The sequence below is a fragment of the Hemitrygon akajei genome, chromosome 9 (assembly GCF_048418815.1).
Source record: "Hemitrygon akajei chromosome 9, sHemAka1.3, whole genome shotgun sequence".
Taxonomy (NCBI): domain Eukaryota; kingdom Metazoa; phylum Chordata; class Chondrichthyes; order Myliobatiformes; family Dasyatidae; genus Hemitrygon; species Hemitrygon akajei.
The window spans coordinates 44230641-44297800 of NC_133132.1; the positions used below are offsets into that span (position 1 = coordinate 44230641).

Sequence of the window (67160 nt, forward strand, 5' to 3'; positions counted from 1 at the left end):
ATTCACAGAGAACCATAGAAACTGCAACATAGAGAAAGCCTGTCAACCCACACTTGGCTCCCATGGGCCACCAAACCATATCAGGCTTCTACATTCCATTCCCCAAAGTGGTGCTATAGGGGTGGCCACTAACTAGTACATACCCGGGCTCATCGGCCAGCAAACACAAGCAAGATTTTATTAGCAGGCCAGCACCAGATGGATCCATGTTCGGGATGCTTCAAAACCAATAGATAGTTATGTTTCTTTTGACATCAAAGAACATAGCAATTTTCTAGTCTCTTGACAGCTCATGAGAATGAGTTGGTCATTGAACACTACAGCACAGAAACAAGTCCTTCTACCCACCCAGTCAATGCTGAACTAATATTCTGCAAAGTCCCATCAGCCTGCACCGCATAGCCCTCCTCACCCCACCCTATCCCATCCAAATTTCTCTTAATAGTGCAGCGGTTAGCTTGACCCTATTATAGCTCCGGGCATTCCAGAGTTTTGAGCTCAGCTCTGGTGCTGTACGTCCTCCCCGTGGAATGCGTGAGTTTTCAGTGTCCTCCGGCAATCCAAAGGCATACTCGGTAGGTTAACTGGTCATTGTACATTGTCTTGTGATTAAGTTACCTTTAACTGGGTTTGTCGGGGTTGGCTCAAAAAGGCTGGAAGGACCTGTTCTGCACTGTATCATTAAAAATAAATAAATAAAAGCGTAAATCAAACCCCCATCTACCTCCTGAGTGAAGAAGTTCCCCTTAAATAGTTCACCCTTAGACTATGACCTTTCATAGTGGGAAAGGTCTGCTTATAATAACTGTTTTTGGTGCCTAAAAAGGATGATTAAAATTCAGTGCTCACTTAGAATCTGTTGTTACAGACCACAAACCAAGATAGAAAACCTTGGTGCCGTGATGGGCTCTGACTTCTCTTTAAGCTGCCACATTAAGACAACTACATGGTCAGCCTACTACCAACTTAAAAAAAACATTGCAACAGTTAAAGTGTTTATGGCTCAGCAAAATCTAGAAGCACTCGTCCATGCATTTATTTTTAGTAGGCTTGACTACTGTAATGGCCTTTTCACAGGTCTCTGTAAAAAATCCCTCAGACAGCTGCAGCTCATTCAGAACGCTGCTGCTAGAGTCCTCACTAAGACCAAGAAAGCAGAACACATCATTCCAGTTCTCAGATCACTACACTGGTTTCCTGTCCATCATAAACTATTACTACTGGTTATAAAGCACTGAATGGTGCATCTCCCATCTCTTGCTGCAATCTTCCCAAGTTCTGCTTACAGTCCCCAGGGTCAAAACTAAACATGGTGAAGCAGCTTTTAGTTACTATGCTCCACATATCTGAAGTCTGCCCCAACTTTAAGCTCTTTTAAATTGAGGCTTAAAACTTCTCTTTTCACTGTAGCTTTTAATTAGTATCTCCTGTACTGTAACTTTATCATATCTGTTTTTGTGTGATTTTATTCTCTTACACATCATCTGAGATTTGATTTGTATATTTTGTTCTACATAAAGCACTTAGAACTGCCTTGTGTTTGAAAAGTGCTACACAAATAAACTTGATTGCATTTGCCATACCTATACCCCTCATAATGTTGTATGCCTCTATCAAATCTCCCCTCATTCTCCTAAACTCCAGGGAATGAAGTCCTAACCCATTCAACCTTTCTTATATCCCTCAAGTACCTCATTTGTTCCTCACTGCCTACACCTGCTATGCACTTCCTTCTTCTTGACCAGAGCCTCAATCTCTCGAAAACCCAGCTTTCCTAAAATTGTTAACCTTGCCTTCTATTCTGATGGGCATGTATAAATTTTGCTTTTGAAGGCCTCCTACTTACTAAGCACACCTTTGCCTGAAAATAAACATTCAATTGGTGTTAAGTTGAAAGTTCAAACTAAATTTATTACAGCAAAGTTCAGTGTTGATATAGGATGTTGGTCATTGTCTAATTTGCTGTATTGTCTGCAGTTTTGGTCACCTACTTGCAGGAAAGATGAAAACAAGATTGAAAGAGTGCAGACAACATTTACAAGGGTATTGCCAGACTTGAGGACCTGAGTTATAGGGAAAGATTGATTCGGTTAGGACTTTATTCCCTGGAGCGTAGGAGATTGAGGGGAGATTTGATCGAGGCATACAAAATAATGAGAGGTAAAGATGGGGTAAATGCAAGCAGGCTTTTTCCACTGAGATTGGGTAAGACAGAAATGAAGGTCATAGGTTAATCAGAATCAGGTTTAATATCACCGGCATATGTCATGAAAGTCATTAACTTGCAGCAGCAGTACAATGCAATACATAATATGGGAGGGAAACTGAATTACAGTAAATATATATGTATATTAAATAAATTAAGTGGTACAAAAAACAGAAATTTTAAAAAAGTAGTGAGGTAGTGTTCACGGGTTCAATGTCCATTTAGAAATTAAATGGCAGAGGAAAGAAGCTGTTCCTGATTCGCTGAGTGTGTGCCTTCAGGCTTCCGGACCTCCTTCCTGACGGTAACAATGAGAAGAGGGCATCTCCTGGCTGGTGTGGGTCCTTAATGATGGAAGCCGCTTTTCTGAAGCCTTGAATTAAGGGTGAAATGTTTGAGGAGAATATGAGGGGGAGCTTCTTCACCCAGAGGATGGTGATAGCGTGGAATGAGCTTCCAGTGGAAGTGGTGGATGAGGACTCGATTTCAACTTTTAAAAGCTTGGATAACTACGGTACTTGGATGGGAAGGCAACAGTATGGGCGCAGATCAATCCAACTAGGCAGAAGACGACGACACTGATTCTTCAAACAGGATAGCTGGGTAGATGCTACCGTGAATGTTTTTTTTTGCCAAGCTCTCCCTTTAGAGAAAATGGTTTCCACTCATGGACATCTCAGCACAATTTTAGAGATGTGTGTCAGTGATCTTCATATTATCACTTACAGACCACCACTAAAGCTCTTCCCCAATCCAAGTGCACCATCATAAGAACAGAGGGTTTGATTCATCAACCAATTCACATAAAGGACATTACTGCTTTAAAGAGGTGGAACCAGCAAGGAAGCAGAAAATTTAGCTCATTTTAATTTGAAAACTGCAAAATTTTCAAAAGATACAATCGGAATTTTAAAAGTTTTCAAGAAAACTGAAACCCAAGCAAATTTGTTATCACACTTCCTCAAGTATCAAGGTATATTTTAATCAGGAAGTTAAAAATGAGAGGCCAAGACAATAAACATCAGTTGACCCAAAAGGGTGGTATTTTTTGACAATATTACCAAGGATCGCTGAAAGATCTCAGCTGTAAAGGTTCAGCAGACATTCAGGCACAGTTTGGAGAAAAGGACTGAAGGACTGTAATGAAAAGGCGAATTGATGGTGTCCATGTTTTACCTGAAGTATTCCAAAAATCCTAGTCTACCAATTTGAAGAAGTCGTATCAACAATATTTTCTGTAGCCAATGAACAATTAAGTATTTAATCTTTTTTATATATAAAGGAAAATCATGTTACATGTGTTGTATTTTTATACTGAGACAACCGCAGAGGATTTTGCTATATGTTCACAGTTCCTACAGGAAACATACAATTAAAATTGGCCACTTCCAGTATGTATTTTTTAGGTCAGCAATAAGTCTATTTAAAATAATATTTCCATGAGTTGATTTATAAGAGACATACACAAATATACAGAAGCAAAATGTAGTATATCCAAATGTCAAGTGATAATTAAATTATAAAATTTGTGTTGGGTATGACAGTCAAATAAATCAACTAAAAGTAAACACTCAGATTACAAGTCTTTGTAAAAGCACTAACATTAAGGACCTTCAGTATTAAAATCTATAAATTAGTCTCAAGGATGCTGGTTTATTACTGGTAGCTTTGGTATGTAATAACTTCTGTATATTTCATTATTTATTACGTTTGTTTTGAGTAAACAATTAGTACAAACCAATGAGTGCCAACTGGGAACCAAGTGCCTTGGATATCAGCAGTTTCCATCCCAAAACGTTCTTTCTTTACAGTTCAGTAGGTACCATTTTCTTAGCAATAGGAGTGAAAGAGGGAGAAAACCTTAGTGTCCTAAAAAGGACCTGGTGACCAGCACTCCTGAATTGAAGTCAATAAAGTTTCCCAAAGCCCAGACAAAGCCATGGTGTAGTGGCTGGGAATGCGACACTGGTGTTACTTCAGATAGCAAATTGCCACCACCAGAGCAATAAATGTTTACTATGGTCTTTGCAATGGAGTCATCAATAAGGTGGCGAGGGCCACGAGCCATCGCCCATGTTTGTGATGAGTCGGGGTAAAGAGAAAGGATTTTAACATGGCTTCATCGCTGTTTTCACTTCACAGCTCCCTAGAGAACTGTCAAGTACCTCTCCAGTACCAGGCTTTCAGTTGTAAGGTACAATGGGGTGGGGGAGGAGGGCAAAGCCTACTATGTTCACCACTGTCTCCGTGGAAACGAGTAGCTTTAACAGGCCTCACCTTACGCTGTTTCCATGGAAACAAGCACCGTTAGACTAGCCTCCACAAGTTGCTGATGTTTCCACAGAAACAAATCTTCCCCGATCAGCTTTTCATACTTGCTCCTCGAAATCACAGAAACAAGGATCAACAAACACAGTCTGGCATATCACACCTCTCCTTGTCCTAAAAAGGATGCAGTGCAAATCAAAAACCTGCACCGTGGTAACTGGAGCCGTAACAACTGTTGCTCCCAATGTAGACCGCTGCTATAGCAGGAGAACTGTAGCATATCCACAGCAACACACTCTGAATGCTGGAGAAATTCAGCAGGTGAGGCAGTGTCTATGGAGAGGAATAAACAGTTGACATTTTGGGCCGAGACCCTTCATCAGGACTGGAAAGGAAGGGGAAAGTCGCCAGGATAAGGTGGAGGAAAGGGAGGAGATGGAGTGCAAGCTAAGCTGACAGGGGATTGGGGAAGCTGGGTGGGGATAGGTGGAAGAGGTAAAGGGCTGATGAAGGGATCTGATAGGAGAGAATCGTAGAAGAAAAGGGAGGAGGGGAACCAGAATGGGGGAAACAAGAGAAAGGGGAGGGGGAAGATATTATGAAATAAAGTCTTCTCTATTGCCATGATAAAGCCAAATAGGTTGGAGGAGCAACACCTCATATTCTGTCAAGGTAGCCTCCAATTCGAAGGAATGGACATCAATTTCTCAAACGTCAGGTAATTTCTCCCCTCTTCCCTATTCTGGTACCCCTCTCATCCATTCAATTTTCCTCATCCACCTATCACCTCCCTCTGGTGCTCCTCCTCCTTCCTTGACCCACCCTCCTCTCCTATTAGATTCCTTCTTCTCCAGCCCTTCCACCCATGACCTCCCAGCTTCTTACTTCCCCCTGGCTTTACTCATAACCAGCCAGCGGGAACTCCTTCCCCTCCTTGAATATTCTTATTCTGACCCCTTCCCTCTCGCCTTGAAACACAAATTGCTCATTCCCCACCATAAACACTGCCTGAGCCGCCGAGGACTTTGTGTGTTGCTGGGAGCCATTTCCGTGGACCTCACTCCTTTTCCCTACAATCGCTGATCCCTTTCTCAGTGCAGTTTAACAGAAACACCACAGTTCTTGATGAGGGGATAACTCCACTCTTGGATAGGCAGAATAAAACCTCACCTTCCTTCACCGAGTGAAGTACAAAGGTAGATTATCCCTTGTTTATGATTTTGCTCTGGGTGCACCAACAAAATAAAAAACGGTGCATTCCTTGAAATAACACCAAGACTGAAAAGAAATCAAACGTAAATGAAATAATCAGAGAGGTGGGAACTCCAAGTGTGTATTCTCCATTGAACTGGCACTTACGGTTCTTTTGAAGTTTTAAAAAATATTTCTAGCTTATCTGCGCCTGTGGTAAACTTAGCAAATGAGTCACCATCTTGTGGTAAAGCTCCTTAAAAACCCAATTTGATACTTCTGAAGATTACTGAGAGAACGTTCAACTTTTCTTATTCTTGGACTTCTTCATGATCTTGCACTTGCTCCTGTCCGGCCGCCTGCATCTCTCATCGATGCTCGGTATGCACTCCAGCTGCCAAACTTGATCGCTCTTGGCCCGGGGGTAAACTGCTTCTACGTAGTGCCGAATAAGCCTCAAGCGGACTGGATCCAGCTGCCTCTTGTTGCACGCGCCTGAATGGTTGTACTGCAGTCTGAGATTTTCGGGGGTAAACAGCTCTGGAAAGATCCTGACAAGAAGTCGGGAAGCAAAGTTCCCAACTGACAGACTGTCCTGCACTATTTCCTTTAAATCTTTTGTGGGGAGCAAATATTCATTTGATACTGGGAAATCGACAGCAGGGATGTTCAGTTCACTGAGTGACACTTTGCAAAAGTTTCTGTTGTAGCGTTCTGTTCTCTCTGGTGGTGCCTGCACTGCTTCCGTTCTGACTTGCTCTGGCTGGACTACTGAAACTACTGGCTCCTCCCTTTCACCACAGATGATGGATTTCTTCCTTTGTTGCTGGTAAATGCGCCTTTGCTCGGTGTCTCGACGCCGGCACCTCTCATCCAGCTTCGGTACAAACTCCTGGTTCCATATCTTGTCACACTTGGCGCTGGGGTACAGCAACTGCACATAGTGCCGAATGATTTTAATCCGCACTGGGTCCAGCTGCTTCTTGCCGAGGGAGCCACTGCAATTGTACTGCTTCCTCAGGTTATCCAGCGTGAAGAGCTCAGGGAAGAGCCTCACCAACAAGCGGGAGGCAAAATTACCCATGGACAGGCTGCTCTCGTAAATGTTTTTCAGCTGGTGCTTGTCAAGGATGTGCTCCGGGCAACGCACTTCAAAGTCTGGAGGGGATATCGCCAGGCTGTTAAAGTCGACGGGCTTCAGCCAGACTTTCTTCAGCTTCTGTGAGGATTTATCAAAATCGAAGCTCTCGCTGCCTCCGACCACAGAGACGCTGAAGGAGCAGCGGCTCTCATTCCTGTACACGTCGGGCTCACTCCCATCAGAGTGGACGCTCGTCAGTTCTTCATCCAGCTTCTGGACGACCTGCTGCATCCAGACCTTGTCGTCCTGCACATCCGGAAAGTAGATTTCTGTGTACTTCCGGATAACCTGCATCCTCTGCGGATCGAGCGGCTGCTTTTCAGGTGACCCGTAACAGCTGAACTGCGATGACAAACTTCTAGTGTTAAATAGCTCAGGGAAAAATCGATGGACCAGCAAAATGGCAAACTCCCCAGCAGACGAAGCTTCCTCCAGGTACTCACTCACTTCCTGAGGGTCCAAAACCAACTCTGAGCTTAGGCTGCTGAAGGAATCCATGGACAATCCTTCATCTTCTGCGTTGTCATTGATGAAGCAGTTAGGCTGAGGCTGCTCCAAGGCTTGGTCAGCCTGATAAAAGTTGATTACGGTGGCACTCTGCTGACTATTCTCCATTTCCCTCTGCGCCCAAAACCTGTTGAAGAAGTCGCTTATCTGCGGCAAGCATTCTACCTGCCAGATGTTCCCGTTCCTGGCCGCCGGATAGCAGACATCAACGTAGTTTCTGATGAGCTGGAGGTGAAGGGTATCCAGTTTCTTCTCAGATGCAGTCCGGCAGACGTTGCAAACCCTGCTGATCTCGTCTTCGGTGAAGAGCTCCGGAAAGAGCTGCACGAGTAAACGACAGGCAAAGTCTCCGGGCGAGGAGCTCTGGTCCAGGACCTGCTTCAGTTCAGCATTGTTGAGCTGGTACTCTGCGGGCGGCAAGAACTCCACCACCGATTCGCCAGGGTTCACGTGCTTTTTAATTCTGCTCACCTCTAACGACAGCAAGTCAATTTTGCTGTGCAGCTGGGTCATGGTGGAGTTCAAAGTGTTGAGAGTGAAAAACATTTTGTGGATTAAGGAGTAGAGGGTCGAGTCACCTTCAGCAACATGGGCCGACAGGGTGGAAGAATAATTCTTGTGAGCATCAGTAAGGTTTCGCTGCTCTAAGAGACTGTTGAGGCAAGATCTGTCTGAAACCTCAGCTGACGTGTGTTGGTCCACAGCTTGTACGCTTCGTCGGTCTGATATTTTATGCGCAATGCTATACAGGGGCTTCCTGAATGAGGGTCTGGCTTGTAGAGGGTCTTCATTTTCCATCAAGAGAGCCGAACTGGCGTCCTTGGCCTTGCTTACGCCTTCCAGGAATCTCTGCGAAGACACCACAGAGTTTGTGCCTCTGAAACTTGCCAACATGTCCTGGGAAAACAGAGTGAAAAAGCTTCATTGAGCATTGAAAAATGAGAAACTGCAAGTAAATTTTAACAACCCCCCAAAGAACAAATGCCATACTCTGTGCAATAAAGAGAGAAAACCTTATCCTGCCGAAGGGTCTCGGCCCAAAACATCGGCTGTACGATGCTGCCCAGCCTGCTGAGTTCCTCCAGCATTTTGTGTGTGTTGCTTGGATTTCCAGCATCTACAGATTTCTCTGGTTTATCATTACTTACTTTGCTGCTGTATTTAAATGAAACCAAATACACAGTTCTGATAGGCTGTCGCAGAGATTTGCACCTATTCTGCGGCCACAGAGCTTATCAATTTCTACCCCATTGGATAATCCAATTACAATTCAAAATGAGGAAGCACTCCATCCCAAAATGTTGCATTTTCTGGAATGAAAAGCGATTCTGGTGGAAGGTGAGCCAACTATTAACTCTGCTTCTGTTTCCATTTCCAGTATTTTCCTGTATATATTTCTCTGACAGTGGACTCTATAGACTGAGGCAAACCTTCTCCCTTTACTTTCCTCCAACAAAGGCTGAGAACAGTCTCTCAGTTTGGAGGCCAGTGAGTAGTGGTGTGCCACAAGGGCTTGAGGTTCATCCTTGTTATTTTTTTTTTATTTAGAAAGGATCTGGATGCAAATGAACAAGGCTTGATCAGAAAGCCTGCGGATGACACAAAATAAGGAGGTGTCGTTTTAAGTGAGAAAGGTTAATATGGAATATAAGGGGATCTTTATCAGTTAGGGGAGTACGATGAGGTGAGCCAAATGCAACTCAATTCAATTAAGCATGAGGTTACGTACTTGGATAATCCAACCAATCCACAACATATACAGTGAGTGATAGAGCATTAGAGAACAGAGGGACCAAACAGTACAAGTGCATAGTTTATTGAAAGCCATGTCACAACTAGACAGTGCAAAAAGGCATTTAGCCTTTACTAGTCAGGACACTGAGTACAGGAAACTGGAACTTCAAGTTGCAGTTGTACAAGTCATCAGTGAGGGAGTTGTAAGGAGAGGCTAGCCAGGCTAAGTCTTTACTTGGAAAGTAGCAGAATATTTAAAATTATGAAAGGCATAGATAAGGTGAAGGATAAGGGTATCTAAAACAAGAGGGCACAGATTTAGCGTGAGAGGGGAAAGAGTAACTTGGTAGTCCTAGTACAGCGGTTTGCATACTTCCATGTGTGACCACCTGAGTTTCTGCATGGTGCTCTCGTTTCTTTCCCTGCCTTAAAGGTGAGGTGGTTGCTTAAAGGTAAGGGAATGACTGGGCATGTGCAAAGTGGGGAACTGGAAATACTTTGAGAATGAACACAAACCTGACGGATCAACTGGCCTCCTTCAGAAAGTATGAACCCTATTGCACAGCAGCATCTGTGAAAATCAAAGCTGTCTTGTCCAGTCCATGGGGTGCACTTACCCAGGCATAAAAACATAAGAAATAAGAACAGGAGTTGGTGACCTGGCATCATTCAATAAGATCATGGCAGATCTTACCTCCACCTACCTGCCTTTTCCCCATAACCCTTAATCCCTCCAAGCAACTGTATGTTCAACATTTTTAATGAGGCTTCCCTAGGCAGTGAATTCCACGTATTCACTCCTCTCTGGGAAAAGCAATTCCTCCTCATCTTCTCCTCTGAAACATGAGGCCACGCCCACGAGTTCTAGTCTTACAACAACTTTACTGCTTCTGTCTTAGTTAATCCCATTCATATTTTATGTTTGTACAAGATCCCCTCCCATTCTTCTGAATTCCACTTGGTATAGTTCCAGATGACTTAATCTCTCCTCGGAGGCTATTTCCCACATCTCAGGAACCAACCTCATGAACTCCGCTGCACCACCTCAAAAGCTGGTATATCAAGTCAAGTCACTTTTTAATTGTCATTTCGACCATAACTGCTGGAACAGTACACAGTAAAAACGAGACGGCGTTTTTCAGGACCATGGTGTGACATGAAACAGTACAAAAACTAGACTGAACTACGTAAAAAACAACACAGAAAAAAATTACACTAGACTACAGACCTACCCAGGACTTCATAAAGTGCACAGAACAGTGCAGGCATTACAATAAATAATAAACAAGACAATAGGGCAGTAAGTTGGTGTCAGTCCAGGCTCTGGGTATTGAGGAGTCTGATGGCTTGGGGGTAGAAACTGTTATATACTCTGGTCGTGAGAGCCCAAATGCTATGGTGCCTTTTCCCAGACGGCAGGAGGGAGAAGAGTTTGTATGAGGGGTGCATGGGGTCCTTCATAATGCTGTTTCCTTTGCGGATGCAGTGTGTAGTGTAAATGTCCGCAATGGTGGGAAGAGAGACCCCGATGATCTTCTCAGCTGACCTCACTATTCGCTGCAGGGTCTTGCGATCCAAGATGGTGCAATTTCCAAACCAGGCAGTGATGCAGCTGCTCAGGAGGCTCTCAATACAACCCCTGTAGAATGCGATGAGGATGGGGGGTGGGAGATGGACTTTCCTCAGCCTTCGCAGAAAGTAGAGACGCTGCTGGGCTTTCTTTGCTATGGAGCTGGTGTTGAGGGACCAGGTGAGATTCTCCGCCAGGTGAACACCAAGAAATTTGGTGCTCTTTACGCTCTCTACCGAGGAGCCGTCGATGTTCAGCGGGGAGTGGTCGCAGCATGCCCTCCTGAAGTCAACAACCATCTTTTTTGTTTTGTTCACATTCAGAGACAGGTTGTTGGTTCTGGACCAGTCCGTTAGCCGCTGCACCTCCTCTCTGTAAGCTGACTCGTCGTTCTTGCTGATGAGATCCACCACGGTCGTGTCATCAGCGAACTTGATGATGTGGTTTAAGCTGTGCTTTGCAGCACAGTCATGGGTCAGCAGAGTGAACAGCAGTGGACTGAGCACACAGCCCTGGGGGGCCCCCCGTGCTCAGTGTGATGGTGTTGGAGCTGCTGCCTCCGATCCGGACTGACTGAGGTCTCCCAGTCAGTAAGTCTAGTATCCAGTTGCAGAGGGAGGTGTTCAGGCCCAGTAAGCTCAGCTTTCCAATCAGTTTCTGAGGGATGATTATGCTGAATGCTGAACTGAAGTCTATGAACAGCATCCGAACGTATGTGTCTTTTTTGTCCAAGTGGGTCAGGGCCAGGTGGAGCATGATGGCAATGGCATTGTCTGTTGAGTGGTTGGGAAGGTACGCAAACTGCAGGGGGTCCAGTGAGGGGGGCAGCAGAGTCCTGATGTGCCTCATGATGAGCCTCTCGAAACACTTCATGATGATGGATGTGAGTGCAATGGGATGGTAGTTATTTAGGCAGGACGCTGAAGACTTCTTCAGCATGGGGACGATGGTGGCAGCCTTGAAGCACGTTGGAACGGTGGCGCTGCTCAGGGAGATGTTGAAGATGTTAGTGAGAACATCTGCTAGCTGGTCTGCACATCCTCTGAGCACTCTACCAGGGATGTTGTCTGGTCCAGCAGCCTTCCGTGGGTTGACCCTGCACAGGGTTCTTCTCACATCGGCCATGGTGAGACACAGCACCTGGTCATTTGTAGGAGGGGTGGACTTCCATGCCGCCACGTCATTTTCCGCCTCAAAACGAGCGTAGAAGTTATTCAGCGCATCTAGGAGGGAGGCACAGTCAGGTGATGTTGTCCTGTAATTGGTGATGTCCTGGATGCCCTTCCACATGCGCCACGTGTCACCGCTGTCCCAAGTAAGGAGACTAGAGCTTCAGATAGTACTATTGGTATAGCCTCATCAGTACCCTGTATAATTGCAGCATAACTTTGCTGCTTTTAAATTCAAAGCCCCTACCAATGAACATTTCATTTGCCTTCTTGATAACCTGTTGCACCTGTAAACCAACCTTTTGTGATTCATGTGCTTTCAGGTTTCTCTGCACAAGAAACAGCATGCTCCAATCTTTTACCATTTAAATAATAATCTGATCTACTTTCCTCTAAAGTCAATCACCTCGCATTTACCAGCACTGTAGTCATTCAGCCCAACCCTTGCCCACTTACCTTATCTCTATCTCTCTGCACTCTTTGTGCAAGTTGCTTTTCCACACTGCTTTCTGTAAGCAGCAAACTTAGATGAGCTACACTTGGTCCTTTCTTTCAAATTGTTAATGTATATCATGAACAGGTTACCCAGCACTGACACCAGCGGCACTCTGCTCACTACAACCAACCAGAGAACTATCCTAACTCTCTGCCTACTACTTGTTAACCAGTACTCTATCCATGCTAGTACATTACCAAGAACTCCTTGCATCCTTTTCTTTTTGGGCAAGTCTTTTATGTGGCACTTTACTGAACACCTTCTGGAAATCTAAGTATACAATATCCACTTGATCCCCTCTATCCATTGTGCTCATTATATCCACACAGAGCTCCAGGACTTGCCCTTCCTGAATCTACGCAGTGTCCACCTAATGACACCACTTCTATCCAGACGATCTGCTATTTCTTCCTTAATGACAGCTTCAAGCTTTTTCCGAATACAGCTGTTAAGCTAACTAGCCTTTTGCCTACATCCTTTTTTCAAACCATGGCACAATATTTGCTGGCTTCCATCTGCTGGGACGTGTCGAGAGTCCAGAGATTGTTGGTAAATTATCAACAAACACATCTACTAGAACTTATGCCATTTCTGGCTGTACCCCTAGTGCGTTCCGTGACAACCAGGAGCTTGTCTGCCCACTAGTTTGCTCAGGATTACCTCTTTAGTGATAGTGATTGTATTGAGGTTCCCATAGCCCATCGCATCCATACTCATTTTGGCATGTTAGACGTGTCCTTCACTGTGAAGACTGAGACACAACAGTCTTTCAAAGCTTCAGCCATTTCCACAATACCTAACATCAATTCCCCCCTTTCATCATCCTGTTCTGCTTCATAGAATTCTGCCTTATGCTATCTGCTTTGCGCTAGTTTACTTTCATAATCTATCTTCCTTTATTTTTTGTTGCTTTTTACAGTTTTCCCAATCTTCCAGTTTCTCACTATTCTTGGTAACTTTGTATGCAAGAACACTTAGTTTGATGCCTTCCTTTACTTTCTTAGTTATCCAGGCCGGCTCCCCCAAACCACACCCCCCATCCCCACCTTTACTGTAATACTGCAATACCGTATGCTTTTGGTGAGCAATGTGAAAAATCTCTTTGAATGCCTTCCACTGTTCCTCAGCTGTCCTCCATATAGCCTGTGTTCCCAGTCTGTGCTAGCAACTCCTCCCTCAACCCTTTGGGGTCTCCCTTCTTTAGGCATAATACACTCTTTATTTTAGATCAAAGTGTTACACCTTCCACGTGTATGAGAAATTCAATCATTCTCTCTTGCCAAGAGAATCCCTAATTAAAAGATTATTAATTTTGTCTGTCTCAATTTACTAGGGAATGGTAGCAACACAAAATGATGAAGAACTGAGCACAGTCTGCATTAAAACCCGAGTTAAAACTCAGCACATTGTGATATATCACTACAACAAACTTTAACTCTACAAACCTCCAGTGAACTCCTATGTGTGCTAAAATATTTACCTGGATCAGGTAAATATAAATATTGACACGTACAAAAAAGCTGGATGAACTCAGCAGGTCGGGTAGCATCCGTTGAAAGGAGCAGTCAACGTTTCAGGCCGAGACCCTTCATCAGGACTGAAGAAGGAGGGGGCAGAGGCCCTATAAAGAAGGTGGGGGGAGGGGGAAGGTGCAGGTGAAAAACCAATCAGAGGAAAGATCAAGGGGTGGAGGAGGGGAAGCAGGGAGGGGATAGGCAGGAAAGGCAAAGAAGGAATGTAAGGGGACCTTCCTCCTCCCCCCACCTTCTTTATAGGGCCCCTGCCCCCTCCTTGTTCAGTCCTGACAAAGGGTCTCAGCCCAAAATGTTGATTGCTCCTTTCAACCGATGCTGCCCAATCTGAGTTCCTCCAGCATTTTTGTAGGTGTATATTTGACCACAGCATCTGCAGTGTACTTTGTGTTAAATATAAATATTGCATTTCTCTGTATTAAAGAACATCAAGGCATTGTTCTTAAACAAGCCTGAAAGATGTTTGTATGGTTAAGTAATTATAATGTGGGTATTTACCTCGCAGTTGATTCTCCTCCTTTTGAAGAAGATTGGGTTATCGTGCTCTGTCATCACCTCACCAAAACCATTCTGCATCTGTTTCTGTTTTGCTACATCTTGTACATTTCTGGTCTCGCCTGCTCCTTCTGGACTAAAACCACCCACATCATCATCATCATCCTTCACAATTACTTCTGTCTTGACCACATCAACATTCACTTCTGACACTGCAAGAGGAGAGAAGGACAAAAAGTATCACTCCATTTTCTGACAATGCAATAACAGCATCCATTATTGTACTCATTACTGAATTCAGGCTTCATTTTGCGAAAGTCTGCAGATGCTGGAAATCCAAAGGGACACACACACACACACACAAAATGCTGGAGGAACTCAACAGGTCAGGCAGCGTCCATGATCAGTTCATGTCCAGGATGTTGAAAAGATGGAGAACCACCAGGGTCGAGTCAAAGATATCAAATCCTTTAAATGTTGTAAAATGAGCTAATGACTAAACAGTCACAAAAAATATATATTGTTGATGTACCAGTGTGAACCAATGCAATTGCATGATCCCGCTGCTTAACTCTGATTTTATCTTCTCAGATACTGTACCTGACTTGCTCAGCATCTCCAGTAGTTCTCCGTGTTTTTTGCCTTTTAACAGTCTTTGGACTGTACACCATGAAAAGCAGCATGTTCCACTTCCAGCTTAGGCTCACACTGGGCTGGGAATCCTGAGGCAGAGCAGAGCTTAACGATACTCTTCTTGTTCATGTACACTCAAACAAGAGGACATGAGTTGAGAGTTAGGGGGCAAAAGTTTAACGGTAACACGAGGGGGAATTTCTTTACTCAGAGAGTGATAGCTGTGTGGAACGAGCTTCCAGTAGAAGTGGTAGAGGCAGGTTCAGTATTGTCATTTAAAGTAAAATTGGATAGGTATATGGACAGGAAAGGAATGGAGGGTTATGGGCTGAGTGCGGGCCAGTGAAACTAGATGAGAGTAAGTGTTCGGCATGGATTAGAAGGGCTGAGATGGCCTGTTTCCGTGCTGTAAGTTGTTATATGGTTATTTCAGGTTAGCTGACTTTATACCAGGGTTGCCAACCTTTTTAATGCCATTGGACAAGAGGTCCATGGACACCAGGTTGGGAACCCCTGCTCCAGATTGTGAGAGCCATTTACTGAGGAGACAATTCCACAGGGAATCTGTTTCAACAGTACATCAGAGAATTGTCGGCATGATTAAAATTCAATACCCCAGTTTTCAAACACGACAATCTATAAGACACATTGACTTTGTGACCAGATTGGTAAATTGGTTTATTACTGTCATGTGTACCATGTGTACCAACGTACCTTTGTTTTTGGTCACTGTTCATACAAATCAATTCATTGCATTGAGACAGTACAAGGTAGAACAATAATAGAGTAAAACATTACAGAGTAAGTGCAGTGCAAGTAGACGAGGTCATAACAAGGTAGATTGTGAGGTCAAGAGTTTGTCATGTTTTACCACCAATCTGATCAATGCCCTTATAAGAGCCAGACAGAAGCTATCCTTCAGCCTGCTGGTATGTGCTTGCAGCTTTTTTTAATCTTCTGCCTGACGGGATGGAGGAGAAGAGAGACTAGCTGGGTGGGTGGTGTCATTGTTTATGTTGGCTGCATAGCCAAGGCAGTGAGCAGCATAGACAGCATCCATGGAGGAGAGCTTGGTTTTCACGTTGTGCTGAGCTGCGTCCACAACTCTCCACAGTTTCTTGCGGTCATGTGCAGAGCAGCTATCACATCAAACCGTGATGCACCTGGATAGGTTGCTCTCTAATTATCTTTAATTTTATTTAGAGATACAGTGTGTATGGTGCATAATTAAAAATGGATGGAAGTCAAAAAAGACGTGTCAAATTTTTTTAGCCCCCTGAGGAGAAGGAGGGGTGTTGTTGATCTTTCTTGGCCAGGGTTGGACCAGGTCAGGCTGTGGTGATGTTCACTCTTAGGAACTTAGGAAGCTCTCAACCCTCTGAACCCCAGCCCTGTTAACCCAAACAGGAGGATGTGCACCTACCCCCTTTTGAAGTCAATGACCAGCTCATTTGTTCTGCTAACATTGAGGGAAAGGTTGTTGTCATGGCACCATGTCACCAGGCTCCCCATCTCCCTCCTGTACCCCGATTCATCATTATGTGAAATACAGCCCTCCACCGTGGCATCATGAGCAAACGTGTGAATGGAGTTGCAGCAGACTCTGGCCCCGAGTGTCCAGGAAGTAGAGCAGGGAGCTGAGAGTGCACCGCTGTTGAGGATAACCATGCTGGGGGTTGCTGCCTGTCCTTACTGATCTCGGCCTATTGGTCAGAAGGTCAAGAATCCGGTTCTAAAGGGAGGTGCTGAGTCCCAGGAGCCTGGAGATTAATTTGCATGCAGTTATAATGTTGGTGATTGGCGGTGTCTTTACCGTCCAAATGCTCCAGAGATGAGTGCAGAGTCAGAGAGATAATGTCTGCCATTGACCTGTTTCAGTGGTAGGTGAACTGCAGTTCGTCTGAGAGGCTGGAGTTAATTTATGCCCCATCCAGCATCTGAAGAATTTCATGATGGTGGATGAAAAACCATGTAACCTTGCTTTTTTCTGGGGGGGTACCAGGATGACAGTGGCCTTCTTAAAGCATAGAGAAACTTCAGACTGAAGCAGGGAGAGGTTAAAAGTGTTTGCAAATATCCCTGCATAGGATCTAAGGACACAGCCAGAGACACTATCTGGGCCAGATACTTTACATGAGTTCACTCTCCAGAAGACTGATCTTACATCTACAGTGGTAACTGTGGGTTCAAGTGCACTGGAGGCTGTTGGGGTGGGTGGTAACATTCCAATCTCCTTCTACTCAAAACGTGCATAGACGCCATTAAGGTCTTCAGGAAGGTGTGTGCTGTTGCCAGCAATGCTACTTATCATTGCCTTGTAGCCTGTTACAATAGGTCAGCCCTACAGCAAACAATGGGTGGTCCGGGACCCAATTTTGGATTGGTATTGTCTCTTGGCATCCCTGTTACATTATGGAGTTTGTATCTTGATTTCATGTAAAGATCAGGGCCACCTGGATTAAACGCTACAGTCCTAGACTTCAGTAGGGAGTGGATCTCCTGGATTATCCATGGTTTCCGGGTTGGGAACACCCAGATTTTCCTTTTAGGTGCCCTGTCCTGAACACACTTGCTAACAAAGTCCACATGGGAAAGGACTGTGGGAGGTATTCTTAGGAAATTCTGCATTAGCTGATGCTGAGGCCAATTTAACCAGACTCCAGAAACAACTTCTAATTCTGCAGCACTTCGATAGATAGATAGATAGATAGATACTTTATTCATCCCCATGGGGAAATTCAACTTTTTTTTCCAATGTCCCATACACTTGTTGTAGCAAAACTAATTACATACAATACTTAATTAATTAAAAAAAAATTATGATATGCATCTAAATCACTATCTCAAAAAGCATTAATAATAGCTTTTAAAAAGTTCTTAAGTCCTGGCGGTTGAATTGTAAAGCCTAATGGCATTGGGGAGTATTGACCTCTTCATCCTGTCTGAGGAGCATTGCATCGATAGTAACCTGTCGCTGAAACTGCTTCTCTGTCTCTGGATGGTGCTATGTAGAGGATGTTCAGAGTTTTCCATAATTGACCGTAGCCTACTCAGCGCCCTTCGCTCAGCTACCGATGTTAAACTCTCCAGTACTTTGCCCACGACAGAGCCCGCCTTCCTTACCAGCTTATTAAGACGTGAGGCGTCCCTCTTCTTAATGCTTCCTCCCCAACACACCACCACAAAGAAGAGGGCGCTCTCCACAACTGACCTATAGAACATCTTCAGCATCTCACTACAGACATTGAATGACGCCAACCTTCTAAGGAAGTACAGTCGACTCTGTGCCTTCCTGCACAAGGCCTGGGGTCAAATCCAGAGAATTACTAAGCAGACCTATTATGGACACTACCTTATAAATTGGACCCCAAAGTTCACAAACACTAAAAATACAGATATCTGAGGCAACAATTCTAACCCTTTCCGGAAAGTTGCTAATATTTGCATCCCACTTACATGAATTCAGTCATATATCACAAACGTTATAGGGAAGAAATCTGGTATTGTCACCAATGAATGTCTGCAAATATTGAAAATATTGCTGATGTTGGCATTCTGAATTAAAAACAGAAAACAAATAAAAGATGTTCAGCAAGTCAGGCCGCATCTGTGGAGAGAAACACAATTAACATCTCAGGTCTGAATAATGCCAATGTTCTGACAGAGTTTTCAACCTGAAACCTGAACTCTTCTCAGTCCACAGATGCTGTCTGACCTCACCTGTATGAAGACATTGCCCATTAATCATCCACACATTCTGGACACAAGGGACTGCAGATGCCAGAATCTTGAGAACAAACTTCTGGCAGAAAGGTTTAACCCACTGAGCTCTGCTGGTAGATTGCAACTCCACTTTCTGGTCACGTGTTGAAAAATTGTGGGCTGCATTTTGCCACATAACTGGTCAATCTGACAGGCAGTGGGTAGTCATTTAGTATAAAGAAACACTCATCAAACTGTCAAAGTTACCAAGAGCTCCTAAAAGTGTCAGGAGTCTGAAAGTAAGCTATTCAGGTTTGTGCCTCATACTGATCTGCATTTCCTTTGTGACATTTGGTAGGAGTGCCACTTCATCAAGGTTATTATTCCCCACCCCCCACCAGATAAATAGGTAAAAGGAATTTACCAGGCACTCCTTTTCTCAACTCTTCATCCTTGCTGACTGACGGGTTTAGTCCTCTGAATGGTGCTCTGAATCCAGGCTCTTCATTCTTTTCTGCAAAGTTCATTGTCTATTTGTAATAAAGAATTCTACGGTTAAAAGGACCCATAAATACCATATTAAATATGTGCAAAACCAGCAGATAAAGCTTTGAATTTTAACAACTAACAAAGCTATAAATTTTCCACACATAAACTCCTTTAGACATTGGTTTCCTGAGGATAACTTATTCATTGGGAAATTTAGCCCAGGGATTAAGCTGACGCTTTCTTGGTTAATCTTTAATCCATTAAAATGAATTTAAGACGTCTGAGAAAAATAAAGATGTCAATAGATATAAAGCTAAGGCTTATTAATCACCGCTCTCTGTGCACCTCAAGATCCCAGAATACTCAGCTCAAAAGCAAATAACATCTTAAATGTTGATCAAGCTGTCTAAAGATGAGAATATAGTTTGCACTAACTTATTTCCAAAGAAAGTTGTAAACAGATGCGTTTTCCTGGACAGTACAATATAAAACACAACGTTTGTGGTTTCATTGGCGTCAAGTGGATGAGGGCAAAAGAATGGATTACTTGCGCCTGTTCTACCTCAGACTTTGTTAAACTGACTATTTGCCAGTTCAGGAAGTATGCCTAAGGGGACAACCTGAGCTGCACTTGTCTCTAAGCTGGAAAAAATAAGACAGACAACACTGCAAAACTGGCTGACTACTTGAAGCATGCTGACTCCAACTCTAACCCAATGCTGCAACACTATTACACACACATCTTCACCATAAAAGCAAGGATGTGATGTTTGAGGCTTTATAAAGCACTGGTGAGGTCTCACTTGGAGTACTGTGAGTTTCGGGCCCCTTATCTTAGGAAGGATGCACAGACACTGGAGGGGGTTCAAAGGAGGTTCACAAAAATGATTCCAGGATTGAATGGCTTGTCATATGAAGAGCATTTGATGGCTCTGGGCTTGTATTTACTAGAATTCAGAAGAGTGAGGGGTCACGTAATTGAAACCTATTGAATGGTGAAAGGCCTTGATAGAGTGGATGTGGAGAGAATGTTTCCTATGGTGGGAGAGTCTAGGACCACAGCTTAAGAATAGAGTAGCATCCTCTTAGAACAGAGATGAGGATTTTTTTTTAGCCAGAGAGTGGTGAATCTGTGAAATTCATTGCAAAAGGCAGCTGTGGAGGAAAGTCTTTACATATATTTAAGGCAGAGGTTGATAGATTCTTGATTGGTCATGGCACGAAGGGATATGGGAAGCAGACAGGAGACTGGGGCTAAGAGAAAAAATGGATCAGCCATAATTAAATGGCAGAGCAGAATTGATGGGCCAAATGGCCTAATTCTTCCCCTATATCTTATGGTCTTCAGTCACAGCTCAATCTATACCCTTGCTACCTTACTGTTACCCTTCACTGTATTCTGATGCAAAACATGGCAGCAAATTTCAAATCCACCTTAGAAGCTTCTCACTGGCAGATCTTTTTTCTTTTTTATTAACAAAAATGAACTTTATTCATAATAAAAATATTTACAAGAGTAAACTGTGCCACACCTTTTCATTCCTACATTTGTAGACAATGCATTTAGGTTAGGTTGCATTTTTTTAAACCAATAGCACCGATGTCCCTCATGTGGCCCCCCAGGGGTGGTACACTTCTACAATAACTGAGGGGCTTCTTCACCCATTCCAGCCACTTCCCTGACCAGCAGCGCAAAAGAACACTAAACTGCGCTCCTCCCCCGTGCGGAGGCTGCACCAAGCTTCAGTGCGTCCCTCAGTACATAGTAATCCTGCAGCCTGGAATGTGTCAGCAGAATTTCCCTATGAACATTTTGATGTGCTGGCAGATCAATGGGTTTTGGTCAGAACAAAGGACATCTTTCACCGTGTAGATGATCTTCCAGCAGCCGTAGATCAGAGAGTTCTCTGTCACATAGCTGATCGGGATGGACTATCTACCTCAATGCTTGCATTTTGTATTTTAAAGTAGATACTTCTGACTGAGTAACCGTGCAACAATAATTTCCTTTGGGATAACCAAAGTTTTATCTTTGGCCCATGCATCTTTCTTCACACTTTCTTTTTAAATCCACAGGATAGCCAGGAATAAGTTGAAGAAAGGACTCAGGAGAGCTAGAAGCGAGCATGAGAAGGCCTTGGTGAGTAGGATTAAGGAAAACCCCAAGGTGTTTTGTGTGTACATGAAAAACGGGAGGCTGACTCGAGTGAAGGTAGGACCAATCACCGAGATAGAAGAGGAAATATGCCTGGAGATGGAGAGGTAGGGAGTTCTTCAATAAATACTTTGCTTCAGTATTCACAAGTGAGAGCGACCTTGACATTTATGAAGACAGTATAAAATAGGTTGATGCGCTAGAACTCACTGGCATTAAGGAAATGGATGTGCTGGAACTTTTGAAAAGCATTAGAATTGGTAACTCCCAGCAGCTGGTGGGGTGTATGCCAGATTACTATGGGAAGCAAGGGAAGTGATTGCTGTGCCTTTGCCAATGATATTTGTATCCTCATTAGCTGAAGGACTAGTACCAAATGGACACAGCAACAAATGCGGTGTATATGGATTTTAGTAAGGTGTTTAATAAGGTTCCCCCGTAGCACACTCATTCAGAAAGTCAGGAGGCATGGAATCGAGTGTTCGAGGGAAACTTGGCCATGTGGATTCAGAATTGCCTTGCCCACAGAAGGCAGAAGGTTGTTGCAGGTAGCGTGCATCCTTCCTGGGAGTCGGTGACCATTCAGCCCTGCCTGTGCCCTGCTCACTCGAGAGGGTATATAAAGAAGTGTCTCTAGGGGAACTTGTCAATTGACTAACACGCCTGAGGAAGACGGTCGGGTTTACTGTTGAAACCTTGCAATCAATATCTGTAGGTATGTGACTGGTCAGGACAAAGGATGGTATGGATAGATTTGATAACCAGCTTCCGTAGCCAGTTACCAGTGGTGTTCCACATGGATCTGTTTTGGGACCCCTATTCTTTGTGACTTTTAGAAATGACTTGGATAAGGAAGTGATGAGAGGATCATTGGGATCTCTCTTCCACAGATTAAAGATATTTGTCAGGAGCATTTAGCATTGTCAATGATCCCTCCGCTCTGTCCAACAATCTCTTTGACCCCCTCCCATCAGGCAGGAGGTACTCTAGGACAAGAACTGTTAGGATGGAAAACAGCTTCTTCCCCCAAGCCCTATGACTACTGAACTCACTGCCACTGCCAGGTGTCATCACGTACTAAGTGCCAGTGGCATTATACTCACAAAATGCTGGTGGAACGCAGCAGGCAAGGCAGTCCTGACGAAGGGTCTGGGCCGAAACATCGACAGTGCTTCTCCCTATAGATGCTGCGTTCCACCAGCATTTTGTGTGTTGCTTGAATTTCCAGCATCTGCAGATTTCCTCCTGTGTGGCATTATACTGTTTACTTTTTTTAACTTGTATCATATATGCACCCTATTATTTGTTATTTGTATTAATATTACTTTATGTGTTATGTGTGCAGACATCCCACCCTGCAAAAACTCATTTCAGGGAAGTAGCACCATCAATTTGCGGAAGACTCCTGGAACTTCTGGGAGAGGTGGGATGTCTGTGTGTGAGAGTTATACCTACTGCATTGTTGCCAGTGTGGAGGGTTATTATAGGCTGCAACAGGATGTTGACAGGATGCTGAGATCCAGAAAGGTGTGGTGATTTACTTTGAAAGGTTGAATTTGAAGACAGAATAATGCCGGGTGTGTGGAATGCCCTGCCAGGGCTGGTGGTAGAGGCAGATACATTAGGGATATTGAAGCAACTCTTAGATAGTCAGATGGATGATAGAAAAATGAAGGGCTATGTAAGATGCACGGGTTAGAATGACCTTTAAAGATGGGCTGAAGGGCTTGTACTGTTTTGTTCTGTATGCGTTTTATGTATGCATTTCCCTCTACTGCCTGACTGACTGAGTTCTTCCAGCAGGAGACACAAGACTGCAGATGCTGGAATATAGTGGGGGGGAAGCTGCCGAGGGCTTTATTTCGCGCCAGATTCCAGCAACTCTCGTCTCCTGTGTCGCTTTTTACGTTAGCTTCCATCTCTGAGGAGAAATCCGTTTCACCTTCGCTTTCAATTTTCATGACGAGCGGCATTTCTGCTCACAATCGCGCAGAAACCACTCACGACCTTCAGCGTGATGCGCCGCACAGCCCCCGCCGCGGACGATATGCAGAGACGGGGGCGGGCGCTCGCTCGCTCGCTCGCTCCGAAGACGTCTCGTCAGGTTGTATTCAGTCCGCTGTGGATCTCAGTGGGTTTGCCATGTGCCTGCGGGCAGGGCTGAGGCCGGGCATCCTGCGAAGCGAGACGCCCAGACAGAAGCCCCCCTCCCGGTCTGCCTCCCTGCGCTGACCTTCCACGGGCTCAGTGCGGCCGCGGCAGCAAGAGAGGCTGCAGATTTGTGACGGGCTAAGCCAAATTCCTGCAAACTTAGCAGGGGCGCGCAACCAACACGCCGCACCGAGTCTGGACACGTAATGCGTGGCGCCATGACCCTTTCGGGGTTTGCCCTTGGTTGTCGAGAACGCAAAGCTTTTCTGTAATTGCTTAAAGACACCCTCGGTGCTGGCTCGCTCTGCTTACCTGCTTGGCTCCGCAGCATCGACCCGTGTCAGTGACTTGAGCCTGCTACCTGAGACCGCTCCACTCGGCTCCCACACGGCACAATGTTGCGCTCTCTCTCTCACTCTCGCTCTCTGCGGCCAGCGGCCCGTGTTTTTTTCTCCGAGTGTCCGCTCCGTGACGTGACTTTGTGTCATTTCCGCAGTCGTGTGGAGGGGGGGGGGGGGGGGAGCGAGCGGGAGGATCCACGAGAGAAAGAACAGGAGAGCGGCGGGAGGGAAAAACACGAGGGGAGGGGAGAGGGTCAGAAACACGAGGGGGAAAGACAGCGAGAAAAGAGACTCGTGTGCTGAAGAATGACAATAAACAGTATTCATTCTTGAAAGGAGATGAAGAAGAGGAGCGGGGGAAAGGAGGAGGGGGCGAAAGGAAAGGTGGGAGTGACAGGACAGAACAGAAACAGGAGGAAGAAAGGGAGAGAAACAAGTGAAAGGGGAGTGAAAAAGAGAGGAGAAATGCGAGAGGAAAGAGGAAGGAAAATATGCGATTGGGAGAGGAAAAAATAGGAAATGGGGGAGTGTGAAAAGGAAAAAAGGTGTATGAGGAAGAAGGAATGAAAAACACGGGAGGAAAGGAACAGGAAACTCATGATAGAAAGGAGGAAGAAATGAAACAAGGAAATATGTAACAGAAGATGGAAGTAGAAACAATTCCCTCAGGGAATGTAGAAGGAAATGGAGAAATGTGATGGCAGAAAGGAAGAAAGATGAGACTGCAGAAGAAGAGACATGAGAGAACAAAGAACCTGAAATAGGACAATAAATGGGTGAAGCACGAGAGAATGGGAAGGATGAGAAAAGAAGCAAAGAAAAGGGAGTTCAGAAAATTGAAAAAAGAAATGTTGGATTAAGATGGAGTTGGATGCAGCTGGCAGAGTTCAAAGCACATTGTACAGACACGACTGTAAAATGAATTATTTTAATTCAGGATGTTTCAAGTTTTCTAATCAAATATAGCAAATTGAACAAATTAAGATGATATCTCTTACATATAAACTAAGGAGCAGCAAGTTAATTGGAAAATTTCATATTGGCCCCACTGAACAGGGAGGTCTGATTAATCTCTGGAGAAGTATCATGGATAGCAGGCAATCCACAGTGAAACCCTCTCTCACTACTCCTGTCCTCTTATTTTGTTTCTTCCTTCCATCACATCTGCCCTGCAGGGAGGTCTGATCACTCCCTGAAGAGATATCATAGATAGGAGAGATACCGTGAGCCAGGAAGTATGAAAGGGATGTCATAATTCCTTACAGCTGGAAGAGGCGATTCAGACAGGATCTGCTTATTTTATTTCTATGGATAAGGAAGGGGGTAGGGAAGAGTGTGAGTTTTGAAATTACAAAGGAAAAGGACATGGCATGAAGTTACAAATCAATCAGAATACAACTGCTTTAATTCTATAAGCGTGAAGGGGGAAGATTAGACAAAGTATGAATTACATAGTTGAAGAATGAGATGTGGTAAGGGCATGGAACGTGACAGAGGATTGATGTTTCTATTCAATGCAATGGTCTTGGCTGGAACTTTTGAACATATGAGGACAGGATTCATTTTAACTGTGATATTCTCAATAGTGTAAATAACCTCTTGTGCCTAGAAATTTAGGGCCACCGATGTTCAGTGCTCACTTGGGTACAAAGCCAAGAAGCAAGCACCAGTTGAATTGTATTTTTGGTTCAGCCGCTGCTTGCACAAGAGTGAGGACAAAGGAGTGGGTAGGTGCATGGATATTTGCAGTCTCAAGAAATTATTCATGACATTAATTTGCATTCTTTTCTTTACCAACAGCTGTGAATGGCCAGAACTCTGTAAGATCTGTATACTCAGCGGCCACTTTATGAGGTAGAGGAGTGAACCTAATCAAGTGGTCACAAGAATGGAACCTGGTGTGGTCTTCTGCTACTGTAGCCCATCCACTTCATGCTTCGACGTGTTGTACCTTCAGAGATGCTCTTCAGCACACTGCTGTTGTAACGCGTGTTACTTGAGTTACTGTCACTTTCCTGTCAGTTTGAACCAGTCTGGAATTAGATAGATAGATAGATAGATAGATAGATAGATACTTTATTCATCCCCATGGGGAAATTCAACTTTTTTCCAATGTACCATATACTTGATGTAGCAAAACTAATTACATACAATACTTAACTCAGTAAAAAAAAATGATATGCATCTAAATCACTATCTCAAAAAGCATTAATAATAGCTTTTAAAAAGTTCTTAAGTCCTGGCGGTAGAATTGTAAAGCCTAATGGCATTGGGGAGTATTGACCTCTTCATCCTGTCTGAGGAGCATTGCATCGATAGTAACCTGTCGCTGAAACTGCTTCTCTGTCTCTGGATGGTGCTATGTAGAGGATGTTCAGAGTTATCCATAATTGACCATAGCCTACTCAGCGCCCTTCGCTCAGCTACCGATGTTAAACTCTCCAGTACTTTGCCCGCGACAGAGCCCGCCTTCCTTACCAGCTTATTAAGACGTGAGGCGTCCCTCTTCTTAATGCTTCCTCGCCAACACGCCACCACAAAGAAGAGGGCGCTCTCCACAACTGACCTATAGAACATCTTCAGCATCTCACTACAGACATTGAATGACGCCAACCTTCTTAGGAAGTACAGTCGACTCTGTGCCTTCCTGCACAAGGCATCCTCATATCTTTCTCATTAACGAGGTGTTTCCACCCACAGAGCTGATGCTCACTGGATGCTTTTCTTTTTTTTTACGCACCAGTCTCTGTAAACTCTAGAGACTGCTGTGCATGAAAATCCTTCAGAGATCAGCAGTTACTCAAACCACCCTGTCTGGCACCAACAATCATTCCACAGTCAATGACATTTCTTACCCGTTCTGATAAGTGGTTTATATGGGTGGGTGTCCAGGGAAAGGTAGCACCTCTGGGGAAGGGGGTTGTCATGTCCATTCCAAGGCAACTCACTGGACACTCAGCTCTCACCTGCGGCTGCACGTAGCTCTTTGCATTTGACAGCAGGCATACCTCGGTACACCACTTTGACAAGTGGACTAAACCAGATGAATGTAGCCATTGTCTTCACACTCCGGTGAGATAAGGACACGCTTGGCCGAGCATGTGAAGTTAGCTCCAACGGACTGGGAGGGTGAGATCTGATGGCCAAGAAATAATGTCTGCTTCTCACTAATGCAATCTCCATAGTTGAATCCTATTAGTTCTTATCAAGATGAGGACTTGTGTGATCAGAACTCGGTTGGAGGCAGGTTAGATTGATTTTAGGAATTGGCCTTGCAGCCGAGGGTCAACGATGAAGAGTGTTCAGTCAGAATTTGCTTTGATTTTACCACATAATTGATTAATGAAAGGACTATGTTCTTACATTATTCATCTATTTAGTAATTTAACATAATTTGTCTTTGCTTCCTCCTAAAATTCTGCAGTATTTTCACAGAAATGCTGAAATTACGAAGAAACTAAGTTTGAATCAGAGTCAGGATTAATCATCACTGCCATTTGACATGAAGCTTGTTATTTTGTGGCAACAGTACAATTCCACAAGAAAAACGAAGAGCATTCCTTCCTGCCCTGTTTTTTTTTGGTGCAGGTTTATCTTTTCAATTTTACTAGGAAATTCCTGGAGTTTATCTGTCAATGTAAATCTCAAAGTGAGTCATACCTGGGTTAGCCAGGCAAATTCACTTTGCAGCAGGAAATTTCGATTAGATTAACTTAGTCAACTCACAATTAGGATGTTTATAACCTATTGAGTGAATTAACCTGTTGTTGCTGAATACCCAAAAGACTTCATCTGTTCATACAATGAATCTAATTAAGCAGAGCTTCCCAAAATGTTTGCTCGCACCACACTTCAGCGAGATTTCTTTCACTCTTGATAGCACTGAATACTTTATAACTGTGGCCCATTCGTGCCTTTATCATGTACTGAGAGAGTGGCATAGTTTGTCCATCCTCTCCACCTTAAAACTTCTGCCTTACAAAATAACAATTTGGGAACAAAGAGAGAGAGATCAAATAATTTGGAAGATCTGACATCTAATCAGATGATTGAAAAGTATTTTAAGGCCATGCGTTTGTAGGACACACCACAATCAAAAGCACACTGACGATGTTTCCTCGTATGGCGATGAAACTTTTGCAGGTAAATTGCAAAGATCAGAGAACAACTCAACCCAACCAGAGGGAACAAATGTTTAATGATTAACACTGTAAAACATTTCCCCCACAGTCTCTGTAGCAAATCATAAATGCATAAAACTAGTTAAAACTATGAAATTCCAACATAACACAGGCATTCACTCTTTCATTATTAGTCTAAGTTATCTGACACAGAGTATTAGACCAGTAATTTGGTTCTGAGAGTAGTGTAAATGTTTTTTTTGATGAATTAGATGGTATGGTAACAGTTTATGGTAGCCAGCTTATGGCTTGATATCATCAAGACAGTGGTGGCTAGCAGTAGTTATCCAACAGTTGAAGGGACTGAGTAAGTTTTCCTTCCATCCCTACGTGTATAGCAGGTACCTCCTGGAGAATCAAATCAATGAACCACCTTTCAGGCTTTGGGTTAGCTGATCTGAATTTGCTGAAGACACCACTGTTGGTCAGATCAAAGGTGATGATGTATCAGCGTATGAGGGACATTAAACATCTAGCTGAGTGGTGTCACAACGACAATCTCTCACACAACGTCAGCAAGACCAAGGAGATGATTATTACTTTTAGGAGGTGGAAACCAGAGGTCGATGTGCCAGAGGAGGAGAGGGTCAGTAACTTTAAATTCCTCGGTGTTAGCATTTCAGAGGATCTGTTCTGTGTCCAGAATATAAGTGCCATTACAAAGAAAGCATGACACGCCACCATTTTCTTAGAAGTTTGTGATGATTTGGCATGTAATTTAAAACTTTGACAAGCTTCTATAGATGTGTGGTGGAGAGTATATGGACTGGTTGCATCACAGCCTGGTATGGGAAACACCAATGCACTTGTATGGAAAAGCCTATAAAAAGTAGTGGATACGGCCCAGTCCATCACGGGTACAGCCCTCCTCACCTTTGAACACACTTACAAAAAGCTTTGTAAGAAGCCTCCATCATCGGGTACCCCAACCATCCAGGGCTTGCTGTCTTCTATGGAAAAGAGTACAGTCAACGTTTCAATCTGCGACCCTTCAGCAGTCCAAGCCGAAAACGTCAACTGTACTCTTTTCCGTAGATGCCGCCTGGCGTGCTGAGTTCCTCCAGCACTGTGTGTGTGTGTTGCCTGGATCTCCAGCATCTGCTGGTTGCTCTTGTTCATGGTGTCTTCTCACTGCTGCCATCAGGAAGAAAGTACGGGAGAGTCAGGACCCACAGCACCAGGCTTACGAATAGTTATTACCCCTCAGACATCAGGCTCTTGAACAGGCGAAGATTACTTCACTCGCCCCATCACAGACTGTTCCCACACTTTCAAGGACTCTTCATCTCATGTTCTCTATATTTATTGTTTATTTATTTATTAGTATATTTTTATTTTTACTCAGCTGTTCTTGTTCCATAGTCTTTCAACTTCCCTCTTTAACTCATCATATTTCTGGTGTTTTTCATGTATTGATTATGTGTTTGGAATGGCTGTATCTATTAATTAAGTTGTTCTTGCTTGTTTATTTTGTAATATATCTGGATGGTTATTATGGATCGGTCGTAACATAATTTGTGGGACTCTGACACTAAAATTGGATCGGGCTTATATTTATAGTAAGTATGGTGTCTTTTATGAGTTTGCATGTTAAGGCAAGATTTTGGTGGCTGATGTTTGTCTGTGGAGGAAGTCAGATTGAGTTATACAGCTGCGGGATCCTGTAATGTGTTAGATTGTTTCTGGTTTCTCTTTGCATTTTCTGTATGTATCACCTTGAATTTGTTGGTTTTACATCATGATAACTTTTTTGTATAACCTGGTCCTGGATTGTCACAAGAAACCTGTCTGTTTCTGGGAAAGTGTCTCCAACTTTGAGTTAGGCATTCGAAGCTTCCTTGTCAACATCTGGTCTGGTCAGATCGTGGTGATGTCTTCCATGGAGGGGTTTGCTGTTCCATTGGTTAACTGTTTCTTCTATAGTGATAATGTCTTCATTTTTCTGGGTTGTGCCTAATCTTGTCAGGAGGACTTGACTCCAGTCATTGTGATTTTAGCGCAAAAATAGACAAATAAACTAAGAATGCAATAACATTGTACCTCTATACTACTATAATGCTATCTTTTGGATTCCCATATCTGTCTTGCTTGCAGTCTTTCTTGACTGATTAATCCTGGGTACTCAATCTAAGATGTGATTGTCCAGGTAATCTTTCTCCTCTTGTTTTGTGATCTAAAAGTTAAGAATGTCTGACTCTAGCTCATCAACTCTGAGCCGAAGTTTTTTGAGCCTCAGGTACTTTCTGCAGATGTTTTTGCCAGTGCTTTCCAAGCACTCACACATATTTCAGCTGCAACACATCACAGTTCCTGCTTCTTGTTGTTCAGTTGAGCCCGACTCGACATGACCTCATGGACCATAGGGTCCTCATGGCAAGATACGGAAGTCGATTGCCAGGCCTGTCTGCCCAGCTTGGGACCAGGCTGGGTTTGAACTGAAGTCCAGTGCTGATGCCACTACACCACCAGCCGGCTGCCTGTCCTGCTACATCTGTTTTAGAGCATTTATTTCACTTAATAAATGTGTTTGATTCGAAGTTCAAGCTAAATTTATTCTCAGAGTGCATATATGTCACCCTGAGATTCATTGTCTTGAGGGCATATTCAATAAATCCATAAGAGAATCAAGGAAAGACTGCAGCAACCTGGGTGTTCAACCAGTGTGCAAAAGACAAGGAACTGTGCAAATACAGAAACAAAAAATAAATAAATCAATACGCAATAAATATAGAAAACATGACATGAAGAGCCCTTGAAAATGTGTCCATTGGTTGTGGTAATATTTCAAAGGTGAGCAAATGAAGTTGAGTGAAGTCATCCCCTTCGGTTCAAAAGCCTGATGGTTAAGGGGTAGTAACTGTTTCTGAACCTGGTGGTGAGTCCTGAGGCTCCTGTATGTCACTCATGATATTAGTAGTGAGAAGAGAGCATGTTCTGGGTGGTGGGGAGTCCCTGATTATGGATGCTGCTTTCCTGCGACAGCATTTCATGTAGATGTGCTGAAAGGTGGGGAACCAGTGGTGGACTGGGCTGTATCTACTACTTTTTGTAGGATTTTCTGTTCCAGGGTATTGGGGTTTCCATACCAGGCTGGGATGCATTCTGTCATCGCTCCCCTACCTCCACCAAAGTCCACACCCTGTGTGCACTTCACTAATATGACGCAATGCTAAAAGCACTCTCTACTTCAGCTTGGACCACAGATTTTTATTCTCTGGTCATAGCATGAGAAACTTGGCAATACAATACTTTTGATTTCTCCCTTTTCCCAATTCTGACGAAAGATCATCAAACTGGAACACTAGTTCTGCTTTTTCCACAGTTCATTCCTGACCTGCTGAGCGTCACCAGAACATCCTCGATTAGCTAGGGTTATGTTTGGATCTGGATTTTGGATTTTGGAACTTATCTGGATGTTGGAACTCTACTTTATCTTCCCCTCCTCTTCCTGTTTGTTCCATCATTTGGTTCTCCTGTCTGAAGCAACTTGCTGATGAAGTTGCCAATCCAGATGGTGGGTTTCAACCCAAAACATTGTCTGTCCATTTTCCTCCACAGACGCTGCCAGATCTATGCAATTCCTCCAGCGTTTTGTTTGATGCTCCAGATGCCAGCATCTGCAGTCGCTTGTGACTCTACACTACTGGTGGAGTTCATTTAAAATCATCTGCAAAATTTCTCTCACACACGAGAGGCTGGACAAACTTGGGCTGTTGTCTTTGGAGCAGCAGGGACTGCGGGGAGATCTGATAAAGATTTATAAGATTATGGGAGGCATAGATAGGGTAGACAGGGAGTATCTGTTTTCCAGCATAGGAATGTCTAAGACCAGAGGGCATGTATTGAAGATGAGAGGGGGTAGGTTCATAGGGGATGTGAGGTGTAAGTTTTATGCTCAGAGAGTGGTGGATGTCTGGAATGCACAACCTGGCACAGTGGTAGAGGCAAATACATTAGAGGTTTTTAAGAGGTGTTTAAATAGGCACATGAATGTGATGAAGATGGACTTAATGGGAACTGTGCATCTGTTTTCACTGTGGAAGACACAAGCAATGTGCCAGAGGTCCATGAGTGTCGGAGAGCAGGAGTGAGGGCCATTGCTATTACAAAGGAAAAAGTGCTAAGCAAACTCAAAAGTCTAAAGGTGGATAAGCCATCTGGACTAAATGGATTACATCCCAGAGTCCTGAGAGAGGTTGCTGAAGAGATAACCCATGTAATGGTCATGATTTTCAAGAATGCTTGATTCTGCCATGGTCTCGGAGGACTGGAAGATTGCAAAAGTCACTCTACTCTTTAGGAAGTGAGGAAGGCAAAAGAAAGAAAATTATAGGGCAGTTAGCCTAACCTCAGTGTTGGGAATGTGTTGGAGTCTATTATTAAGGATGAGGTTGCAGGGTACTTGGAGACTATTGATAAAGTAAGTCAAAGCCAGCATGGTTTCTGTAAAGGGAGATCTTGCCTGACGAATCTGTTAGAGTTCTTCAAGGAAGTAACAAGCAGGCAGGACATAGGAGAGGCAGTGGATGTCATTTACTTGGACTTTCAGAAGGTATTTGATAAGGTGCTACACATGAGGCTGCTTGACAAGATTCAATCCAATGGCATTACAGGAAAGATACTGGCATGGATAGAGGAATAGCTGACAGGCTGAAAGCAATGAGTGAGAATAAAAGGGGCCTTTTCTGGTTGGCTGCCAGTGACTAGTGGTGTTCCTCAGGGATCAGTATTGGGACTGTTACTTTTCACATTGTTTGTCAATGATCTGGATAATGGAATTGATGGCTTTGTGGCAAAGTTTGCAGATTGTACAAGGATAGGTGGAGGGGTGGATAGTGCTGAGGAAGTAATTGATTGCAGCAGGACTTAGACAAATTGGAAGAATGAGCAAATAAGTGGCAGATGGAACACAGTGTTGGAAAACATATGATAATGCATTTTGGTAAAAGGAACAATAGTGCGGACTATTATCTAAATGAAGAGAAGGTTCAAACATCAGAGGTGCAGAGGGACTTAGGAGTCCTTGTGCAAGACTCCCAGAAGGTTAATTTACAGGTTGAGTCTGTGGTAAATAAGACAAATGCAATGTTGGCACTTATTTCAAGGAGAACAGAATATAAAAGCAAGGAGATAATGCTGAGGCTTTATAAGACACTAGTCAGGCCACACTTGGGAGTATTGTCAACAGTTTTGGACCACATATCTCAAAAAGGATGTGTTGTCATTGGAGAGCGTCCAGAGGAGGTTCATGTTGATAATTCAAGGAATGAGGGTGTTAACATATGAGGGGTGTTTAACAGCTTTGGGCCTGTACTCACAGGGACTTAGAAGAATTCGAGAGGATCTCAATGAAACCTAACAGATGTTGAAAGGACTAGATAGGGTGGATGTGGAGAGGATGTTTCCTGTAGTGGGGTATCCAGAACTAGAGGGCACAGTCTCAAAATTGAGGGGTGACCTTTTAGAACAGAGGTAAGGAGGAAATTTTTTAGCCGGAGATTAGTGAGTCTGTGGAATGCTCTGTCACAGACAGCAGTGGAGGCCACGTCCATGGGTATATTTAAGGCTGAAGTTGATCGTTTCCTGATTGGTCAGGGCATTAAAGTATGTGGTGAGAAGGCAGATGTATGGGGGATGTGTGGGATCGGGATCAGCCATGATGGAATGGCGGAGCAAACTCAATAGGCTGAATGGCCTAATTCTGCTCCTATGTCTTATGGAGGGATATGGACATTGTGTAGGTGGGAGGAATTACTGTTTGGGTGTTTTTGATTTGCTTTTTAGCTAGATCAGCACAATATTGTGGGCAGGAGGGCCTGTTTCTGTGCTGTGCTGTTCTATGTTCTACTTTCTATCAATGTGGAACATTTTTAATTGTTGGCATGTCATACATTTGCAAAAGCAGAAATAAATGAGAATTACCCTTCCATCACATTATTGAGTCGAGACGCATTCCATCACCGTGGAGCGTTCAGTGAATGTAGTGCTCTACATTTGCCTGCAGAGTGCACTCTCAGTTCGCTTGCTAACTGCTGTATGAGAGGTCCGTCTTAGCTAACCCCATCTTACTGGCAGAAGGCAACCTGTCATTTTGCAGGTGTTTCGCATCCACTTGCTGTTTAACCCCTACGAGCACAGGACTGGTTTCAGATGTGCAGCACAGAGAGTTGCACTAATGGCTTTATTTACCTGGGCAAGCCAGGGCTGTAACTCGAAACTCCCTCAAATCCAGTTGAGTCACCAGGTTCCCAATTGCAAGGCTCCAGCCATTTCAGAAAGAACATAGCAGGAATGTAAAAAGGCTTTGGATTGCTACTTCATACCATGTTTATGACTGCAGAAATAGAAATAAGTGATTGATGCCTGTATTATTTTGCAATCACAACTTTAATTGGCTGATCTTTCCCATCACAACATCCAACTGCCTTCTAAAAATTATTTGGCTTTTACCTCTAATCTTCCCTGAAGTTCATTAAGAGTTATTAATTAATCTTTGTGTAAAGAACTAATGTTAATTGTAAATTTAATTTCAGCATTTTGTGCCCATGCCAACTTTTCCTTCTCTCATTTTGTCTTGAACTTGAGTCCCTGGTTTACACTACTACAGTATATGAGTCAAGGTCACTTTCAAGTTCCCTAACTCCCTAATTTAAAGCTAAGGGCTTGCCTTTATGCACACTCAGAAATATAAATGAGTTTTAGAACTCCTTTTGTTCTGAGCTTGAATGTGCCTGAGGATCTACATACTCCATAAAGTCCTAAAGACATACAGTGTGGATCCAGGCCCTTTGGCCCATCTGGTTCATACCAACCAAGATGCCTTTCCAAGTTATGCCTATTTGCCTGCATTTGGCCCATATCCCTCTAATCCAGGAGTTCCCAGCCTAGGGTCCATGGACCCCTCGGTTAATGGCAAGGCTCCATGGCATAAAGAAGTTTGGGGAACCCCTGCTCTAAACTTTTCTGATTGATGGACTTGTCCAAGTGCCTTTTAAATGTGCTTCAACCATTTCCTCTTGCAGCAAATCCCATATTCTTCACACTCTCTGTATAAGATGTTGCCCTTCAAGTAACTATTAAGCCTCTCCATCTCTAGTTATGCCCTGTAGTTCTTGACTCCCCACAGGACCCACTGGATTCTTTCTTGTCTGAGATAAGAAACCTATGGATTCATAAAAAACAATCTCACCTTGAATTTCCTGTCAATGTGAGGGTGAAGTCCATCAATAATTCACGGGGCTACAGCTCTGTGGCATGATGACATTTCCCATTTGGTGCAGAACGTCATGGTCCTGACTGAATAGCTGCAGGCATCCAAGTTTCAGCACTCCAGTTCCCCAACGTGTGGTTAGCTACCGCTGTCCCTTTAAGACTCAGACTGCCAATTATTGCCTGCCACTGGAAAGACTGTACTTAAAGGCCTCGTGCTGAGCACTCAGTGTTCAATCATAGGAGTTCCACTTCTAGTACTACTGTTTGTGATTGTGCCCTTGGATCTTGTTTGTGTCATTTTAAGTATACAGTGGCTTGGTCTCCACAGCCATCTGTGGCAATGAATTCCACAGATTCAGCACCTTCTGGCTGAAGCCTGAGCCTGAGAGTATTCTAGACCTTACTCTACACTTGGGTTCACCACCATCCTTAGCTCTCTCATTACACAGAAGGGTCTCAGCATGCCATAGGTACTATAATGAGTACATCAAGGAATCACACCCTCTTTAGTGGCACGGCCTGTGGCCAGAGAAATCACTGCCCTCCCAAACTGGAGCAAAGGGTTTCAGTCAGCTCAGGTTCTGCAAATGTCTCTTGTTTTTCTCACTCCCACCCCCTTTCAGTTTGTAGATGCTCTGTTGACTTCAGCTGCCACACCCCCCTTCACCCCGCTTCATGCCGACGACTGGAGGTGCTGGCAGCTCATTCCTCAAGGTTACATGTCATTGGCATTGGTTTATTATTATCTCATGTACTGAGATGCAATGAAAAAGTTAGTTTTGCATGCCATCGATAGAGATCATTTCACAACATAGGTGCAGGGGAGAAGCAATAACCGATGGCAGTCACAGAGATGGAGCAGTGCAGGCCGACATTAACTTGCGAGGGGCATGATAAGGTAGTCTGAGGTCAAGAGCTCATCTTTCATGTGTAAGAGGTTGATTCAAGAGTCTTGAAACAGCAGGGTGGCCCTCTCAACCGCATTCCCCCACCTTCTATAGATTTCCATAGATTCATTGCTGTCTGGCTAAATAGATCACTCCTCATTTCTGTTCTAAATGGACAACCCACTATACTGGTCAATGATACGAAACATCCTCTGTACATAGACCTTTCAATATTTGATAGGTTTCAAAGAGATTCCCCCCTCATTCTTCTAAACTCCAGCAAGTATAGGCCCAGAGCATCAAATGCTCCTCGTGTCTTAACCCTTTCATTCCCAGAATCATTCACGTGAACTTCCTCTGGACCCTCTCCAATGTCAGTGCATCTTTTCTGAGATAAGGGGTCCAGGACTGCTCACATTAGTTACAGTGCAGTCTGACAAATGCCTCAGCATTACATCCTTACTGTTATATTCTAGTCCTCTTGAAATGAATGCTAACATTGCATTTGCCTCCTTTACATTGCATTTACTAGTGGTCAAGTTAACCTTTAGGGAACTCTGCACAAGGACACACACGTCCCTTTACACCTCTGATTTTTGAACTGTCACTCCATTTAGAAAATAGTGTACGCCTTTATTCCCTCTATCAAAGTGCATGACCATACATGTTCCCAACATCGGCCCTTGCAGAACACTACTAGTTATCAGCAGCCAACCAGAATAGGCACCCTTTATTCTCACTCTTTGCCTCCTGTCAGTCAGTCAATCTTCTACCCATGCTAGTGTAACACCTTGGGAAAGGTTTCACTACTGAAGTTAAGATTCATAAATATAATTCCTTTAATCATATGCAGTGTGCTGACTGTTGTTTCTTAACACTAATTTGTAACAGGGTAGCAGATTGCACAGCATCCTCACAAACTGGGATTTGGGATGGGAGAGCTGTCTCAATCTCATGGTTTTGGTGGGACTGGAGTGTGTATTCCCTAGACTTATGCAGCCAAGGAAACCAGCGAGGTTTTGCTAGGATCTTTCCTGTAATACCATGGGCTCTTACCTGTTAAGCAGCTTCTTGCGCGGCACCTTGTTAAAGGCCTTCTGAAAATCCAAGTGCACAATATCTGCCAATTCTCCTTTGTCTATACCGACTGTTATTTCCTCAAAGAATTCAAGAAGATTGGCTGGCAAGATTTCTCCTTCAGGAAACCAACCTCCAAGTACCCTGAAAATTCATCCTTAATAATAGTCTCTAATGTCTTCCCAACCACTGAATTCAGGCTAGCTGGCCTATAATTTCCTTTCTTTTGACTCACTCTCTTCTTAAAGAGTGGAATGACATTTGCAATTTTACAGTCCTACGGAACCATTCCAGGATCTATTAATTCTTGAAAGATCATTACTAATGCCTGCACGATCTCTTCAGCCACCTGTCTTAGAACCCTGGGGTGTAGTTCATCTGTTCCAGGTGATTTATCTATCTTCAAACTTTTCAGCTTCCCAAGCCCCTTCTCCTTAGTAACAACTACACTCACCTCTGCCCCCCTCACACTCTTGAATTTCTGTCATACTGCTAGTGTTTTCCACAGTTAATAGTTTTGCTCACCATTTCTTTGACCCCATTACAATCTCTCCAGCATCATTTTCCTGCAGTCCAATATCCACTGTTCCTTCTCTTTTACTCATTATATATCTGAGAAAACTTTTGGTATCCTCTTTTATTTTCTTGGTAGCTTATCTTCATATTTCATCTTTTCTCTCCTTATTGGTTTTTTAGATGCCTTCTGCTGGTTTATAAGAGCTTCCCACTAGTTTTTGCTATATTTTATGCCCTCGCATTTGCTTTTATGCTGTCTTTGACTTCCCTTGTCAGCCACAGTTGCCTCATCCTCCCTTTAGAATACTCATTCATGTTTCAGATGTACCTATCCTGTTCCTTCTGAATTGTCCCCATAAACTCCAGCCATTGTTGTTTTAGCATTTTCCCTGCGAGCGTCCCCTTCTAATAAACTTCGGCCAGCTCCTCTCTTGTACCTCTGCAATACCAATGCATCTGACTTTATCTTCTCCCTCTCAAACCGTGGGGTGAATTCTATCACATTCTGGTCTCTCCTAAGGTTTCCTTTACCTTAAGCTCTCTAATCAACTCTAATTAATTACACATTACCCAATCCAAAATTGTATAATTTAACCACAAGTTGCTCTAAAAAGCCATCTCATAGATATTCCCGAAATTCCCTCTCTTGAGATCCTGCACCTACCTGATTTTCCCAGTTTACCCCCATATTGAAATCACTCATGATTATCGTACCATTGCTTTTATTAAATGCCTTTTCTGTCTCCCATTGTAATTTATATCCCACATCCTGGCAACAATTTGGAGGCCAGTGCGTAACTCCCATCAGTTTCTTTTTACCCTTGCAGTTTCTTAACTCTACCCACTAGGACTTTATATCTTCCAATCCCATGTCCTTACTTTCTAAGGATTTGATTTCATATTTTATCAACAGAACCACCCCACCCCCTCTACCTACTTGCCTGTTCTTTCGATACAAAGAGTATCCTTGGATGTTAAGCTCCCAATTATACTCTTCTTTCAGCCATGACTCAGTGACGTCCACAGTGTCATAACTGCGAATCTCTAACTACATTACCAGATTATCTACCTTATTCTGTATACCACGTGCATTCAAATATAACATCTTCAGTCCTGTGCTCATCACCCTTTTAGATCTTTCCCCCATGTTACACATCAACTCATCTCATTAACTGCAATTTTGCCCTTTCATCTGCCTGTCCTTCCTCACAGTCTCTCTACACAGTGCATTGCCTTGTTTACCAACTGCCCCATCCTCAGCCCCAACCCCCTGCCAAATTAGTTTTAACCCTTCCAAATGGCTCTAGCAAACCTGCCCACAGGATATTCATCCCCCTCGGATTCAGCCCTTTTGTACAGGTCATGCCTTATCCAGAAGGGATCCCAATGATCCAGAAGTCTGAATCACTGCCCCCTGCACCAAGACCCTCAACTTGAGCCTGTTGGCACATGTTTTTGTATCTTCCGCTCAATGTAAGTGGGAAGAGGGGAGAATATAGAGGGATCTCTGATTAGGCTGACCTCTTTTCTCAGGCAGTGGGAAGTGTAGGCAGAGTCCAAGGAGGGGAGGCTGGTTCCTATGATGTGCTGAGCTGTGTCCATAACTCTAACTCTCCACTGTTTCTTCCAATCTTGGGCAGAGCAAGTGACGTACTAAGATGTGATGCACCCGGATGAGTACTATGTTATTTTTAGGTGTCTTCAGGCATGTTCTGTGTTAGGAGTGAGATCACACAATTCCTGGATGTTTGCTCATCAACTTGCTTCCTCTGTAGAAATGTCCCTTGTGAAGCCAGTCGACAAGCTCACTGAGGTTGGGGTGAGTGGTGACAGCAAAGACTGGTCTCTTCAAACAATGTCAGAAGAGTAAATTCCACGGCTATTATTCACAAAGTTCAATTTAGCTAGCCAACATGCAGCAAGGAGAGCAGCATGGCAGCTCAGAGTTTAGCGTAACACTATTACAGTTCAGTTCCACCGGTCTCTGTAAGGAGTTTGTTCATTCAGGAGTTCGTGACCATGTATGTATCTTCTGGGTGCTACAGTTTCCTCCCACATTCCAAAGATACACAGATTAGTAGATTGATTGCTCACATAGTACAAGTAAATTTTATTATCAAAGTACATACTGTGTACATCACCACATACAGCCCCGAGATTCATTTTCCTGTAGGCATTCTCAGCCAATCTATAACAGGATCAATGAAAGATCAACTGGAGTACAGAAGGCAATAAACTACGCAAAAACCAGGACAAACAAATAGAAGTAAATAATGAGAACAAGTAACAAGATAAAGAGTCCTTAAAGTGAGATCACTGGTTGCGGGGACACCTCAATGGACGGACAAGAGAGTGCAGTTATCCCCTTTTGTTCAAGAGCCTGGTGGTTGAGGAGTAGTAACTGTTCTCGAACCTGGTGGTGGTGAGTCCCGAGGCTCCTGTACCTCCTTCCTGATGGCAGCAGTGAGAAAAGAGCATGGCCTGGGTGGTGGGGATTTCTGATGATAAATGTTTCTTTCCTACTACAGCATTTCATTTAAATGTGCTCAATGGTTTGGATGGCTTTACCCATAATGTACTGGGTTGAATCCACTACCTTCTGTGGGATTTTCCATTCAAAGGCATTGGTGTTTCCAAACCAGGCCATTGCAGCCAGTCAATACACTCTCTACTACACATCTACAGAAGTTTGTCAAAGTTTTTAACAAACATAACTGTAATTGGGTGACACTGGCCTGTTACTGTGGGTATCTCTAAGTAAAATTTAAAGAAAAGGGCCCAAAGATGTAAGATTAAGCAATGGATGAGTCAAATAAATGTTAAAGTAGATAAACAGGAACGCTCCTCTAAGTCAATAGGAAGTGAAGTTCCAGAAGCACAAGTCTAATCCCATCCAGACTTAATAACAGAGTATAGATCCATCTGAGATATTGAATAGATGTTAAACCTGTTCCCATCTCTGCAGGACATCAAGGCATTTTGAAAGGGGAATTGCGGAGTTGTCCAGGAGTTTTGGCTGATATTTATGCGGCAAACAAGCATCACATCACCAAAACAAGTTATCCTGTGGTTTCATTCTTTATGTTTGAAAAGATGTGTTGAAACAACAATAATGACATTTCAAGAGCCACTCACTTTTAAGAATGAAGGTCAGCATTGATCCAGAGGATATTTTGGGCATGGCAAAGTTGCTCGTAGCCATGCTGATCTCGCAAAATTGTCATCTCAGTTCATTGTGAAAACTGTTCCACATTCTAGTACTTGGTCTGGTCTACGCACAGGATCACACCTTACAAACCACAGCCAGGTTCCTGCATCACACGTGTGGAAGTCACGGCAAGACAGGATAGACTGGGGCAGTTGTTGTCAAACAAGGTCTTTGAAGTGAGACCGCCAGAGGCACCTCAGCTTTCTACAGATGAGATATACGTGGGCGACTGTGACAGTGTGAACTCAAGCCAGAAGAGTGAGGCTACGTCCACACTAGACCGGGTAATTCTGAAAATGGCGGTTTCGCGTAAAACCAATAGGCGTCCACACTATGTGTTTTTAAAAATATCTCTGTCCACATCGAAACGGAGATTTCGGTGAATCTCCTCTTACTGCACATGCGCAGGACACATCTACCGAAAACAAGTCACATGTTTGGTGTCGAATCTTGCTGTGAAAGACGGTGTGTGTTTGTTCAGTTGCAGACTAGAAAAACTTAAAGGACGAGCAGCTGTTGGCTCTTGCGCAGGAGGACTTAAAAGTAAAAAAAAAACAAATACTGGAGCGTATGGAGGCAACCAATGGAGTTTACGGACAGTATGACCCGGCTGATGACGAACATTGAAAAACTGACTGACTCTGTTGCATTAATAAAGCCCCTTGTTAAATGTATAAAACATGTCTGCATCAGTGTTATCTTGTATTTCCATACAATGTTACATTAGGCTGTTACACATCTATTGTCAGAGAAATACTTGCATAAGTAGGTAAACCACCTTCATACGAGCAAGGACAGAAAACAGGGCAAAGTGAGTATACTTATTTATTCAGTAAGTTATGGGTTAAATGTTTGGTGAGTACATTTCTAACTCTTCTGGCTTCAGTCTCATTGCCGTCTGTTCTGAAGTTGTTAGGTTGCGTTCCAGAAAACAATGAAATGGCGCATTGTTGTCACCATCTGTTCTGGCACATCATGACAGTGTTTTTAGATTTCTCCGGTTACCCCGTCCACACTGCTCCAGCTAAGCGGCGTTTTCAAAATTACACACCCTGGAGAGCGTTTCTGAAAAGCTCTGTTTTGGGGGACGGAAACACAGTTTTAGTGTGGACAGAGGGTAAAAACGAAGAGAAAAAGCTTCGGTTACAGATTTATACGGTGTAGTGTGGACGTAGCCTGAGACTTTTCCAGGAAGGTCTTCCTAAAGCATGTCACCGCTTTACACAACAATAGGGGGGGGGGCCAAAGACAAACAAAGAAACAAAAGAATGTGAAACACACCCAACAACTGAGGTTCTATTGTCTTTACTAACTTTAAAATATCATCATTTTTGTGCTCAAAGTTTCAACTGACTTTTAACACTTCTATTTTGAATGGTGATTGCAAGTAAGGATTTCAAACATATTCACTTTATGGTAATCAATAGCTGTAACTGATAAGCCTAATCTGTATAAAAATCATAGTTTTCTGTTCAGACTTCAGAACAGTGTGGGAGACAGGGGGCCATGCTGGTCTCTTTATGCACAAATAAAACAAAAAGAATCCTTGAGTCGTAAGAGTGTATGTTCTGGGCCCAGTTATTATTGGTGACGTTATCTTTGATACAGATCCTTGATACACTCCGCCCCACCAGCAAGATGGCAGCATGGCAACATACAGCCAGCAGCAAGCAGACCTGGGAAACCACACCATTAGGCCCAGATCCCTTAAAGACTCAAGGCTTCAGGCTACACATGATGAAGGAAACCTCCTCCTCACCATCACCCAGCTGAAGCATCAGGGTGTCTCCATATAGACCAGCACTGGGAGGAAGTGCTGAAAACAGCAGGACAACAGAAGGTACTCAATGTAAAACACTACCATGTATAAAACAAACATTAACCAACCTAGCCAAGTTCTGAAGGGGAAATTGCCAAACTGGGTCTGCAACAGCATAAGAGATAAACTAATAAACTATAATTATGCCTTAGAACAGTTGGGTGTTGTATATTTAATGTTTCGGTAATATTTGAGTAATTTTGTAAATGTGTCGGTGTTAAGGCATTCTTTGTTTGTTTAAGTAATTCATTACGGGTTATATTGATAAACACATGAATTGCATACGTCATCATGTTACCACGTGATACGTGCATAGCTCGTTTAAAGTAAACACAAAGTTAGACCTGTGTTTTCAGACTCCCCTGTCTTCCTTTGAATTAGTTTAATGTTTTGAAATTACAAAACGTAACATTGGAGATGGGGTATTTTTAAAAACTAACCGGTAGATGGCTGTCTACCTGCTGAAGTGCAGCGAAGCATTCCATCTAAATTAAACGCAGCCCAGCACGTGCAGAGGCAGTTGAGGTTTATTTAAAATAGCAGCGCAGCACTTATTCTTCAGAAGGAAAGACACAATAGACTATTTTTTAAAGTCAGAAATGGGACAATTCACACGTTCATAAAGGGTGTGTATCAGGTAACAATAACACTGGACAACAGAGATTTTGTTTCCCGAATACTTTTGGGTGTATCTTATGGATTTTGGGGCTGTTCATTATGAAAATCACCATGAAATTTCCCTATTAAGCACCACTTTTTAAAAAAATTGCCTATATTTGTTATTTCAATTAATAATTCAAGTCAGAAAAACTGATGCCAAGATTAAGGAAGGCATTTTTGTTGATCTACAGATCAAACAGGTCATCAATGACAGGCAATTTGAAGAACTTCCAAGTGGGACCATAAAAATCACATGGAAGTTATCCAAGGATGTTGTTGAAAATTCTTTTGGCAACTACAGAACACCAATCCACATGCATACTAAGGATTCGTTTTCTGCATTCCCATTTAGACTTCTTCCCTGCAAATTTTGGCACTGTCAGTGACGAGCACGGTGAAAGGTTTCACCAGGTCGTTGCAGTCATGGAGAAACAGTATTAGGACAACTAGAATCCATCAATGCTGGCTAATTATTTTATGGATACTTAAGTGAGAAGCCTCTGACACTAACTACAAATAAAAAGCATCAACAAAAGATATTCAGTTTAGTTGAGCTATTGCAAAGCGTCAGCACCATTGTGCAATTAAATGCAATACAATCAAAAAAGTTAATTTCTTGTTTCTCTCAATTCTTATGTGATGCAAGTAGTCTGAAATTAGATTTGTGTTCAACTTCAAGTGGTCCATCAAAAACAAGAGACATTTCTGAGGAACCAACACTTTGAAAAAAATTTGCTGCCAGTGTAATCATAATAAACGAGCAGAAACAGTGGGCTATGTCAGAAAAATTGATGCTATTAATTACACGTACCACTCAATTGAAGAGATTGTCTGAGCATTGTTAGACAGAAACCAGCCTGGCCAAGAAAATTGTGTTACTGTTGTGACAGGGTCACATAAATGCAATAAAGTGCGACACATACGAAGAGTATATCAGGCAGACAAAAATCAATAGACTGCATAGAGAAGAGAAAAATATAAAAAAGTCAAGTGTGATTTCAAAAAAAAGCATTAATCTGCACGCAGTTGATGAAAAAGATCTGATAATGATGAGAGTGACACAGGACTGTGTAGCCTTGAGACTTACAGTGTGAGAATTAACAATAGACAACTTGGTTTACTACAGAAGTGAACGGCAAATTAATTAAAATGGAATTAGACACTGGATCATCTGTCTCAGTCGCTCCACAAAATGAGTTTGAGAGGCATTTCAAAGATACTGAACTGAAGCCTGCAGATTTTCAACTAAGAACTTATACTGGAGAAAAATTAACTCCTATGGGAAGGGTATTCATAACAGTGAAATACAACAACCAACAAGCCACTTGTAGAGCAACAAGTCCTGATGAAGGGTCTCGGCCTGAAACGTTGACTGCTCGTTTCAACGGATGCTGCCCGACCTGCTGAGTTCCTCCAACTTGTTTGTACATGTTGATGAAGCCACTTGAGCTTGTATGGGGTAAAAACAGAAGGACCAGCATTGTGGGAGTGTAATTGGCTGAGATAACCACAACTTGACTGGAGATCCATCCACCATTTTTACACCACATCCTTTGCAATGAAGCCATATGAAAGGTAGTTAAGAAAGATACTGGATGATGCCAAACAGTGTTCAAGGATGGCACTGGAAAACTCAATCAGATCAGGGGTAAAATAGTGTGAAATGAAAATTCCACATCCAAAGATGCAAAGTTAGTCCAGTTCCTTATGCCATCCATGATAAAGTAGCCGGTGAGCTGGATCGCATGGAGGCTGAGGGAATTCTTTCCCAGGTTATGTGGAGCCCATAAGCAATACCAGTGATTCCAGTAGCCAAGAAGAAAGGGTCTGTCAGGATCTGTGGTGATTTTAGCATCGCCATCAACCTGGTACTGAAAGTAGATCAATACCCTCTGCCCAGATAGAAGAAATCTCTTCTAGAGGAAAACACTTCAGCAAAGTGGACTTAGCTGAGGGTTACTTGCAGATGGAGGTTGAGGAAGAGCCCAAAGTGTTTCTCACCATAAACACTCACAAAGGGCTTTATCACTATAATAGGCTTATTTTTGGAGTGGCATCTGCGCCTACACTCTGTCAGAAAGCTATGGACCAGGCGCGGTAAGGCTTCCCAGGCGCTCAGTGTTAACCCGGATGACATCAGAGTTATCAGCGAGGATGACAAGGAAGATCTTCAGAATCTCAAGACAGTGTTAAAAAGGTTAGAAGCTCAGAGCACGATGCAACAAGTGTGAATTCTTCAAACTAAGCATCATCTACTGTGGTCACAGCATTGATGCACAAGAATTCCCACAAGTGTGCTGAGGAAATACATGTAGCGGTGGGTACCCCCAAGGCAAAAGGACAAGTCATAATTGTGGTCCTTTTTAGGATTTGTCAATTACTATAACAGGTTCCTGCCAAACCTGGCTACAGTGCTCCACTCTCGAACACATTGCTGCAGACAATGAAGAAATAACAATGGAAAAAGCAGTGTGAGGTGGCTTTCAAAAAGGTAAGGGAAATGGTGATGTCAGACATTGTACTCACACATTGTTATCCACATTACCTAGAGACGTTTGCCTGAGATGCCTCACCTTATGGTATAGGTTGCAGTCATGTCCCATGTTATGAACGAAAGAAGTGAAAGCCCCATAGCCTTCGCATTGCATTCCCTTACCACTGCAGAGAATTTTGAACAGATTGACAGAGAGGCCTCGAGTCTGCTTTGAGGTGTAAAACATTACAACCAGTACTTGTATGGGACAGAGTTCACCTTCATTACTGATCATCAACCACTGGCGTCCATTTTCAATCCACGGATGGGTGTTCCACTAACAGCAGCAGCACGAGTACAGAGACAGCTCTGTTTCTTGGAGGAGTGAGTTCAAGAGGATGACTAATTATGGAAATGCTGATGGGTCTCATTTACTGCAGGAAAAGGAAATACTTGAACAATTTACTAAATTTAGGTAAAAAAGGCACTTCTCTTGACGTATTCTGCCTAACACAAATCAAAAGTCTCCCTATTACATCGGAGATGATCCAAAGTAAAACCAGAAAAGACTACACACTGTCTCAGGTCTACATGGCCATTATAAAATGGCTGGAACATGCAACAGAAATTCCAGGTTCTCCATTTTTACCAGCGATGAGATAAACTTGCCCTTGACGGAGGTTACCTTATGTAGGGATTGAGAGTTGTTGTACCACCCAAGCTGAGAGCTGTTATAGAAATCTACCCCTTAGTAATAATGATTAGTGGGGCGCAGAGAAAATCTGTACTTACCAATAAGTAACCTTGACTGTCTCAATAAAAGCACTTGGGTTCACGAACTAACTACCTGTGCGCACACCCACTAGAATTCCCTGATCCTCCATGAACAGTCAATGAAGAGTTCCCGAACAACGCTTGCACTGGCCAAGTGTTCCTCATGGTTCCAATCTCCAGGTGTCCGTGGATTCTCCTCATCCACGATGGTGGTTCTCTGGTTGCTGAAGGGTCATCGCTTATTTATTTGGAGCTCCTGACTCTTATAGTCTTCCTCATCAGTTGAACTGATGGATCTCCATCCCTTTGGCTCAAAGTCACCTGACCTAGCTGGGTCACCTTCTGACTGGCTCTAGTCCAGGCCTACAGCCAATGTTGTTCCATGGTCTCTGCCCTCAACATTGTGCCTTCATTCCTTTCAACTCTGATTGGTTCAGACCAGGTAACCTAGGTTACCCAGACCCTGAGATTACAGATTGCTTCTGCTGCAAACCTGCAATTTAAAATAATAAACACCTACTCGTTTGACAATGGTCTCAAGTCTAACAGGTAATTAGCTGAAGCTCCTTGTGTCCACATTCAATTGCTCTGATCAGATTATCCCAGAGCAAGAATCAGTTCAGAGTTCACAAAATGGGGGGGGAAACAAAGACAAATGGTTTGTCTGCTTCCCCCTATCCTTGATTCCTTCGAATCCACTGTCGTTCTTTCTTGCCAACAGAGGTAGAGTGTTGGAGGAGCTGTAAGCCGTACATGTAGGCATGGTTAAAATGAAAGCATTTGCCCAAACTGTGTCTGGCGGCCTGGAGAAGATCAGCAGATTGAGCAGCTTGCTATGCACTGAACGGAATGCCAACGTGTCCGGAAGATGACAAAAGCAATGCCTCTCCATCCTTGGGAATGTCTGCTTTGCCCTGCCAGAGGAATCGTGTGGATTTTGCCGGACCTTTCATGCACACAAATTTCTTGGTAGTAGTGGATACAACTACAAAGTGGCCAGAAGTGTCCCCCGTAGTCTTCACTAGAGCCGCCCACACTGTTGATGTATTGAGAAGCCCCTTTGCAAGGACTGGCATTTCCGAACACCTGGTTTGTGACAATGGACCACAGTTAGTGGCAGAACAGTTTGCTATTCTTAAAAATGAATGGAATAAGACATATTACATCTGCACTGTACCACCCAGCTACAAATGGCTCAGGGGAAAGATTTGTCCAGTCTAAAGATGTCAGCAAAAGACACTACACTAGCACTGAACCAGTAGCTGACCAATTTCCTCCTTGAATATTGTAATGAAGCACACTCCACAACCAACAACTCACCAGCTAAACTTTTCCTGGGTTGTCCCTTGTGCCCACACTTGAATCTCCTCAAACCCAGTCTCAGAATGAGTATGCAGGGAAAACTGCTAGGAGAAATTGAGGGCTCCTTAAACAAGGAGGTTTGATGTTTCACTCCTGGTCAAGCAGTCCTGCTGAGGGACTACAGAGGTGATCAAAAGTGGGTACTTGGAAAGATTAAGGACAGAACTGGACCACTCTCCCACACAGTGGAGATTGCGGCTGATATAATCTGGAGACATCACATCGATCAGTTGAGGAGAGCTGTTAGAGAAGAAAGTGGGCTACCGCAATCAGAACCATTTCCTGAAGTCTCAGAGTCAACTTCTACAATCACCACAGAGGAGGTCCCAGAACCCGAGATTGCTTCACGGCCACATCTCACCTGCCAAGCAGAGTGATCCCCTTTGTCAGGAAGGATGTTATCCCACAAGAGTAGGAAATCCCCCACAGGTCTAAATATCACCAACGACTTGCCCTTGTTTAGTCAAGTGGAGGCTATAGCCAAAGAAGCACACCAACACCTCCACTTCATCAGAAGGCTAAAGAACGTGGGCATATCCCTGATGACTCTTACCAACTTTCATATATGCACCATTGAAAAGACATTGGAAAAAAAGTTGAATTTCCCCATGGGGATGAATAAAGTATCTATCTATCTATCTATCTATCTATCTATCTATCTTATCTAGATGCTTCACAGGTATGGTAACTAGGTTGCTCAAGACCACCAGAAATTGCAGAGAGTCGTGAACACAGTCCATCCATCATGCAAACCATCCTCCCCTCCACCCAAACCTTCTGCTTATTTGGGAGCGCAGTCAACATAATCAAAGGCCCTAGTCATTCTCTCCTCACCGCTTCTTCCATAGGGCAGAAGATACAAAAGTCTGAGTGCAAGACCCACCAGACTCAAGGAGCAGCTTCTATCCTGCTGTTGTCAAACCCCTAAGTAGACCTCTCATACTCTAAGAGATGAATTCTTGGTCTCCCAATCTAACTCATTGTGGCCCTGCACTTTATTTGTTTCTCTCCACTGCACTTTCTCCGTAACTGTAACACGACATTCTACATTCTTATTTCTTTGTTCCACCTCAGTGTAATTATGTATGGCGTAATGTATCACAGTGGCATATAAACTGAAAAAGAAAATCATGCATCTCTGTACATGTGACAACAATAAACCAATACCAATAGGAACACAAGTTTCAGGTCAAGCATTCACCAAGTTGATGCTTGCCTTGATAATCATGTCTGGAAAGATCTCACAGATCAGAGAGTCCTCCTGTTCAGGACAAACCCTATCAAGGACCCTTGCATCCTTTTACAGAACTTCATTGCAAGTGCAGAGTCCACAAAATGTCGGACAATCATCTCATCCTCCTCGCATCTACCCTGAGGACAGTGTGCCTTGGGAGCAAGACGTTGACAGTGCAGGAAAGGCAGTTCCGATTATAGGAGAGAAGAATTTTCTTCTCACCTCTGCTTAGTATTTTCACAACACTGGTCAATCAAGCTCGGCTACATCTTTTGTTGATTTTCCCCAGCATTTCATCCTGCCTGAGTAACTCCAGAAGCAGTCATTTACACAACTCAGAAGAATAATTCACGGAGTAATTAAGAGTAAACTTGCAAAGACAGGCTGGAGCCAACCACATCAGATGTGATGCGGCAGATACAATTCTCTTCCATGCAAGTTCATATCCTTTGCATCACTTCCATTCTAAAGAGAAGAGAGAACAGTACAACACAATACAGGCCCTTTGGCCCATGGAGTTGTGCCAACCTTGATCAATCTAACACTTCCCTCCTACACAGCCCATAGCCCTCCATGGTTCTTACACCCATATGCCCACCTATGAGTCTTTTAAATGTCCATACTGTATCAGCCTCTGCCACTGCCCTGGGCAGCGCATTCCAGGCACCTACCACTCCCTGGGTAAAAGGTCTGTCTCAGACATCTCTACACCTTCCTCTGCTCATCATTAATGGATGTCTTTCAACATTGGCCACTGCCACCAAAGAAAAGAAGGTTCTGGCTGTCCATCTTCTCCACCTGCAATGTCGATTGTTCGGAACCCATGTGCCCTACCTCCTGGCCCATTTTGTCACGTGGGTCCTTTTCAAAGGCCCGGAATACCGTATCCATCGCCTGCCATCGTCGCTTTTTTTAGTAACCTCCTCAAAGTATTCAGTCAGGTTTGTGAGGTGGAAGTCCAATGCACTCCCCTAATCACTCCTGTCTTTCCAAGTGATTGTAAATCCTCTCCCTAAGAATAATTTCTGCTAGTTTCCCTATTGCCTACCACCCTGTTGTTTACTGGATTATTGCACCAGCCTTTCATGAATATGGGAACATTAGCAACCCTCCAATCTGTGGCTATGGCATAAGGTGATGCAAAAATCTCTGTCAGGGCCACAGCAATCTCCTTCCTTGCTTCCATAAATATCTTGTAATAGAGATTTCATTGGGACCTTGGGATTTTTGTCCACCTTAATGTGCATATTGTAAATATAATTATATTCACAGGTTCCTGACCTACCTGATATTGTAAACATCTCAACATCTGTCTTGTGACCCCACCTCAGGATCATACTTGTCTCAAAAAAGGGCAACTCAGTGTCACCTCCTCAGTTATACTTGGGCAAATACATACTGACTTCACCAGCAATATCTACATTGCCAAATAAATGAATTTTTAAAAAGTGATTTTTTTGGATATTCTAAGGAAATGAAAAACAATCAATTAAAACACACACATTTTCCTTTGTTGACACTGTAAATAAGTACAAAAGAAATGGGAAAAGGAGTTGGCCCATAAGTTAAATTTCAGGACCTGCTCATTTTCATATCGTGTTAAAAACATCATCAATAGAAAACTTAATGCCACTTAACTGGATAAGGTATTACGGACATCATTGTAAACAGTGTGAGATTTGCTTCACTGTCTAGAGACAGTAGGAATTTAACTTTTTTTTTCAAATTACATTTTGTCAGTTAACACGATCCGAGATGAATGTTGTTTTAGGAATTATCAGCTTGTATGAGCACAGATTTATCTTTTCCAGCAGGTCTTTCTTGAACGTCTCCAGCAAGTACAGAACAATTCACTTGCTCTAAACTTGCAAAGTAGTGAAGAACTCTTACAAAGATCATTAATAATATCCTTCATGCAACCTTTGACATAAATGGCCATCACTTCTTCTCTGCCTCACCATCATCCATCTGTGCAAAAATCATACATGTTCAATGATAGTTTTGTTCATCCAGTACTGGCTAGAGAAGGGGTTACCAACCTGAGGTCCACAGACCTATTGCTTAATGGTATTGGACCATGGCATAAAAACGGTTGGGAACCCCTGGGCTGGAGAATTACTAGCAATGGCTTCTTTCTTACTTACAATCCAAGCCTTGCTGTTGTTGGTTAAAAAAAACACTGAGAAGTTTTAGCATAAATATGAGAAATACTGCAGATGCTGGAAATCCAAAGCAACACACACAAAATGCTGGAGGAACTCAGCAGGTCAGGCAGCATCTACGGAGGAAAATAAACAGTCGACATTTCGGGCCGAGACCCTTCTGCAGGACAGTCCTGAAGAAGGTTCTCAGCCCAAAGTATCTACTGTTTATTTATTTCCACAGATGACCAGCTGAGTACCTTTAGCATTTTGTGTATGTTGCTTGAGATGTTTTAGCAATTGCAAAAGTCTTCAATGGGAAGAGAGGGAGCACTTTAAGTTCTTTTGTTCCACAAAAGATGTAAACGAGGCATTCTTGAAGCACTGGTTCTCAGAAACTTTTTGAGCAAGGATTACAAAATGAAGTTTATGCTTCAACTGCAAATCAGCAGAACATTGTGCTCACTCACAAGACAGCATATGCTTCTGCCAGTCCATCTTTCCCCATTAAATCTGTGTTTCCTCTGTAAAAGCTGTCTGTGCTAATTAAAGCCCTGCTCCTATAATTTATCTGTCACTGTCAATCTTGTGTACTTGGTAAATCAGTGTTCTTTATGTAGTCTTTTATGTTCTAGTCCAAAATACTCTGCACATATTGAAGGACAACGGAGATTGGATGTCGCTGTGTAATATAATAACATTTTCACCTATTTTGCTTTATTCTTATGTAGTTTTGTCTTAAAGCATTTCATGTAACTAATTTGATTTGGATTTGCAGAGTTTTGACAAAGGTGACCATCAGGTTATGCCGGATGAGTCTGATCAATTGGGGTTAGTTAATGAATTAACAGGTTACACCCTAAGTTCTGGTTAATGAAATGGCTGCAGCTGGATACCCGATGGCTGACTTGGACATGATTGATTGAGGGGCCTGTACCTGTGCTCTGTGATGCTCATTATCATGATTGTTATGTGCCATGTCGTTTGGTGATCATGGTCTTATACCACCTACTCCCATGGCTTCACATGACCCTGATCCGGGGGGTGGGGGGGGGCGCTAAGCGGGTGCTACACCTTGCCCAAGAGTGACCTGCAGGCTAACGGAGGGATGGAGCGCCTTACACCTCCTTTGGTAGAGATGTATCTCCACCCTGCCACACAATCTATGATGCTAAGACAAAATATTCCAAGGAGAATGGAGAGGAGAGAAAAATCAAAGGGAAAAGGCGGAGCATAAAGTGGATAATGCAGTTGCTGATACTCCAAGTGAACTCCCTGCAGATCTCCCATGGGGGAGCTGTTTTCCACAGTTTACATCACAATAAAATGGAGATCAAGAAAGTAATTTCCCCTGTTGTAACGTTCATCAACCTGAACTGGAACATACTTCACTAGTTGTGAATGACTCTGTGGCAACTTGTGCTGATGCGAAGAATTATCTTATTTTTCTGTTGAAACCAGAGGAGTGTCTGCACCCAATTTTTCTTTTTTTAGCTGCAGATGCTGGAAATCTGAAATAAAAACAGAAAAAAAGCAGGCCGCATCTGTGAAAATTCAAATAATTAATAGTTTGGATTGAAGACCCTTCACCAGAACTAAGAAAGAGAGAGGGATACACAAGAGACATCGCTTATGTCAGGAGTGTTCAAGGACATCTTCAACCTCACAATACTGCAACAGAACGGGGTCAAAAGAGCATTAATCATACCAGTATCCGAGAAGAGCAGGATGAACTGCCTCAATGACTATCGCCTGGTAGCACTCACATTGACTGTGATGAAGGGCTTTGAGAGGTTAGTCATAGCTAGAATTAACTCCTGCTTGAGCAAGAACCTGGATCCACTACAATTTCCCTACCACTACTACAAGTCCACAGCAGATGCAATCTCACTGGCTCTCCATTCAGCCTTGGAACACCTGGACAAGAGCAGCACCTACGGCAGGCTGCTGTTTATTGATTACAGCTCAACGTTCAACACCGTCATCCCCTCAGCACTAATCAACAAGCTTCTGTACCTCCTTCTTTGCAACTGGATCCTTGGTTTTCTCATCAGGAGACAGCAGTCAGTATAGATTGGAAATAACTTCTCCTTCACACTGACAATCAACATCAGCATTGGCACACCTCAAGGGTGCATGTGTAGCCCACTGCTCTACTGTCTCTACATTGGTGACACCTCTTTGGCAGAATCTCAGGTGATGACGCAGAGGTGTACAGGAGCAAGAACAGATCAGCTAGTTGAGTGGTGTTGCAACAGCAACCTTGCACTCAATGTCAGTGTTGTGACTAACTAAAACTGAGCCACGTGGAACATGTACCTGGAAAATATAACAGTCTCTACTCTCACAGCAAACCTTCAGGACAGGGAGTATAAGTGTATCGAAGAGAATCAATCCCTCCTGGCACAATATTTTACATTCCTTCAGGACAGATAACAACAAACAATTAACAACAGATTTAACTTCTACAATCATCTACTTAACTTCAACATTTTGAATATAGTCAGGTAAATTTACAGTTACATCTTTACAACGATAGCACATCTCAACTAGCAGAACCCCTTTGATATTCAGTTAGGGTGCCTGTTCCAGAAGCCTCAGGGTACTAACTCCAGTCACTCAAGATATACCCCTTTTGTTACAGTGTTGAAGGATCAGAATCAGAATCAGGTTTGTTATCACCAGCAGGTGTCGTGAAATTTGTTAACTTAGCAGCAGCAGTTCAATGCAATGCATAATAGAGAAGAAAAAAATAATAAAGAAATAAGTGAATCAATTACAGTATACATGTATTGAATAGATAAAAAATGGTGTAAAATAGAAATAATATATTTTAAAAATGAGGTAGTTTTCACGAGTTCAACGTCCATTTAGGAATCGGATGGCAGAGGGGAAGAAGCTGTTCCTGAGTCGCTGAGTGTGTGCCTTCAGGCTTCTGTACCTCCTACCTGATGGTAACAGTGAGAAAAGGGCATGCCCTGGGTGCTGGAGGTCCTTAATAATGGACGCTGCCTTTCTTGAAGATGTCATGGGTACTTTGTAGGCTAGTACCAAGATGGAGCCGACTAAATTTACAACCCTCTGCAGCTTCTTTCAGTCCTGTGCAGTAGTCCCTCCATACCAGACAGTGATGCAGCCTGTCAGTATGCTCTACATGGAACATCTATAGAAGCTTCTGAGTGTATATGTTGACATACCAAATTTCTTCAATCTCCTAATGAAGTATAATTGCTGTCTTGCCTTCTTTATAACTGCATCGCTATGTTAGGATGGCTCCATAAACGTAGAATGAACGTGAAGGTTAAGTGACAAAACTTAGATTTCTGAATGGTCCATAAAACGGTGAACACTAGCTCACTATTTTGCTTGCTTTTTGCACTATTGATATTTTTATGTATTTCTTATTGTAACGTATAGTAATCTTTTAATGTACTGCCCCCATGAAACAACAATTTTCAGGATCAGGTTTAATGACACTGTCATGTGTTGTGAAATTTGTTGTTTTGTGCATTACATAATAATAAATACTGTAAAGTACTGTAAGAGGTATATTTATATTAAAAAGTTAAATTAGATAAAGTAGTGCAAAAAGAGGAAAAAAAGTAGTGAGGTAGTGTTCACGGGTTCAGTGGCCATTCAGAAATCGGATGGCCGAGGGGAAGAAACGTTGACTGCATGCCTTCAGGCTTCTGTACCTCCTTCCCAAGGAGACGCCTCCTGACCCGCTGATATAACATTTTCTGTCTGATTTCAGATTATCTGTCTCTAATTACGTGCTCAGCGCAGGTGATGCCTGACCATAGCCTGGGGTTATTTGTAGCCAGAAGTAAATGCTGAAGTTCTGAGTTCTTAATGCTGGGGAAGAGGTCACCATTTAATTGTGTGCTCCTCCCACCTTCGTCCCCTACACAGGGAAATCGTCCCGATGCCATTTGGGATATTAAACAGGCCATGTTTCAAAAAGATGTGGATTTACTTTCCTGAGAAATGGAGGTACATGGCCTTTTATTGATAACTCCTGCATTTTTCCTGAATCTTAGGCCATTCAGTAATCAGAGATTATATTTTAATTTGTATTTAGGGTGTTGGCCTTAATGGCAAGGACATAGTTTTTGCTTGAGAACTTGGGGGTGCAAGAAATAAGTTTCTGAGCTTGACTGCTTCAAACCCAACTGTTTTAATCTTATAATGGTAGAACTATTCCCTTTAGGTAGAATAAAATCATATTTCCATTATGAGGTTAAACTTCTGTTTAAATTATACTAGAATAATTGGTTTACTGTATAAATATATGATTGAAATTGGGCTATTTGGTCCTTCATGCCTGTTCTATAATTTTTTGGATTGTGGCTGACCTGTACCTCGATGTCATTCACTTTGCTTCAGTAATCTCAATATAATGACTTAACATAATTCACTTTTCTGAAGTAGTCAACTGACAGCCTCAACAGCTTTGTGTGTGGAGATAATTACAGATTTCGAACCATGGAAGAGGTTTAATAGCATGGAAGCAGAGCATTCACCCAACTGAAGGTCTGTCCACACAGCCAAGAGCTTACCTCTGGAACCTGTCCACTAATTTTTCTTTTCAACCCAGCAGGTCAGGCAGCATCTATAAATGGTCGGTGTGTTGGGCTAAGACCCTTCATCAGAACTTCTGAAAACAGAGTTCTGATGAAGGGCCTTGGCCCAACATCTTGAACATTTATTCCCTAGCATAGATGCTGCCTGACCTGCCGAGTTCCTCCAGCATTTCATGTTTGTTACTCGGGATTTCCAGCATCTGCAGAATCTCATGTTTTCTCTTCAACTTTCCTTTTTATTTAAGGGTTGAATTCAAGATCATGGCTACTTATAATGTGAAAATGTCATTATTCATGTCCCTGTTGATCATCTTAAATCAATGTCCTCTGATCCATCTGCAGGTTTTATAGACTCATTAGTTTGTTCCTGCATTTCTATTACCTTTCATGTGAAGTGATGCCTTCTAAAACACAGAATAAAACAAATAATAGTATGAATAATAAACTGTTGTTGCCAATCCAAGCTGACTGGGATTTGCAAGTGAGGAAATTGAAGATCTAGCTGTACAAGGAGTTCCAGTTCAAGTTTAATTGTCATTTAGCCTTACATGAAAATACATGTATACAGTCCGATGAAACAGCATTACACCAGGACCAAAGTGCAAAACACAATACCAACAGTCATACACAGCACAAAGTACATATAGCACATATAAGATAGCAGTAAGCATACAGTCGTACAAATATATTGAACTCCAAAACCTAAACACAAAAACGCATTAAAGTTCCTTATGTAGCAACGTCATCATAAAGGAAACCCCAGCTCAATGTCGGTGATTGTGAATTATGCACATTTTTCTCAGTTAGTTACTCTACACAGCACCCCCCACCGAATTGACTAAAACCAGCATGGTGAGCCACTCCGGAGCTCAGACGAGTCACTCTGCCCAGGTCCTATCTTCCACGGGAGGAACCGCAGATGCCCCTGCCTCATCCACAGCTGTGTTGACTCACTCATGGCCAGGTTGTGATGCCAGGGGCTTGGTAGTGGAATACCCCAAATCTTGATGGGCCAGTTTAAGACGATCTACTGAAATACATTCAGATTTACCCCCTTATCTATGATAAAAGTCTTTTCTCCCCATCCCAAAACACGGAACAGGCCCTTGTAAGGGGGCCTAAGGGGATGCTGGTGTGCGTAATGACAGACAGAAACAAATGAGCGGGGAAGTGGGTCAACAGGAACCCAAGAGTGCTCTACACCATGACGGGAGGTAGGAATAGGTGAAAAGGAATTGGATTTACTGAGGAGGGTAGAACGCTGTTGACAGGCTGACAGGGCGGCCGTGGCATCAGGAATTAAACTACCTGGCTCTCGTAATGGCTGCCCGTATACCAACTCAGCCGCGGATGACTGCAGGTCCGCTTTCGGAGCAGTTGTGAGCTGCAGCAGGACCCATGAGAGACGACCATGCCAACACCCATTGGCCAGGGAAGCCCTCAGAGCAGCCTTTAAGGAACGGTGAAACCGCTCGCATGAACTGTTGGACTGCGGGAGATACGCCGTGGTGTGATGTAGCCTAATGTCGAGGTTCTGGGCCACTGCAGCCCAGAGATCTGATATGAAATGGGAACCGCAGTGAGGGCAAATATCAGATGGGGTGCTGCTGAACACTCGAGCCACGTCTGCAGCCGTTGTTGATGGTAGAATGACGACCTCTGGCTACCTGGTAGTGTGGTTCACCATGGTAAGGAGGAGCATGAAACCACGGGGAAAGGGAGGAAGGGCCAACAAGGTCCACATCCATATGGTCAGACCATCGTTCAGGGACCTCAAAAGGTGCCAATGGTGCCTGAACACGACGGCTAATTTTTGCCCGCTGGCACTCCACACAGGCTGCAGTCCAACCACGCACGTCTTTCTGAGGCTGTGCCACAGAAACTATAATGCAACCAGTTTCTGTGAGGCCTTCCGGCCTGGATGCCAAAGGCCAGGTATAGAGTCAAAAACAGTCCGTCTCCAGTTCGCAGGGACAATGGGGCAAGGGAGACTGGTTGAGACATCACACAGGAGAGAAACCCCAGTTTCCCTGAACTTAATGTCAGCCAACTGCAGGCCTGTGACTGCTGTTTGGTAAACCTGGGCCTCTGGGTCTGTAGCTTAGTCGGCTGTTATGCTGGCATTGTCAACCCTTATGTATATGGCCTCAATGGTTGGACGTGAGAGACAATCGGCCACGGCATTATTTTTCCCCTTGACATGTTGGACATCCATTGTGATCTCTGGTATGTAGGCCAGGTGGAGTTGCTACCACGCAGGCCAATAGTCTGATATTGTGGTCATCGTGAGCACAGGTGGTTTGTGGTCAATAAACGCTGAGAAATGGCGACCCTCTTGAAGAAAATGAAAATGACGGATAGAGACCGAGAAGCTCACGGTGTACTTCCTATCTGGGGGAACGGAGCTGCCAACGGAAGGCAGCGAGCGGCTGTCACACGCCCCCGACCAACTGTTCGTGCACAGCACCCAATGCATAGTTTGAAACATCAGTAGCACTGGCTATGGGTTCACTGGAGAGCGGGTGCACCAGTAGGGTCATGTTAGAAAGAGCTTGTTTGGTATTATCAAATGCCCTGGGCATGTCTGCTGACCAGTCAAGCATTTGATTAGGGATATTGCCTTTAAGTACACTATACAGGGGGAACACAAGTTCAGCTGCTCATGGAATGAAGCGTTGATAGAAATTTACCATACAGTGCCTATAAAAAGTATTCACCCTCCACCCCCCTTCCCCCAGGAGTTTTCATGTTTCATTGTTTTACAGCATTGATTAACAGGGTTTTAATTTGGCCTTTTTGACACTGATCAACAGAAAAAGACTCTTTTGTGTCAAAGTGAAAACAGATCTCTACACAGTGATCTAAATTAATTACAAATATACAACACAAAATAATTGATCGCATAAGTATTCACCCCCTTTAATATGACGCACCAAATCATCACTGGTGCAGCCAATTGGATTTAGAAGTCACATAATTAGTTAAATGGAGATCACCTGTGTGCAGTCAAGGTGTTTCAGTTGATTGGAGTAAAAATACACCTGTGTCTGGAAGCTCCAACTGCTGGTGAGTCAGTATCCTGGCAAAAACTACACCATGAAGACAAAAGAACACTCCAAGCAACTCCAGAAAAAAGTTATTGAAAAGCACAAGTCAGGAGATGGATACAAGAAAATTTCCAAGTCACTGAATACCCCTTGGAGTGTAGTCAAGTCAACCATCAAGAAGTGGAAAGAATATGGCACAGCTGTAAATCTGCCTAGAGCAGGCTGTCCTCAAAAACTGAGTGACCGTGCAAGAAGGGGACTAGCGAGGGAGGCCACCAAGAGACCGATGACAACTCTGGAGAAGTTACAAGCTTCAGTGGCTGAGATGGGAGAGACTGCACATACAACAACTGTTGCCTGGGTGATTCACCAGTCACAGCTTTATGGGAGAGTGGCAAAGAGAAAGCCACTGTTGAAAAAAACTCACATGAAATCTCAGCTAGAGTTTACCAGAAGGCATGTGGAAGATTCTGAAGTCAGCTGGAAGAAGGTTCTATGGTCTGATGAAACTAAAATTGGGCTTTTTGGCCATCAGACCAAAGACTTTGGTGTAAGCTAAACACCACACTTCATCAAAAACATACCATTCCTACTGTGAAGCATGATAGTGGCTGCATCATGCTGTGGGGATGCTTCACTGCAGCAGGTCCTGGAAGGCTTGTGAAGGTAGAGGGTAAAATGAATGCAGCAAAATACAGGGAAATCCTGGAGGAAAACCTGATGCAGTCTGCAAGAGAACCGCGATTTGGGAGAAGATTTGTTTTCCAGTAATACTATGACTCCAAGCATAAAGCCAAACTACACAAGAAAGGCTTAAAAACAACAAAGTGAATGTCCTGGAGAAGCCAGGTCAGAGTTCAGAGCTCAATCCAATTGAGAATTTGTGGCTGGACTTGAAAAGGGCTGTTCACTCACATGGTCCATTCACTCCGAAGGCTGGGCAAGGAGAGCAACTGTTTGGCGCACTCAGACTTCGACAGCCCAAAAGTCTGTAAAAGGCGAGTTTACAGCGATCAGTATTTGTCGTGGTCAGGTGGTGTTTAAGCAGACTCACCACTCTTACCACTGTGGAATTGCTGAGCAACGTTACCACGTAGTAAACTTTGGTGTTGTTGGCGGAGATTTCTTGCAGTGCAAATTGCGCCTCAGCTTGTACAAACCAAGCGACGGCAACTTGCTGATGGGTGAGACCTGTGGTACTTGAAGTTCTTAATATCCAGCAGTGTCTTGTGATCATAAAAATGAGATTTAGACAAGACCATATCACCTTTGGTTGCCTCCATAGAGGCCACTGTGTCTTGGTGTGCTGCCATCTTACTGGAAAACTGTCTGGGCCAGATGCTTTCCATCTGTTCACCCTGGAGGATGTGCTCAGGTTGGGCTTGGCCTACAAATAAGGCCAGGGTTGTTATTAAAGTATTTCCCCAACAATCATCAAATTTCAAGCAAAGAGCTTGGGAGGAGAAGTGGAGCACTTGACCTATCACATCTGTAGTCTCAGTCAGGTAGCTGTGAAGCAGAAAAGGGAAATTATGCCTTGGTCTGTGTGAACCTGGGAGGTAACTGTATCCTCTACCATTGGGTGGTGTTGATCAAAAGTTGTCAAATTACAAATACCACAGGCACTTGCACATCAAGATTGTAGAAAAGGTCTTAAAAATAAACATTTTTTAAAAAATTATTCTGTCAGTTAGATATATCTTCTCAATTTGTAGGTCTTCATGGTTCAAAGGTTCATTTATTATCAAAGTATTCAACACTGAAATTCTTCAATTCTCCGGGTAGCCATGAAACCAAGAAAAGAAAGGCAGCACGATCGTCAACCCCCAAATCCCCCCTCCCCGCACAAAAACTGCACAAGATGATCAGGCACATCAACCCTCAAACCCCTCCGCCCAGACAAAGAAAAACAAACAACAATGGAACAGGCACATCAATGCCCAAGTCCCCCTCAGTGCAGAAACAAAACATAAGGAGATCGGGTGAAAAAACACAGAATATAAAAGCGATAAGACTGAAAAATAGGGCCTATATTCCAAAGTCCACACCCAAAATACAGGAAAAAATAGCTGGGCAACATTCTCTGGGCACAGTGGCAGTCTCCCCCCTCTCCAGTACGGAGCAACTGATCATGGGCTGTCTCGTTCATCAGGTAGGAAGCTGGTTTGGCCTGAGCCGTGAGCACAGGTCAGAGCAATGATACAATGAACTGAAGGAGAGAAGTTGTTCCCTCCCTCACTGGTTGCTGCCTTGTCTCTCCTCTTTCCCCCCATGGCTACACACTTGTACTGGGGCCCAACATGTCAAATTGGTTCCCTGATGAAACTCGCTCTGCAAGTCAAAAAGTTTTTTTTTAAATTAAAAGTTTGGGAAGCTTTTAATTATTTAATGAGTGTCATTGATAGAAAGTCAGAGGTTGGGCTGGGTTGGGGTTTTTATTCAATAATTCATCTCGTTTCCAAATTCTTCACATCACAAACTAACAGCGAGTCTCCAATTAGAGGAGTGAATTAGTTATTGTCATGAATAGGGAAAATCATCAATATGCACAGAATATGCTTAATGCCTGTAAAAATATTCAAAAGCAATTATGCCCAATAACTTAACCTTCAGGTCTTCAGTTCAAATCTTGCAAAGTGCTGGAGTTTGTAATATTTTCAATCAGTTTATTTATTATTTTAAATCGCTTCCTAACTTCCCTGAAATGCCCGAGAAAAATGTTATGGATTTCTTTCTTTCTATTAATCCACTGGGTAAAGGTTTAATATCATTTATTCATGATAAATTAGCATTTTTACGGTGTGCTCCTGTGGATAAAATTAGAATGGCTTGGGAGCATGATTTAAATATCTCTTTATCTGATGAGATTTGGGACTCGATTCTCAAATCATTTAATTCAATCTCTCTTTGTGCTCATCATTGCCTTTTACAGTTTAAGATTGTTCATAGAGCCCATATGTCCAAATCTAAATTATCTCGATTTTACCCTAATATTAGTCCTCTTTGTGATAACTGCAAAAGGGGCGAGGCTTCTCTTATTCATATGTATTGGTCCTGTCCTGGCTTAGAGAAATTTTGGAAAGACGTTTTTATAACTTTATCCTGTATTCTGAATCACCACTTAGAACCTAACCCTTTAACTGCTCTGTTTGGTTTTTTGGGTGAGACAGATATACGTTTGAGTTCGACTAAGTGTCGAATATTATCTTTTGCTTCTCCCCTGGCTAGATGTTTAATCCTCCTTAGATGGAGGGATGTTGCCCCGCCCACGCATGCTCAATGGCTTAATGATATTATGTCCTGTTTAAACCTTGAAAAAATTAATTATTCAATTCTTAATTCGGATATAAAGTTTCATAAGGTCTGGGGACCTTTTATTGAGTACTTTCATAACCTTCCTCTTAATTAAGGTTTTTTGTTTAATCCCTTACTTTCAGCTCTTTTTTTGGTAGTAGGCATTATTATCTTCTGTTTTCAAGTGTATTTACAGTTTTGGGGGTTTGAATGTCCTGATTTATATTCTCTATATTGTGTTGTGGTTGGTCTGGAGTTTTTTTTGCTGTGGGGCTTGGGGAGGATACTAACTTTACATGTCTTCAATTTGGGTGCTTTCTCAATTATCTTTTTTGTATTATATTATTAATGTATGTTTATTTTTGCATTGTATTAATTTTTTTATTTTGGTTTGGGGTTTTTTCTTATCTGTAGTGTTGTAGAAAATGCATAAAAAAACCAAAAAAAAAAATCAATAAATTGCAGCAAAATACGCAAGTGGAGTTTGAACAAATGTAAATGTTAAATTTAGTAAAGGACCTACCTATCTATTTGTTTGCTGTGTTCAGGGATGAAGTTCCACATATTATCATGTACAGTTAACACCATATGTGAAAACAAAAGAGACATTTTCAATCATTAACATATTTAGGCTATGAAGCACAAATATTTCATTAAAAAGTTTTAATGTTTAACATTTTTAGGTCATTAGTGACAATATAATGAAATGTACATGCCTTTTTGTCTCCGATTATAAGACTTCCCTTCAAATGTATCAGATTTCCAGTTGCTTCTGATAATGCGTTGTCACATTTGAAAACAATTAAATTTGTTTATTTTTAATCAAAAACATATCAGCTCCATAGACCTCATCTTTTAGACCCTGCAATGTGCGAGTCCGCTTCAGCCTTTGCAGAAAATGTGGGAAGGGGCCCCCGGCTGCCAGCTGTCCAGGACATGCCTCGGACGCTCCAGGGATTGAAGATGGACTCTTTGATATCACTACAAGAAGCCCTGCAGAAAGTTACCAGGAGCTGAGGAAAAGTGCGGTGTTTAAATAGGTTTCAGGAAGACTTGCGTTGGTTATAAGTTTGTTGGAGAACAAAAAGAGGCTGTTTGCCGAGCAGACCACTGGTGGTCACAGGACGTTCTCTCTAGGAATATTCTAACAGAACTTCTTCATTCAGAGGGTGGTGAGAGTGCGGAACGCATTGCCAGCGCCTGTGGTGGATGCGATTTTGATTTCAACATTTAAGGGAAACTTGGGTAGATGGGAGGGGTATAGATGGCTATGGTCTCAGTGCAGGTCAAAGGGAATATGCAGATTAATGGTTCAGCAGAGACTAGAAGGGCCACAGGGCCTGCTCCTGTGCTGTAGTGTTCTATGACTAAAAAATAAGTCACCAATATTGAATCTCAATCTACATAAGTGTTAACATAAATCAGGTTATATATCCAATTGTTACTTGTTGGGCCTTGTTCTGTGCAGATTGGTTGCTGCATTTCCAATATTATAATTCATTCCTTTCTGATAAGACCATAAAACACTGGAGCACAATTGGGACATTTGTTCCATCAAGTCTGATCCACCAATCCATCATGGCTGATTTATTATCCCTTTCAACCCCCTTTTCCTGCTTTCTGTCCATAACGTTTGATGCCCTTACTGATTAATAACTTATTAACCTCTGTTTTAAATACAAGGCCATCAGGCATAGAAGCCGAACTAGGCCATTTGGCCCATCGATTATGTTGTTGCTCTTTATGGTTTCACTTTCAGTCTATGAAGTTAATGCTTCTTTTCTTCTCTTGTCACTGTAATGGACCAAACTAGATCTGCACTAATCCCTGGGAGTTATTTTCTAATGATGGGGGTTCAGTGACAAACTCTAAAAGTTAAAGCGATGTTTCGGCGTTCATTGGTTCCAAAAGGCGGTTCGCATAGTTACGTTGCTGCTGACCGGTGATAAGATGCAAAAGATGATTTGATGTTTACCATTTGCAGTTGGAGTGGGGATTGATGGTTGCGATCAGGGTGCGTTGGATTAGGGAGCATTTATATTTTTCCGGCCATTAGGGAAGAAATCCACTAATGGAGAACATAAAACTCATGCATGGAATGGGAGGGTTGAATGTTGACATGGGCGTATCGAATAGATCACACTGTAGCACATCTGAATTCCATGTCGTTAATGGCACTTGGTGGTATTCATTAGCAAATGGTTCAGCACTTTCAGATAAGAAACAGATGTGATTACACTTAAGTTTCCAAAAGCTGCTACATACATTGTATAATAAAAGGAGTCAAGGTGCAGTTTGTCTCATGACCCAAAATTAACTTGTATTCACTTCCTCTGGTTTTAATGCGATTTCAAAGATACCATTTTTTTAAAAAAACTCTCTCAATGCTTCCTTTCCCACTCTCAGTTTGGGGGCCTGGGTTGACAGTCAGTGGCTGAATTCACCCTCCTGAATCGTATAGTGTTAATTTCACAATCCTTCAATTTAATTGGTTAGGATGACGCATTTCATCTTAAGCATTTAAGGCTAACTTGCATACACTCCGGTTCTGTGAATTCCAATGTGGGAATGTAAGACCAAAGTCAAGGATGGGCAGATGTGCTGGAATGAGTGAGTGAGTGTACGGGTAGCTGAATTTCTGCCTGTTCTTGCTGAACAATTTAAACACAGGGCCAGATGGACTGAAAAGGCAAGGTGTCAGGACCCTTTATTCCCAATCTTTGCCTCCTACCAATCAGCCACTGTTTTATACATGCTACAATCTTCCCTGTAATACTGTGGGCTTGTAGCATGTTAAGCAGCCTCATGTATGGCACCTTGTCAAAGGCCTTCTGAAAATCCAAGTATACATCAACAGATTCTCCTTTGTCTATCCTGTTTGTTACTTCAAAGAAGCCCAACAGATTTGTCAGGCAAGATTTTCCCTTGAGGAAACCATGCTTATGGCCTATTTTACCATGTGCCTCCAAGTACCCTGAGATGTCTTCCTTAATAATTGACTCCAACATCTTCCCAATCACTGAGGTCAGACTAATAGTTTCCTTTCTTCTACCTCTTTCCCTTCTTGTGAGTCATAGAAACACAGAAAAACTACAGCACAATACAGGCCCTTCAGCCCACAAAGTTGTGCTGAACATGTCCTTACCTTAGAAATTACTAGGCTTACCCACAGCCTTCTATTTTTCTAAGCTCCATGTACCTATCGAAAAGTCTTTTAAAAGACCCTATTGTATCCACCTCCACCACCGTTGCCAGCAGCCCATTCCACACACTCACCACTCTCTGAGTCAAAAACTTACACCTTACATCTCCTCTGTACCTACTCTCCAGCACCTTAAACATGTGTCCTCTTGAGGCAACCATTTCAGCCATGGGGAAAAAGCCTCTGACTATCCACACAATCAATGACTCTCATCATCTTATACAACTCTATCAGGTCACCTCTCATCCTCCATTGCTCCAAGCAGAAAAGGCCAAGTTCACTCATCCTATTCTCATAAGGCATGCTCTCCAATCCAGGCAACATCCTTGTAAATCTCCTCTGCACCCTTTCTATGGTTTCCACATCCTTCCTGTAGTGAGGTGACTAGAACTGAGCACAGTACTCCAAGTGGGGTCTGACCAGGGTCCTATATAGCTGCAACATTACCTCACGGCTCCTAAGTTCAATTCCATGATTGATGAAGGCCAATACACTGTATTCCTTCTTAACCACAGAGTCAACCTGCGCAGCTGCTTTGAGCATCCTATGGACTTGGACTCCAAGATCCCTCTGAACCTCCACACTGCCAAGAGTCTTACCATTAATACTATATTCTGCCATCATATTTGATCTACCAAAATACACTTCACACTTATCTGGTTTGAGCTCCATCTGCTACTTCTCAGCCCAGTTTTGCATCCTATCAATGTCCTGCTGTAACCTCTGACAGCCCTCCACACTATCCACAACACAGGTCATATTCTGCATGGAGGTTGATGACCAGTGGTGTGCCTCAGGGATCTGTTCTGGGACCCTTACTCTTTGTGATTTTTATAAATGACCTGGATGAAGAAGTGGAGGGATGGGATAGTAAATTTGCTGATGACACAAAGGTTGGGGGTGTTGTGGATAGTGTGGAGGGCCGTCAGAGGTTACAGTGAGACATTGATAGGATGCAAACCTGGGCTGAGAAGTGGCAGATGGAGTTCAATCCAGATAAGTGTGAGATGGTTCAATTTGGTAGGTCAAATATGATGGAGAATATAGTATTAATGGAAAGACTCTTAGCAGTGTAGAGGATCAGAGGGAGCTTGGGGTCAGAGGTCCATAAGACACTAAAAGCAGCTGCGCAGGTTGACTCTGTGGTTAAGAAGGCATACGGTGTGTTGGCTTTCATCAATCGTGGAATTGAATTTAGGAGCCGAGAGGTAATGTTGCAGCTATATAGGACCCTGGTCAGACCCCACTTGGAGTACTGTGCTCAGTTCTGGTCACCTCACTACAGGAAGGATGTGGAGACCATAGAAAGGGCACAGAGGAGATTTACAAGGATGTTGCCTGGATTGGGGAGCATGCCTTATGAGAATAGGTTGAGTGAACTTGGACTTTTCACCTTGGAGTGATGGAGGATGAGAGGTGACCTGATAGAGGTGTATAAGATGATGAGAGGCACTGATCATGCGGGTAGTCAGAGGCTTTTTCACAGAGCTGTAATGGCTAGCACGAGAGGGAACAGTTTGAATGTGCTTGAAAGCAGGTACAGAGGAGATGTCAGGGGTAAGTTTTTTACGTAGAGAGTGGTGAGTGTGTGGAATGGGCTGCCGGCTGCGGTGGTGGTGGAGGCAGAAATGATAGGGTCTTTTAAGGAACTCCTGGACAGGTACGTGGAGCTTAGAAAAATAGAGGGCTATGGGTGAGCCCAGATAATTC

At 43.1% G+C, this 67160-nt stretch overlaps 1 protein-coding gene across 2 annotated transcripts; it reads right to left on the bottom strand.

The window, feature by feature from the left end:
- Positions 1–2230: 2230 nt before the first annotated feature.
- Positions 2231–23889, bottom strand: bend3 (BEN domain containing 3). 2 transcript variants are annotated; one of them, XM_073055855.1, is made up of 4 exons: positions 23752–23889; positions 19069–19174; positions 14313–14521; positions 2231–8210 (listed from the first exon to the last, which is right to left on the bottom strand). In XM_073055855.1, exons 2-4 carry the CDS (start codon positions 19169–19171, stop codon positions 5967–5969), a joined length of 2556 nt encoding a protein of 851 aa, XP_072911956.1. In that variant the 5' UTR covers positions 19172–19174; positions 23752–23889; the 3' UTR covers positions 2231–5966. The 2 variants fall into 2 exon arrangements, with proteins under 2 accessions (XP_072911956.1, XP_072911957.1); XM_073055856.1 differs by lacking the exon at positions 14313–14521 and having other exon boundaries at positions 23752–23883.
- Positions 23890–67160: the final 43271 nt, after the last annotated feature.

Bases quoted from the DNA above. Each gene is read 5' to 3' on its own strand.
- bend3 (XM_073055855.1), bottom strand. From the start codon at position 19,171: ATGAACTTTGCAGAAAAGAATGAAGAGCCTGGATTCAGAGCACCATTC. The intron at 14,522-19,068 runs GTAAATTCCTTT...CTCCTCTTGCAG, and splicing joins GTTGAGAAAAGGAGTGCCTG to TGTCAGAAGTGAATGTTGAT. The intron at 8,211-14,312 runs GTAAATACCCAC...CTGTTTTCCCAG, and splicing joins GGAGGAGAATCAACTGCGAG to GACATGTTGGCAAGTTTCAG.